General features: G+C 42.1%; 1 protein-coding gene and 1 non-coding gene across 2 annotated transcripts; both read right to left on the bottom strand.

Annotated features, from left to right (window-relative positions):
- Positions 1-35,383: 35,383 nt before the first annotated feature.
- Positions 35,384-58,328, bottom strand: OLFM4 (olfactomedin 4). Its single transcript, XM_017511841.2, has 5 exons — positions 58,006-58,328; positions 53,204-53,356; positions 45,560-45,772; positions 44,422-44,581; positions 35,384-37,435 (listed from the first exon to the last, which is right to left on the bottom strand). The coding sequence occupies exons 1-5, from the start codon at positions 58,183-58,185 to the stop codon at positions 36,633-36,635; spliced, it is 1,509 nt and encodes a 502-aa protein (XP_017367330.1). The 5' UTR covers positions 58,186-58,328; the 3' UTR covers positions 35,384-36,632.
- Positions 58,329-69,521: 11,193 nt separating this feature from the next.
- LOC119468599 lies at positions 69,522-69,653 on the bottom strand. Its single transcript, XR_005197303.1, has one exon. It is a non-coding gene; the product is annotated as a small nucleolar RNA SNORA51 (small nucleolar RNA).
- Positions 69,654-72,089: the final 2,436 nt, after the last annotated feature.

Below are 72,089 nucleotides of genomic sequence, written 5' to 3'. Positions count from 1 at the left end.
GGCTGCATAGTATTCCATGGTGTATATGTGCCACATTTTCTTTATCCAGTTCATCATTGATGGGCACTTGGATTGGTTCCAAGTCTTTGCTATTGTAAACAGTGCTGCAATAAATGTATGTGTGAATGCAACTTTATAGTAGAATGATTTATAATCCTTTGGAATATACCCAGTAATGGGATTTCTGGGTCAAATGGCATTTCTAGTTCTAGATCCTTGAAGAATCGCCACACTGTCTTCCATAATGGTTGAACTAATTTACACTCCCACCAACAGTGTAAAAGCATTCCGATTTCTCCACAACCTCTCCAGGATCTGTTGTTTCTGGACTTTTTAAATGATAACCATTCTAACTGGCGTGAGATGGTATCTCATTGTGGTTTTGATTTGCATTTATCTAATGACCAGTGATGATGAGCTTTTCTTCATAGGCTTGTTGGCTGCATAAATGTCTTCTTTGAGAAGTGTCTGTTCATATCCTTCACCCGCTTTTTAATGGAGTTGTTTTATTCTTGTAAAATTTATTTAAGTTATTTGTAGATTCTGGATATTAGCCCTTTGTCAGATGGATAGATTTCAAAAATTTTCTCCCATTTTGTAGGCTGCCTGTTCACTCTGAAGATAGTTTCTTTTGCTGTGCAGAAGCTCTTTAGTTTAATTAGATCCCATTTGTCAATTTTGGCTTCTGTTGCCATTGCTTTTGGTGTTTTAGTCATGAAGTCTTTGCCCATACCAGGGACCTTACATATTTTTATTATGTTTTTTTTCTTAGTATGTTTTAGTTTTATTAATGTTGTAAATAGCATTTTGTTCTATATTATTTTCATTTTATTACAGTTTGTCAATTTCTCCATGCAACTCTTAATTTTGCTTTAATTTGGGGCTATATACTTAGGTTCATGTTCTTTGTGGATTGTTCCTTGTATTCGTATAAATTTTTTCTCTGTGCATTCTCTAGGTTTATTCATCTTAAATTCTGTTTTGTCTGGCATTTATATTGCTATGCTAGCTTTCTTTTTGGTTCATAATTGCCTGGTATAACTTTTTTCTTCCACTTAATTTTAATCTTTCCATATTCTTTTATTTCAGAGACATTTCTTCTAAACCATGCATTCACACATTGGTAAACTGCTGCTTAGTTTTTTTGTTATTGTTGTTTGTTTGGTTATTTGTTCATTTTTTAACTCCTAAGATTCTGCCTTTTAATAAGTGAGCTAAATCTCTGTTTCTGTTTTGACTGTTAAAATACCCAACGTAACAATTAAAATGTTTCAGCTTCAGGCAATAAATAATCTCGGCTGATACCACTTTAACAATAAGGAAATGCATTACCTTCATAACCAGTAGTCCAGAGGTAGGACAGGTTCCAGGTGCAATATGATCAATGACTCAGTGATGCCCTCAAGAACCTAAAAGTTTCCAGCTCTCTACTGTGCCCCTCTCAGCTTCATCCAAGGCTAGGTGCCCTCATGGCTGCAAAGAGGCTGATGGATCCAAAGGAGCTAAAGCTTCTAGCAGGAGGAAGAAAAAAATCCTCTCCCCTGACCAGGCAGGATAAATTATTCCCTTCAGTTGTAGACCAATTTAGGACACATTTATCTCCCTCCTCCTCCCCACACAGCAGAATCTCCAGGACTATGTCATTGTCTGCTTGGCCTGAATTCATCATACACAATAGAACCAATGTCAATATGTAGAGTCAGCCTCATTGTTCATACTGTTAGAACTCATTTCTGCCATCATCGCTGGTGTTTTCTATTTGCTATGCTTCATTTATTGTCTTCTCCTGGTTTCTGTTAATTAATCACATTTTCTTCGTTTCCTTTATTTTCCTTTACCCACTTAAAGTTATACAGCCTATATTTGTTCCTTTAATAATAATAACTAATTTTTCATATATATGTATATATGTGTACACGCACGCTATATATAGAGAGAGACAGAGAGAGAGAGAAAGGGAGAAATTTGAATTTTTTCCTTCAGAGGGACAGTTGGTACATATAACTCTTTCTTCCAAACCAAATTAGGACTTCTGCATACTTCAGCTCTCTTCAGAAATCCCTCCTCTAACTCCTCTGTTATTGTGCTATGGTGGGTTTTTTGTTTGTTCGTTTTGATATTTTGGTTTCATCTTATTTGAAGCATATTATGAGCAATATTACTATTATTCTCATTTATTTTAATGTCAATTTAGATTTACCACCATTTATTCTCTTTGCTTTTTGCATCTCACTTTTTCCCTCAGAATACTTTTTTATTCAAACTAAAGTTTATCGTTTCGTGATTGTTCTGATAACAGCAATCCATTAATATTACTGTGGGCAGGACATTTTTTACATTCTAGTAGGCCTAAAATATTTTTATCTTACCTTCACTCTTCCATTTAATGTTTCAAATCAGTAAAACGGCACACGATACATTTCCAAGAAGCGCAAAATATCCTCAGTCTTAAATGCTAGGTTGAGTCAGCCAGGAGTGGGAGCTCACGCCTTTAATCCCAGAACTTTGAGAGGCCGAGGCGGGTGGATTATCTGAGGTCAGGAGTTTGAGACCAGCCTGGCCAACATGGTGAAACCCCCTCTCTACTAAAAATACAAAAATCAGCTGGGTGTGGTAGCAGGTGCCTGTAATTCCAGCTACTCAGGAGGCTGAGGCAGGAAAATCACTTGAACCTGGGAGGCAGAGTTTGCAGTGAGCTGAGATCATACCACTGCCCTCCAGGCTGGGTGATCATCTGAAAAGAAGAATAAATAAATAAATGTCAAGTTGATTCATTAGAAATTTCTAGCAACCCAAATATTTTCCCTCATAACTTTGAAAATATACCCACTACTTTAGCATAACTATTGCTGCTGAGGAGAAGTAAGCCATTCTTACTGTGAGATTATAGTTACCCTCTTTATTTTTCTCTTTATTGGCTTTTAGGATTTCTCATTATAATTGCTATTATGCATTTGCACTATTAAGTGTCTAGATGTGGAATTCTGGCATGTATCTATCTAGCTCTAATTATTCTACTTCTTAGTCTTCCAGTTGGCCAATTTTACAGTTGCTCTGCCAAAGCACTATGAGCTTAACCAGCCCCAGACCAGTTTTTAAGTTAGTTTATGGCCTCAGAGTTCTTGTATCACACAGGCAGCATACGTTTGGGCCCCAAACATGTACAAGACACAGTCCTGGAACTGTGACCCAGCCCTGGTAAGATCATTTCCAACCCTCATCTGAGGCAGAAGCTTGCTTCAGGCTACAACTTCTGTCTAGTGGACAGTGTTATTTTTTTTTTCCTCCCTGTAAAAAAAAAGTGGGGAGTGGGGAAACACATTTGTAGCCCAAAGCCTCATACGAGGAATCCAATTTCTGAGTCTACCCTGACCCAGAGTTTATAAACTGAACTTTGTCCCCGTGATGATGTTGAAAAAGCTGCCGATGCCAATGTTGATGTCAAGCCGCCCTTGGGCAAGGTGATTTTGTCTTCTACTCACTACTTTGCATTCCCCTTTTGATTTTAGCATTGGAGAACTCCCTTCTTGCTTTGAGGTGTGACTTTTTTGAATATTTTAAATGTCTTGCCTAGGATTTCGATGAATTTCGGCTGGGAAGCATATTTCAGTATGTTCAATCCACTCTCTTGTCCAGGAAATTCCTTCGTATTTGTTACCAATGTTGGAAACCTCGGAATCACACAGGATTCCTTCCCGTCTCTCGATCAGTTACAAACCCTTATTTATTCTATTCCTAAAGCTCTTTCAATTTTACAGCCTGTTTACTAAGTCACCTTTACTGCTGCCAAAGCCAATTCCTTTGTTCAGGCTGCTAGCTTTCCTGATCTGAAAGCTTTCTTTTTAGTAACAAACCCTGGGGTGTGCTTTAACAAGGAAGGTAGTATTCCTGTCCCTCTCCCAGCTGTTCTCTTTGATCCCTTCCAGTCCAGTTTGTACAGTGACACTAAATTGAGGTATCTCTTTGAAATATAGATTTCTGGTTATAAGAGTTTATTATTCAATAAATAGTGTTGAGCCATTGGTTAGGCTTTTGGAAAACTTAGCTTCCAATAGTTCACTGTGTGCAAAAACAAACTCTTTGATGTTCTAGAAGCTATAAAACAGTAAAGGAAAAATCTAATTTTGAAATTATTCTAGTGTAGGAAACTCTTTCCTAAGCATGAGGCAATAACAAGAAATCATAAAAGAAACTGTCAGATGTACTTTATATAAATTTTAAATTTCCTTATAGTAAAAGTCAAAATAAAGTCAAAAGAGAAGTGTTATATTGAAAGAAATTATTAAATATTATTAAAATGACAGAATTTACCAAATTATATAATAAATTTCTATAAATAAGATAAATATGAAAGTCTCAATTTTTAAAATTGAGAAGGGAAAAGAACTGGCAACTTACAATAATAAATACAAATAGGCAGTGTTCATAGAAGAAGATTCTCAACCTCATTCAAAATAATGAAAATGAATATTTTTAAAATTTAAGCCCAGTAAATTCAAAGAAATTTAAAATATTGATAATTTCAATCCTTGGGAAACAAGTACAAGAGTAAACCACTGAGGCTATTTTCAAAGTCATTTTTGACTATATTTTTCAGGACTTTAAATTCTACACTCTTTGATCAAACAATATATTTCTAGAAACCTTAAAGAAATATTTGTATATGGGCACAAAAATGTGTGAACAAAATATCTTTGAAGTGATTCTTGTAACAACACTTTTCTCTAAAGAGGAAGTGGCTAAAATAAACTGTTTCATTCATTCTATGGGATACTATGAAACCTTTATAAAGAATAAGATACCCATATGTAAAAGACTCCCAGAACATTGTTATTGTGAAAAATACAAGTCACCAAAGACACAGCATGATTGTATTTGTGTTTTTTAATTAACAAATTTGAATCACAATGTGTGTATACAAATGTATGTATATGTGTGTATATGCAAGCATGTATGTGTGCATGTCCATGTATACATACCCACAGATGCATTGAAAGATAAATGAGGGACTGAACAATAAACCATACCTATTGGGAGGGAATGTAAGTTGATGAGGAGAGTAATAAGAAAAGCCAGAAATTTCTCCATATATGTCTAATTTTTAAAACCTTTTTAATAAAAATATAATTATGCAACAATTATATAACATTTTCTAAAACAAAAGTTGAATGACAATTTTGAACACACCAAAAAGGACAAGGAAAATTAATGTCACTTACAATCCCATCGTGACCTTTCGCGAATGAAAATCTCATCACTCTACGCAGTGATCAATGACTCCCCATTCCCTCCCAGATAAACAGCTAGTCCTTTAGCCTGTAGTGCTTATATCCCTGCCTCCTTCCTAGCTTCATGTCCTATTCTCCCCAAACTTGTAACCTCACATCTGACCAGGACTTGAAATATTCTGAATACATACACCTGCTATTTATTCTGCCTGAAATACAATCTCCTACCCTTGTCTGGCTAGCAAACTCTTATTCGCCCTTTATTCCCTTTTCTGTTTCAACATGAAAGTGTTTTTGTTAATGATTTTCTCTCACACTAAGGTTAACTCCTCTGCTAGGCCATCAACAGTTGAAAGAAGGGATGCCTCAGTGCCTGCTCCTCCTCGCCTACCTACCGAATCACTAGCACAAGAACTGGCTCACAGTAGGCCACACGCCAAATGATGAATTGAGAAACACAAAAATATAAGGACTCAGCAGCAGCTGCAGCAATGGAGGCTCGGCTCAAAAAGCACTACATTGTACTACCATGGAACCGGACTGGGTTCCATGACTTTCTCAAGCAACGCCTTACCCTGGACAGCAGAGATGGGGAAAGGGGAAAAATGCACCAGGGAAGGTTGCTGACAAAGAGGGCAAAGGACAAGGATCCCCATTCACTCTGCAATGATGCTAAGCACATGGTTCAGTGGCTGTTGCCGCTGGCGAGGGAGCCAGAGCTGAAGCAGAACTCCTGGAGGCTAAGGTGGAGGTAGGCTTAAACGTAAAACATTCAAGAGTATTTTTTCCCAAATCAAGCAAATCAGTATTTATTCAGGGGAGAAAAGTCTTCCATGGTCAAATGTTTGGGAAACACTGAATAAAGATGGAGATAATTCTCATTAGTAAAATTTCTCAGAGACTTGCATTTGATAAAGTGTTTTATTATGGATCTTCAAAAGCAGGATGCTGTACCAATTTTTACCAAGTGTATTTGACATCATGTATTAGTTTGCTAACAAAGTAACAAAGTACCACAAACAGAGTGGTTTAAACAACAGAAATTTATTGTCTCCCAGCTTTGGAGGCTGGAAGACCAAGATCAAGGTGTCAGGCGGGTTGTTGGTTCCTTCTGAGGGCTGTGAGGGAGAATCCGTGTTCCCGCCTTCCCCAGCTTCTGGGGGTTTGCTGGCAATCTTTGGCCTTCCTTGGCTTGTAGATACCTCTGATCTCTGCCTCATGTTCACATAGTGTTCTCCTTGTGTGTGTGTCTACCTCCACGTTTCTTTTATAATGAGGACACCACTCATGCTAGGTTAGCAGCCTTCCCTACTCCAGTATGACCTCATCTTAACTTGACTGATTGCACCTGCCACAACCCTGTTTCCAAATAAAATCACATTCGGAAGTAATAGGCATTAGGATTTCAACATATGAATTTGGAAAGGGACACATTTCAAGCCAAAACGCACAGTAACCATTTGGCATAAAACATGTAGCAGAACTGGTATCCACTGAGCTCACTTTTAGTAAGATCTGCCTAGACTAGATCGTGTCACAAGGTTCAGCCAACTGAGAGCTAAAGATAGGGCTCATTTCACTGAGTCCCTAGAAGGTACCAGGCAATCCAAGAAAAGTAATATTGTGTAGGAATTTTACAAATGGGAAAACAGATTCTGATCATTCAAGACACTAGCTAAAAGTGACCAGGCTGAGATTCAACCCAAGATCTGTCTCACTACCAAATCACCGCTCTCACTCCAACTCACTGCTTCGCAAAAGAATATGAGCATCATTAAAACGAGATCCTTGTTGTGGAAATAATGGGGTTATTTTTCCACCCCTCACTAATGCCTAATCCATACTGAAAAGTGCATGAGATTTGAAACAAAGCAAAGGCAGTGAGGCTTTCTTCTCATCGTGGAAATAAATCTGTTTAATACATATGAAGCCCTCCTGGTTAAATGTTTACCTTTTGAACCCTACACTAAAGAAAATGGTTTCTTGAAGCTCCAGCTAATCTTTTAGCAAACTGTCAAACTAAAAACTTGGGTGCTTCTTGATGAGGATTTTAACTGCACTGTTGATTATAGTGCAGCTAGAAACCATTTTCAGACTTATCTTCATATGATTTAATTGACATTGAGAGGTATTTTAATTGAAACGTTAGACTTCTTCAGTAGAACTACCCTTTGTTTCTAGCAAGGCAATCTAGCTTTTATGTTTTTAATCGCCATCTGTTGTTCGATAAATGTCAAATCGTTCCTAATGGTCTCTCTAAGCATAGGGTTGTTTTTTTTTAATTTGCTTTTGTACTCAGTGTTCGTTATGGGCAAATGAGTCCTTGCCGTAAAAGAGCGACATTTCTCATGGTGCTCCAGTCCCGTTAGAAGGAAAAAGTGATTAGAAATAAAGAGACAAGAGAAATGCTGCTGCCTTTTTTTTATTTCTTCTCGGCAGTGGAGAGATTTAGAAAGTCTATAAAAATGTTGCCTCTCAGCAGTGCTAGTGATTTTAGTCCTATTCAAACCATTTAAAAAAAAAAAACAAACCCAGAGATCTCCAAAAATCTTTGAGTCATTGAATCGTCTCAAATGATAGAGACTAATATATAACAGAGGGTTAGCAGAGGGAAATCCACTAGACACAGCCAAGTTCAAGATGTATCAAAGAGCTCTTGACTTCACAAGACAACAGAGAGCTTTTTAAATCTGTGACTATTTTGCAGGAACAAAGCAAAAATGATGCAAGAACCCCATGACTCAAGTTCCCCCATGGACTCTGATCTGATCCATCTCACCCTCCAGAGGTGAAGGAAGAAGATGGCCACCAACTTCAGATGATGCTCAGTAATGGGTGGGAAGGAGAGAACCTCCCCAGGGGGATGCAGAAAATGATGGAAAGAGACACGAGAGTATTTTGCTTTTCCTCATTAGTTTTCTGACACAAAACATTCTCCATGAAATGTCATCTTCCAACATTAAATAACCAAATGACAAATGACACCAGCTCTCTGGAGCCCTGGAGAGCCCTATAGATAATTATGTGGCTCTTGGGAAAAGGGAGGGGGTGTTTGTGGAAATGTGTGTGTATATCAGGTCACAATCAGCTTTCTAACCAAGAAGTATGCTTGACTGCATGGATCAGGGTTTACAATATTCTTCAAGGGCTGGGAGAAGTATATTCTAGAAGGTAATTAGAATTGGTTGAAATACAGGGCTATAAATGGGTGACTGGTGAGATTTTACAAGAAACAGATCATAACTCAACATTCTAATGACTTTTTCTTTGGAGAAGGTCAGCAAAGCTATTAACAAGGGAAGTGGGCATGCAGAGTTCTCCATCCCAGACTGTGACTGAACTTTGAACAAATCCTTCATCAGGTTTCTGACTAATTATCTGGACTGGCTGTCTTTCCTCAAAACATGAAGAGGGACTAAATGGGCAGCTGGCTTTCTGATGGACCTTCTTCACTTTTCTACTTCTCTTTCCTCAAAGGGACAAGAATAAACATGAGGCAAGTTCATTTTTTCAGGTGCTATGGCCAAAACTCACTGCCATGATGTAAGGCTTTGGGAAACCTAATGACTAAGGGTATGTAGGGATAGCCTCTCTGAAGTGAAAGACAAGGTTTGTAAAACAATAAGTTGTTACAAATTAAAGTCCCCCAGACCTGAGTAGAATTTCCCATACAAAGCAGGGGAGATGAGGCTTTGTAAGAGTTTCTCTACCAACTGGCCCCTACCTGAGACATGGGTGAACACACCAACATGGACCATGGGCCACAATGGTATTTAGAAGTCCTTAACCCCAGTGCTCCAAGTTGAGAGCATGAGGCTGGAGCCCGACTTCCCCATTGCTACCTTGCGTTCTTCGTGTTCACATCAACTAGACTGCTCATTAGGTTTAAACTATATTCAGAGAGTATGTTGATTTACTCTTATTTCCCTACTCCCCATCCTTCAAACTCAAAATAGTGGCTGGAACCTCAACAAATACTTGTTAAATTTAAGAAATTACAAACTGGATGATTTCAGGGGCGCCTCAGAGCAGCTTTGAGCTCCTTTCAAATTATCCTGCTCTCCCCTCAAAATGTTGGAGGTTGGAGATGAATTCCCCTTGGGCTTCTGCTTTTTCTAGAAAGCCAGAATCTGTCTATCCTTTTGTTTCTGTATATCCTCGCATGATTGATATAGTTTGGATGTATATCCCTGCCCAAATCTCATTTGAAATGTAATCTCCAATGTTGGAGGTGGGGCCTGGTGGCAGGTAATTAGATATGGGGGTAGATTTCTCATGAATGTTTTAGCATCATCCTCTTGGTGCTATCTTTGCAATAGTGAGTTCTCCTGAGATCTAGCCATTTAAAAGTGTGTGGCACCTCCCCTTCTCTTGCTCCTGCTTTTGCCATATGAAGGGCTACTCCCCCTTTGCCTTCCACCATGATTGTAAGCTTCCTGAGGCCTTTCCAGATGCCAGCATCATGCTTCCTGTACAGCCTGCAGAACTGTGAGCCAGTTAAATCTCTTTTCTTATAAACTACCCAATCTAAAGTATTTCCTTCCAGTGATACAAAACTGGACTAAAATATAGTGATCTTGACCCTAGGGCCCTCCTTCTGCAAGCCAAAGGCCAAGATAACCACCAGAATCAGTACCAACAAAATCATCCTTCCAGCTGTGGCATTTCTTCCCCATGCTACCAGGCACCCTCACCAAACTAAACGATTTGGCCCCAGACTCTAGAATCAAAGTGTTGTCAAAAGTGAAAATTGTGAGGGACAAGAGAGAAATATGTCTCAGGCCATCATATCTTCCTTACAGTATTATCACTCCCTTAATAATGATTATTTCTATGATGTCCTGTATTATAGATGTCTTATAATTGCCCTACATATGATTACTTATACACTGTGATGTATAAGTCCATCATTTCCTTTATTTTCAATGCCAGATCTTAACATTCATGTTGGACTCAGCTCTTGTTGTTCTCAGCTTCCATAGAAATGGAGTTTTAATAGGCAGGGTCCCCTCACCAGCCTCCCTTATATCAGTAGTAAGCCTAGCCTTAGCCCTCAGATTCCCAGGCCCACCCATGTCCTGCCTCAGCTCCCCTGAGGTTGGCTTAGTTCCTGACATCGCTGGCTCTGGGCATCATGCAGTCATGCTCTGGGGATGGTTCTGTGTAACCAAGGTAACAATACATTGCCTTAATTACTATTTGAAGATGTTTGTTATGGAAGGATACCAGGAGAGCTTTTTCAGCACCACTGCTATTAAGAATTCTAAAGGTTAAGGCCTTCAGTAAACTGTGATTAGGAAAAAATCAACAGAATAACTACATAATCATCCACTATATTTAGTAGGCGAGCAATTTCCCCAGTAACCTGGCACCTCTACCCCACACCCTTCTTCAACCCCTCAGGAAGTCTCCTGGCCAGAACACGTGATGCGTTTCCAGCCTAGCACCTGGAGCAGGACCACGGGCCCCAAATATCTCAGCATCTCACCTAATAAAAGAGAGTCCAGCTCCAAAAGAAAAAGAAAGAAAACGACTTATAGTAAAATGGTTGGGTGAGGTAGTGCTGGTTCATAAGCAAAACTGTTATATAAAATTCCAGCCAGTCTTTCTTCCCTTACGTTCATGCCAGATGCAGCCCCATTTCTTAGATTGCTGAAAATCTGGTAGCAAGTGTTCTATCATGTCTTCCACATACTGTGGGCTCCTTTTTCTGTGACTTTTCTGCCTTTCAAGAAATCCCTTTCTCTTCTTTCCAATGCTGGTCTGCTCTTCTTTCCCCTCGCCCCCACTGGAAAAAAAAAAAAAGCTGGTTTTCAGAAAGTTTGTCATGTATACCTTAGTGTGTCCTGAAATTCACTTATGGGAGGAGAGAAAAGACGACTTATTGAGTACTTACCATGTGCCAGGAATGGTTCTAGGGCACCACATATATTACTCTATCGAAGTCTCATAACCACCCAAAGAGATACTTTACTATTATCTAATTCCCATTTTACAGATGCGAAAACTGAGGCACAGAAAGACTAAGAATCTTGCCCAGGGTCACACAACTAGTAAGTGTCTGGGCTGACTGTAAACTTCATACCCTCAGCCTCTAAACTCTTCTACTTTTCGAACACTTTTCATCACACCAGCCCTCATTTATTAGGAAAGACTGAAATAGAATGCATGTTAAATCTGGCACCTTAGAAGTACCTTTCAATGCTGCCTGTGCTCTAGCTATATCTGTTTGTAACCTGTGGATTACAGGCGCCCAGAAGAGAGGAATGGAGACAGAACAGGGCCAAGCTGGTTTTCTCAGTTATAAAGAGAAACTGTGAGAGCTGCCCACTGGGACTTTCAACCTACTTTTCTCTGCCCCCAGGATTACATCACAATAGAGGGTCAGGGCTCCCAGACCCCCTGGTTTCCACCAGACCGTCACACAGGGTGTCTCAGTAGGATTTTAATTTAACATAGAGATTCCAGCTCAAAAAGGTCTGGAAACCACTGGGGATGGAGCAATCACCCAGGTGTCAGCTTCCTTAATTGCTAAGCCCTTCTCACAGCTGATTTACACAGTTCTGTACTCCCTGGAGAGGCAAGGTAGGTGGGTGTAGAACCAGGGCACATTCTGGAGTCTATCTACCCATCACCACCTCTGCGACTGTCAGCGGCCCTCGCCGGAAGCAGAGAGAGAGCTCCTAAGGGACGGGGACACACTAGTGATGACTGTGACTTTAACATCAGCCCAGATAGGCAAGCCTAAATAATGTCTAAGGGTAAGTGAAAATCAGATGAATCTGTGTGAGCCCTTCCAGCAAGCACAAAACATTTGGATACTCATTCCTTCACCTGTCTTCAGAATTCTTTAATTTAGTTACACAGCGTTCCCGTGGTCTTTATGCTATTTCTCGCCTCCCTGTATAAGCCCCGTGAAATGCTGAAGACTACCCATAAACAGGTGTGTGTGCATACGGCCGAGATTTCAGCCAGGCTACTAGGCTTGTCTACTCTGAGTACCTCTCAGCAGGGCTTCTGTGGATCACAGAACCGATGCTCTGTTCCCAACATGCATCCGAACTTACAAATCGTATTCAGGGCACTCTCAGCATTACAGGCTCTGGGGAGGCAATAGGGCAGAGGCCCAGGGGGAATCTTGGAGCCAGAATGATGGGGCTGAGTTCACATCCCAGTTTTGTCACTTACAAAGCTGTGGGACCTGGGGAGACTTCCTAGTGGAACCTCTTTGTTCCAGGTTAATCATCTGTAAAATGGGGATAATAATGCTGCCTAGTGGCGGGGTTGTTGTTCTATGCATAAAATGCTGGCACGTGGCAAGAGGTCCCTAAGCATCAGCTATATATAGCTGGGGCAGCTCTTCCCAGCCCTGCCATGTTGGCCCTTCTCACTCCAGTAAGAGCGTCCTGGCTGCTGCCGCTGCGGAGTACAGATGCCCACAGTCAAACAGGAAGATTAGTGCCGTCCTTGTTGGAGACAATCAGAAGTTACAAGGTTCCTGGGGGAGGCTGGCACTTCATTAGGCTTTCTTCCTGGTGTAACTTAAAATTGAAAAGGCTGCCTGAAGCATCTTGCGATTGGAACAAATATTCTTCATTCATTCACCCCATATTTATTGAGCACATTTTAAAAATAATAGCCAATGCTGCATCAACACTCCTACGTAAACGCTGTGCTAAATGATTTCTGCCTATGCACAACAGCTAACGTTCATTTTGCATAAGAGACTCAGAGAGGTAAGCGAACATGCCTCAGGCCACACAGTAGTGGCAGAGCTGACATCCCACAGGGTGGCCTGTGCTCTCTCTCTCCTCCTCTCTGTCCCCTCCTTATCTGTGAAATGGGAGGCTGCAAATCCCACCTCCTTTCTTGCTAGCTCATAGAAAAGTCCCCAGGCATCTGTCTACACACTGAAACCAGACGGGAGCAATGCTGGAGTAAGCATTGCTATTTAGCCACACAAAAGCCAGGCTTCCGTTTAAACTTTACACACAAAACCCCTTTGATCTCCGCGCCACCGCATTCAGACAGAAGGTATAAAGAGAGGCTTCCTTGTTTTCAAGCTATACAGATGTCACTGTGATAAAATATTGTCTTGGGTGTGCCTGTCATAGGCATTTTTTTAAATTCCAAGTAGGTATTTTAGTCTGCTTCAAGCAGACATCTTTTTTTTTTTTTCAGAGAAATAAAATATTTTGTTTATTGTAATTAGCAGTTAGTATTTTTTCAACTGAACAATAACACGAGGACCAAAGTACAGATAGTACAACTACAGAGTATTCAAAAGTTTCTAAAAATATTCACAATGACATCAAATTACATCTGCCTCCCCTCAGCACCCCACCCCCACCAGCACCACTACACACACATACACAGAAAGAACACAAGGCTGCCTTGCTTGGTGATTGAGGTATACAATTCCCACTCAGTGAAAGTCACATAGCTACCACCTCATGCAGTGCTCTGAAAGTTTTATTAATAAAAAAGCCGTAGAGCAAACCCTGTGGTTGAAAGCATTTTTAGCACAGAGGACCAGACAGGAAGCCCAGAGGGGTCTCTTGAATACAATGTCTGTCAGGCTTTTAGTCTCCAGCGCTCCGCAGTCTGGCAGGTGCTGTGGGCACCTCGATTCACAGCTATCTCACTCAGCAGGGAAGCTGTTCACTTCCCTGGCTCAAAGAGCACAATAGCTTCCTAGCCCTCTCCTGTATGCCCAGTGGCCTAGTGAAGCTCTCTCGCCCAGAACTGGGCTGCAATCCCAGCCTGGGTTCAACCGTCTCAGAGCCCATCCCCTGACTGGAGGCTCCATCAGGACCACAAACCCCAAGCTCTCCTCTAGGGGCGGCGTGGCAGGGTCAAGCAGCATACATGCTAGGGACTAGCAGGCCTGGGTCTGGGGTGTGACTCTGCCTTTTGCCAGATTGGAGACCTCAGGCCTGTTTCTGGTCCTCTCCAAATGTATTTCATCAAATACTAGATGGTGACAGTAGTAATTACCACATAAAGCAGTTGTGAGATAAAATACACAAAAATACTTGGTAAATACTCAGTTTAATTATTCTTGGTTTACATCCCCTTCAATGTATTTTGCCTTCTTTTCCTGATGAAACAGGGCCAGGTGCAGTGGCTCATGCCTGTAATACTAGCACTTGGGAGGCCAAGGCAGGAGGATCATGTGAGCCCAGAAATCCGAGGTTGCAGTGAGCTATAATTGCCACAGCACTCCAGCCTGGGTGACAGAGTCTCAAAAAGGTAGATTGTCAAAAAGGTGAAGCTAGAAAAAGAATGAAATGCCTCCTACACGAATTCAGCCTGACTACAGTTAACAATGGAGGGAAAATTCATATGTGGGAAGGGGGCAGGTGGACTCAGGTTCACCTTCTTCCTGGGGTCTTTGGGTGACGTCCGCTGCCAGCACCACTGTTCTCAGGGACTTGTACTTCCCCTTTATACTCTTGCCCAGACATGTGCTCTCCTCCAGTCCCACATGACAAAGCAGAGACCCAGCCATAAAATCTTTAGAAAGTTAAACTAATGGCTCAGGGATCAAAAAAAAGATAAACAGAAAATAACAAGCAACCAGATCATTTGGTTTATACAATAATAGTTTATCCATTTTTATTTAGTAAGGAGCTAAATGTACATGGAGCTACAAGGGCACATTTAGTCCCTGCCATCCTAGATGGCCCTCCTGAACCTCCACACCAGAGATGATGAATCCATAGCGTACATCCTGCAGTCTTCCCTTGGCTGCTCATGGCAGACATCACTAATCAACCACACCATTCTTCCTTACTGAATGAAGACTTAGCCTTAGTACTCCAGCATCAACTACCAGTCAATCAAAGGTAAATCAGCTTTGTGATCCCTGCCTCAGACTCTTCAAAGTTATTTTCAAAAGGCCAAAGCTCAGAGAAGGCCAGGAAATGCTTTTTCATGCCCACCTAAGACCCACAAGTCTTGGTTTCCTATCTGAAGACCGCCCCTTGCCTCCCACCAGGAAAAATTTATGCCACAGCAGCCAACATCTGCCCACAGAGATATCCTTCTCTATTACCACTGAAAACCACACATTTATGGGAAATTCAATAAGAGAAGGATTCTTACAGGAGGCTCCTCTTATAGCTTCCACCTTACCCTCAAATCCAGAATCAACACCAGAGGCTGCTGCAGTACTGGCTGAAGATGGATATCTTCATCATGTTGTCATAAATCTACCCTGCCGTTATCATCCTCACTGGGACAAAGAAAAGTGCACCACTGACTAGTTACAATAATTCCTTTGTCCTCCATACTATACCTCCTCAAAGTGCCAGAACCAAGGAGGGAAAAATTGTTTTCCCTAAAATTTGGTGAGCACCCAGCTAGGAATGCGAAAATTCTGATTTTCAGTTCTGATTTTCAGTGGTACAGTTATGTCAAGGCCAAGCTGGTACCAGGGGAGGCAAGGACTGCTCCTGCCTTTCCTCGAGTTTTCTTCTTGACCCCTGACCCCTTCCTGGGCTTTACTTGTGTCATTAGTTTTCACACCAACTCTGTGAGGTATGTATTTTTGATGCCCATTTTACAAATAAGATAACTAAGGTTCAGAGAGGTTAAAAATTTCTTCCCAAAGTTACATTGCTAGTAAATAGTTGAACAAGAACTTGAAAATGAGACTGTACAGCTTCAAGTCCCATGCTCCTATACCATACTGGCCCTACTGTCAGATCCTCAAGGTCATCCTCAGATCCAGACTGGCCCAGGACCAGGGCCCTACTGCCATCATCCTTTGCCTTTGGGAGTACAAGAAAAAGTCTGAATCCCAAAGAAGGGCTTCAATAACACTGTTTACATAATAAAGTGTTGTGGGCTTGTTCATGGACATAGCTGGTGATGACCGAATGCTGGGTGCCCTCAATGACTCAAGATACCAACTCAATGCCTCTTCAGCTATCAGCATGATGCTGAGAGGCAGGCAGATGACAGCCATGTCTTAAGACTATTCCAGACCAAGAATGCTAACCGCAACCAGTCCATCAACAAGCACTGGCAGGTCTTCTCTAAAACAAATCAGTTCAGTTCTTTCACTTCTACTGCCCCACCAGCATATCTCTCCAGAAACTACAGTAACTCTTAAACTCATGTTCCCCTCATCTACTCTCTGCCAAATTCATGTCCACACAGTCATCAAATTCCCTCCTTTAAAGCCACCAATGGTTTCTGGTTATTCTTTAGAACAAAATCCAGGCACCTTATGATGGCTTTCAAGTTTATACCTGATCTGGCCCCTGCCTGCTCTCCTCACATTTATTTACTTCTTTATCTGTTTTGTGTCTGTTTGTCCAAGTAGAAAGTTTATTGTAAGAAGGGATATTTTTTGTCTGTATACTTCTATAATTGCAATGTCTAGCACGGTGCCTGCTTTATACTAAACCCACAAAAATATTGATTGGGTATATAAATTAACATCATCTGGAACATGTAGATGAATATAAACTCTTCCCTAAAGCAGCTTCCTAGAGTTGTTGGTTTTAGGATCTAAAGAAGTATAATGGCCTAGAAACCAGAAGACTTGAGTTTCAGATTGTATCAGTACTTTAATTAACAGCATGAGTGTAGGAACATCCTCAGCCTCAATTTCCCTATCTGTAAATGTTCTTTCCCACAGACAGATGTGATAATTCTACTTATGTAGCAAACTTTATTGAGTGACTACTATCTTCAAAGCAAAGCACTAAACTGGGTACCAACAAGGCCAAGCTGAATAAGACACAGCACTTGTCTAGGAGAAATGCACAGGCTATTTAGAAGTGAAGTGAGAATATGTAAACAGGGAGAACGTATAATCATCTTATTGTGTGCTCCAACAGAAAACCAATGAAAATACAAAGCACCACAAAGGAGCAGCAGTCATTTCCATTTGACGTTCAGAGTGGAGACCACCCTTAAGGTGGATTTTGAAGACAGGTAGAATGACAGGCAGGAGGGTCGGATTACCACATAGACCACAAGAGGAGGCATCATTTCCAGGAAACAGGAACTAATTCCAAAACGCTGGCTGTAGAGAGTTCAGAGAGGTCCAGGTGCCAGGTAGGCTTGCACAGGTAGAGCCTGGAGCTTTTATGTCGGCTAAGGAGTTTCCATCTTATCCTATAGAAGAAGGATTTTAAGCAGAGGCATGACTTAACTAAGTCCGTCTTTTAGAAAGATTATTCTGACAGCAGCCTGGAGGGTAGATTAGGAGGAAAGTACAATAAAAACAGAGACTGAGGAGGGCACGCCATGACAGCAATCCAGGCTAGCAGGGTACCCCAGAGTATCAGAGAGAAGAGGCAGAAGAGTCACGACCACTGAAATATCAGGTAAGTCTTCGCTGCCCCGAGAGTGGAAATATCCAAGCTTGGGTGACTGATTGATACTATTTTTTTAAACACAGGGCACAAGAGGAGGAGCCCCTTTAGGAAGAAATATACAAAACTCCTTCTTGAACCTGGGTCCACTTCTGGGAAAATACACACAGGCAGGATGTTGTGGCTAGTGCTCTCGTCGTTTTGAGAAGACCACCGCAGCTGGGACTCCTTAACCAAGTGGACGCCCATTCCTTCATCTCTCAGCCACGGTCAGAGCAAGTTATGATTGCTTCTTTCCTCATGGGGGTGTAGTGAGGCTTTGTTTCTCTGTTTAAAGAGCTGTGCCACATTCAGATGAAAGGAGCTCTGTTAGGAGCATAAGGAGACCATGCACAAAGGAACGTTTAAAGGCTGCCTGAAGGGTAAGAGACAGGCTTGCAGGGGGCTCGTTCTGGCTTCATAATTAGATTTAAAGATCCAGAGATGAAAAATAAAAGATACAGACAGCAGAAGATATGGATTAGTTCTCTCTCCAGATGGATTAACATTTGGGTTGTTTTTCCCAGATGTGACTGGCCGGGATTAGAAACCTTCCATGCTTTCTGCAAGGGGACACGCACACGGAGGCAGAGAAGACCCGGGGGGCCTCTAAAGAGACAGCTGTCAGCTCATCAGCTCACCATGGGGACCATACTCCGCAGAGGTGCAGAGGCTGGGACCTCAGGCATGAGATGCAGCCTCTTACAGCCCAGAAAGCCACCACCAGTCCCTCCACCCTCACAAAGCCCAAAGGGACTGTGCATCAGCCACCAGCGCCCAGAAGCCTGGAAAATCAGAAAGAAGCTTGGTTGGTACTAAGCACCAGATGGCTCCCTTTCGGAAAAGACTTTCTAAGTATCCACAACAGGCTTTCTTCACCACTAACCTTTGAGGCCACTTCTCCGGCTGCACCTGGCTTGCACTAGTTGCTCCTCCCCAGGGTCGCTGTGAAAATGGGTCAGACTTTGTGAGCTCTGGAAAAACAACTCTTCTTCCAGGTTACAAATCTCTGGAAGAAACAGCCCCTTCTTCTGCCTGCACGTTGTGGCTTCCTCACACTCACTCCTTCCTCCACTGCCCTCTGCCCATTTCTAGCACTTGAGTCTTACCTATCTTTATATCCCTGACAAATCACACACTTCCCCCAAAGCCTTCCCAGATTTCCCAGTAGGATTCCCTCTCTCTCTCTTCTCCTGTTGCATTTTGTTTGTTATAACCTTGAGTTGTCTGCTTGCACTGTAGCTTCTGTGGTTCTAAGTTTCTCTCCCACTGTTGATTTTCAAACCTCTGAGAGCAGAGCTGTGTGGAACTCACCCTGGTAGCCTCCAGGGCATGCTACACTGAAGCTGTTCAGTCAATGTTTGTTGAATTCATTAGACTAGGTGAGTAAAAGCAGCAAGTTTTGCTGCTGCAATGAGCAGAGGCGGATATCCTCAAAGTGATCTGTTTCTACTAGCTGCCTAGATTTCATAACCCAGTGTTATTGCAGGGGGACTTGGGGATATCTGGCAGGAGCCATGGTTATAGGTCTGAGAGCATCCACTGGCCAGACCTGCCAGCAGTTCACAGGGGCAGAGTTGTGCCTCTGGGAAGAATTCTGGCTCAGATATGGCTTGGTTGAATCCTGGATCCCTCCACCACATTTGAGCCCTGGAAGTAATAGGTGAATCTCTCACTCTCTGATTCTTCATTTCTTCATCTGTAAAATCATGATTCCAACCCTTGCAGATAATTGTAGGAAGAGTGTGAAATCTGTAGGATGCGTAGGCACTTTGCACAGTGCCTGCCACCAAATACGTGTGCAACCAATTCTTCGAATAATTCTTTCATTCATGGGAAATACTAACCAAGACAAGGCACTGCCTGGAGGTAGAGATGCCCAACCTATAAACAAGACTGTTTTTTGCGGTGCAGGTTAGTGAAAATAGTTAGGTGTCAGTGCATCTGTAATCTGAGACATGAGACCTGAATTCTGACCTAGCTTTTTTGGCACCCCAAGAATATACTGAATAACATGTCTGAGTCTTGATTATACCAAGTCAAAGCCATGGATCTCACCATCTCCACAGGGTTCTTGTGAGTAGCAAAACACCACAAGACTATTGACTCTCTTATGAAATGCAGACGTATTGCACAGCCCTGTGCTCAGCCCCTAGTAAGCAACCCATGAATAAGAGTTAGTTTTGATTGTTATATTTTTTTCCTTCTAGACTCTAAGCTCCTTGGAGCCAAGAATCATTTCAGTTTTGCTTCTAATTCTGTCATCACATTCTTAACACAGTCTCTGAGGGGATCTTAATGAATGAAAAAAGAAATTAAGGACCTGTCCGGTGTCTTTAAATGCTGAAGCACAGAGACTGTGATAATTAGTAATGTTTATTTCATTCTACTGGCATTCAATGATTGCTAGTTAGAGGCAGTGACCAGTTCAAGTCAGAAAGTATTTCCGCTATTGAATCTGTGATTGCATTGTATCATGAATGAAAATAAATCAACATTTTTCTTTTCTTTCTCAATGTAGTCATTATCTCTGTGCAATAATTGAAGATTGGGAGAAATTCTATGTTTCTTCTTTTTTAATGTTGACCGACAAACTTGTGATCTTGAATGCATATGAGTAATTAGTATTTATTAACTTGATTTATAAGCTTGGGCACATAGCTTTATAGTGGAAATTCTTCAAATTTTCTTGACCATGGGTGCCAGTAGACAGAAGACAACCTGAATCCATGACCACTGTGAGTTTTTTCTTAGCCAAAGAACCACACTTCTGACCTTGTCCAAATTCATGACTCCAGAAGTAAAAAAGAAGAGAGAAATGACCATTTTTAATGTGTCCAGCCTTGTCCAAGGACTTTGCATTTGGGTTGCAGTAATTTGTGCCACCTACTAAATAAATATTTCTGGCTCTTCTGGACACACTTCACGTCCCCCTTGAGGTTGGGTTTGGCTACATAACTTGCTTTGGACAATGAAATGTGAGCAGAAGTGATGTGTGTCACTTCTGGGATGAAGTTTGTAGAGTCAACATGCAATTTACACACTCACTTTCCCTTTGCCATGGCAATGTGCCACATCATGGCACCTCCTTCAGCCTGGGACCTGATCTGAAACAGAGTCCTTGGCCAACTCCCTATAAATATGTGGCATTAGCAAGAAATCTTTCATGGTTTAAGGCACTGTGACAGTCATGTGTTGCTGAAGCATAGCCCAGCCTATTCTAACTGTTAAAATATGTTAGTTCTTTAATTCTCATAAAACAAAATCCATGAGGTAGATTTTGGGAGGCAATCCTTCACAGATCTCATGCATTCTCCATATCTTGCAAGCGTGGCAGTATCAGCCTTTGTTCCCACACATCTTCTCAAGGACATGTGGAGAGCCAGTAGCCTGAAAAAAGGGAAGACAGTATCTTCTGCCAGAGGACAGGGCAAGCATGCTTACAGCCCATTTTAAAAATCCAGGACACCTAGTCTTGGGGGTCCCTCTTCTTCAACACAGCTCACTCTCTGTACAAGCATACATCAGAGCCATTTGCAAAGGAAACTGATACAAACATAGTAATGTTCATGGTTTGCTATGCTGTGAGTAATAAAGTCCATGTACCTGACCCAAAATACCCATGTCTTCCACAAGCATCTTTGAAAATGTGGTAGGGCATGTTGAAAGTAGGTAAAATCAGGCCAGGAATGGTGGCTCTCACCTGTAATCCCAGCACTTTGGGAGGCCAAGGCAGGCAGATCACCTGAGGTCAGGAGTTCAAGACCAGCCTGGCCAACATTGTGAAACCCCGTCTCTATTAAATATATATAAATTAGCCGGCGTAGAGGCAGGTACATGTAATCCCAGTTGCTCAGGAGGCTGAAGCAAGAGAATCACTTGTACCCAGGAGGCAGAAGTTGCAGTGAGCCAAGATCATGCCATTGCACTCCAGCCTAGGTGACAAGAGTAAAACTCCACCTAAAAAAAAAAAAAAAAAAAGTAGATAAAATCTTAGATTTCTCACAGTTCTTGACAGTCGGTATTAACATTACCATTTTACACGTGACAAATTGAACCTCAGAGAGAATAAGTTACCCAAGGTCAGAGCACTAATGATTGGCAGATCCCATTTTTCCCATTATTCCACATTGTTTGCCATTTTAAAAAACCCATAAAATACCACTAATTCATTCCCATATTCATTAAGTCATTCATTTATTTGATTAATGTCTATTAAATAACTACTTTACATCAATCACTAAGCAAAGGTACTGTTTTCTAGAGTTCCTTAAGAAGCAGCATTGAATTCTCCCACCATAACTAGTTTTGAGAGTGTCTTAATCTTGGCATGTACTATATCCATTTTCAACTGCCTTTGCCCAGCAAGCAGATGACTTGGATAGTATAGCAATGAGTCAAGTTTCCCACAAATTTAACATCAGGGGTACATTTCACCTATTGGAGCAGTGATATGTCTGGGAGAAGAGGCTTAACTCAGTCTCCCTGTCCTTTCCTGAGGCCTGCAACAGATGAAGAACCAGCACTCAGCATAACTAAGCTGTAATAGAGTTTTACATGTCCCTCTGCTGCAAAAGCCTCATGGTCTTAGGTCCCAGGAAAAGTGAGTCAAGTCTGATATTCCCCCACCCTTAAGTCATCCTTTTCTAGCAGGACATAATGAGAAGACTTTGGGTGACAGCCTTGGGTTCACCTCTTGACTCTAACCCTAACCTATGACTTCAATAATTTGGGTGCAGTTTCTTTCATCTCTCCAGGCTTCCATTTTGTCACCCATAAAATAGGGAAATAGTACCTAATTTATAAAATGTTTGTGAAGATTAATAAATGAGATCTCATGTATAAAGCACGGTATCTAGCACATAGTAGGTTTTCAAGAAATAACAACTCACATTGTTACCATCATCATTTTGCTTTGGCTGGGAAGACAGAACAACCCTTTAAACAAAATGAAAATTAGAGATTAGATGCAGAGCCACTAGCTGAAAGCCAAAGGGGAAGACAAAGTGTTATAATCACCTCTCCTGGGAAAAACAATAAATCCAGGCAGCTATGCTGCTCCCGCTCTTAGGCAACACAACAGGAGGACCGCGTTTGAGGACTTCTGTCTCAGAACACATGAGTGTCCACGTACAGAGCACTCTTCAGGTGATGCAGGGGATATAGAGAGGAAGAAGACACAGTCCTGCCCTCCAGGAGTTTATTATCTGCCAAGATTGGGACAAAGGGAGAATTCTCCAGCCAAAAGAATCATTCTAATATGGGGCAAACTGAGAGGAGAGAGGAACATGCACTAGGTATTCATGTTGAGTAAGCTTTCATTCTAGTGAAGAGGGTAACGACAGGCTTCACATAGGAGCATTTGGGATAGACACTGATCATTGATGAAATTTCAACACAGAGACATGGGAAAAGGGAGGGCAATTAAGGCAAGGGGAAAGTAAGAAGTCAGTAAAAGATTGGGTCCACAGGAGAACAGCAAGTAATGCCTTTTGGGTGGAAAATGCAATGGAGTAACCAGGAAACAGGGTCTACACAATGGATGGCCTTGAAAGAATGCTTAATCTGGTCATCAGTGAAGAGTGGCAGCCTCAGGACTATGTTTAAAAAAGATTAATTTGCCAATTGTATGCAGGACAGGTTGGAGGAAGAAGAGGTTGGCAGCAGAGAAACCAATTAGTTAAGCATGCAACATTTGGCTGGGCACCTGGGTGCCGTGGTGCGTGCCTGCAATCCCAGCTACTTGGGAGGCTGAGGCAGGAGAATCGCTTGAGTCCAGGAGGCAGAAGTCACAGTGCCACTGCACTCCAGCCTGGGAGATACAGCCAGACTCCATCTCAAAAAAAAAGATGCAACGTTTGAGGCATAAATGAATTCAGAGGAGCAGCCATGAGAACAGAAAGGATTCCAGGAAAGGTAAAAACTCTAGATTCAAGGAAGAGAAGATGGAGAAGAAGCTTAACAATACCCAAGCCAGGTAGCAAACATTTTCTGTACTGGACAAAGAGAGGGCATCAGCAAAGCTTCCCTGTGATGGGGTTGCTGCCCACACAGTACGAAGGGAAGCCATGTGCCTGGACAGTCCCCCCACCAGGACCAAATTCATTAAGTCTTTGAGGGTAAACTTCAGCAGTAACTTTCTAGCAAAGACGAAATATTATCCATCTAATAGTAGACTGAGCAAAGAACCCATGGGCTTGACTGTTTTGAAAGCTTTTAAATACAAGCATGATGGAGGATGCCATCCCGCTGATCAGAAGACTTAGGATTAGTTTAGCTGAGGTTTAGAGGTCAAGTTCAGGTTTAGGTAGCCTCCAAATCAGTATATACAAGGCTTTCTTAGGGGAGATCCCAAAGGATCCCCAAACCAGAGACATTTCCAACTGTCCTAGGTGCAGCCCAGGAAAGGAAGGAAGAGGAAAACGACTCCGGATTGACCAAGGATATTAGTTAGGAATTTGACTACCACTTTCACAAAAACAGCCTGATGGAAAACCTTGGCCTGTACAGCTTTGGAGGATGAGCTTTACAAACTTGCAGTATGGATTAAGGTTCTGACAAGAGTTGACATTTTGACCCAATAATTTACTTAATATCCTAAGGACATGATCAAAGGTGCAGACAAAAGATTTATATTTAAGAAGTTTATATGAGAAAAATCCAAGTTTAGAAGAAAAAATAAGAAGTTTATAAAGTCAAAAAATATCATTAAATAGGGAAAACAAACTAACTTGCAACTATAGGAAAATGATTAAATAAATTGATATGTCTATGGAATAATTTGTAGATATTAAAAATCATTTTTATTCAATGAGATAAAATCTAAAGATTTGAGGGCACTGTATTCATTAGCTACTGCCACAATAAAGTTGCACAATTATCTCTCCCTCTCAAAAGTCATGATTTTAAAAAATAAGGGAAGTTGCCCACAAAAGAATGTTAAATGAAAAAAGCAGCCTACTGAATTATACATACATTAGGAACTCACAGCCGACTAAAATATATATATACATTACAATAGGAACCTATGTCTATAATTACATCTTCTATCAGTCTGTACCCAATGGGAAGAGAAGCAGTCTCTAAGAGGTGGAATTGAGGCAGACTTTATTTCCTTCTTCCTATCCGCATGAGCTCTCCAATTTTTCTGTGATACATGTGTATTAACAACGATCATAATAATTAACATTTATTGAAGACTTGGCATGTACCAAGTAAGGTACTAAGAACTTTACATACATATCACCTCCACTTAATCCTCATAGCAACTACAAAATAAGCACAATCATCGCACCCATTTTACAACTGAGAAAATAGAGGCTTAGGTTATTTGCTCAAAGTCACCTATCTGGGAAAGGGTGGAAGCTTGAAGTTAGATCCAAGGGACCCCAATTCCTCTACATTTAATTATGACATTAACGCTCCCTGATGATCAGTACGTATGTATGTGTGTACTGCTTTCAATTCAAAATTGCCCTTTCTTTATAAAGGAGTACAGAGTGTTTAGCAAAATAAAGCATGACCTTCAGGGGCTAGACTATGGTTTTCTGCCAAGTAATTCACCATTTATGCAAATGTCACTCAACACCAATAAAAAGAACTTCTTTATGATGGAAGGAATGTGGATAATAAAAGGTCAAAGAAAACTACTTTCCCTTGCTAGTAATTAGCTAATTAAGTAAATTATGTTAAGTAGTTAACACTAGAACTAGTCATTAGAGTTTGCAAGTAGAATAAGAACAAATAAGAATGTGTTTTTTACTTTGAAATAAAAGGAAATGAGAAAAATCTGCCCATTTTCCCCTTGGGAAGCCTGAGCCTGTTTCTATGATAGGCAGAGCAGGGAAGGGGAAGCACATTGATGCCCCCCCACCAGGCTTCTGATCCAGCCCAGCCTGACCACCTGTCAGCTGTGTGAAGACCTTGGGTGGGTCATTTAACCTCTCTGGGTCTCAATTTCCTTATCTATAGAGCAAAGAGGTGAGTCTAGACGATGTTTTGGTTCATTCATAACTCTGATTACCTCTGCTTTTATGCTTCTATGACAAAATCAATATACAGGATAAACCTATATCTGAAAAGGCTAGTCAACTATCAGGCACAGGAATCCAGCATTTTGCATGGTTCTTCTGCTATAAAAAGCAGGGTCCCTGCCCTTCTCCCCAGCCTGGAAGCCTCAACTGAGATCCCAGGTCTTCGCCAAAGCTTTCTGCAAAAAAGCAGCTAAAATAGCGGTGCTACTAAAGAGAAAAAAGTGGAATCAGGGAGGGGAGACAGTAGGGTACCCTAGGGATTGCCAGAGTAATTCCCACCCAGGCTTCCTTTTTGGAATTGCAAGGAGCATTGCATTCTGATTCCTTTTCCCCTACCCTTTGCCAGCAGGATCTGTGAGACTAAAGGGTCATCGTTCTAGAAATTGCCAAGCTAATTTATAAAACGAGAAAAAGAGTTATTTTCTGTGATGTAGCATGATTTCTCCCCGATAATGCAGGCTCAGGCTGGTAGCGCCTGGCTTGCTTCTCCTCCACACCAATCAATATTCTGCTCACGGTGCTGCACACAGGAGAGTCAAGGCCAAACTCAGAGGATGCACAATAGTCACAGGCCAAGAGCAGGCTGTTTTCTGGGGGACAGATCCTGTTACCCTCTTGTTGTCTGGGGACAGCAAAAAGTAGAAAAAGGAGCAGGACTTCTTCAGCAGTGTCTGAAAGACAAACACCCGTGCTAAATCACTACAGGATCTACCTGCAGGAACTTTAAGGAGACAAAACATAACTCCAAGCTGCATGGTTTCTGGTAAACAAAACACTTCCTGTTCTTTACCGAACTGTGTTCTTCTGTTCAGCCCCCACACAGCAATTGCCATTTTGTAAGCCAGGAGCCTGGCCATGCTAGGCCCTACGGAATATATGAAGTTGGATGAATGGGACTAGACCTGGATGCTTCCTGTAATGAGTATAAAAACTAAATAAAAGGTTGACTGTGAGCATGCTTCCTTGGACAGAAGAGAGCACATTTTTCTCTTCCACAAGCCTCTTCCTGCTGTGCTTAAAGGTTCTTAAATACTAGAGCTGGAAGACAGGATGAGGATACACTGGAAACTAGCATTTATGGATCATCCTATGGGGCAGACACGGTGCTAAAAGCTGGAATATATTATATCAGTCAATCCTCACAACTACCACATTTCATAGTTAAGGAAACAGACTCAGAGTGTTTAAGAAACTTGACCAAGGTAACACAGCTCATAAATTATGGAGCTGAGAGGATTTGAACTCAAGTTTCATTGCCTCCAAAACCAGACCTTTTTATACTAAGTCATACTATCAGCTCTCCCATATGTTGGTGCCTGCTTTGTGTGTGTGTGTATACGCATGTGTATGCATGTGTGTGTACACACATATCTCCAAAGTCCCTCTCCTATGGAGTGGCCAGGACGAGTGATCAGCCTTCACTCTGCTGGTGCTGGAAGCAGATGTGACTGTGTCCTCCCCCTACTCTGAGTACTTCCCATCACACCACACCCCTACTGTCTAGGCAGCAGACAAGAACCCACTGGGCAGTTACACTACCACACAGCCACATCTTCAGCATATTGTACCCCCAAAAAGTTACATTCAGGACACTGGCCACAAGTAGACTAACCCAGCATGTCATTTTCCAAAGCCTCGTCCCTGCTGCCAGGCCTGCAGCTTCAGTGCTAAGCAGTGATCACAACATCAGGGGCCTAAGGAGGAATCAGGGATCCACAGACAATGTGTTCCAGTTCAATCTGCATTTTTGGTTCAGTTGATGTCCTTTAGGCTTGCCTTGTTTCCCCCCGACCCCCGACTTGATTCATGTTTCTACTTGTCACTGAATTGCTACGTGAAGTTAGAAGTATGTGTCTCCTTGCAGCTTCCCCAAAACCAGACCAAACGCAATGAAGAGAGAAACAAAAGAGACAAAACAAATGTCCTTTTTCTATGAGGTGCCTATAAATAGGGTGATTATATGATTTATTCTTCAAACTGGAACCTTTCTGAGAGTAAAAAGGGCTCACTATTAATAATTATAGCAGGACAACAAGCATGAACAGAGTGAGGCAAGCTCTCATGGTTGCCCAGGCTGGTGTGCAGTGGTGAGATCTTGGCTCACTGCAATCTTGACCTCCTGGGCTCAAGCAATCCTTGCACTCCAGCCTCACAAGTGGCTGGGACTACAGGCATGCACCACCATGCCAGGCTAATTTGTTTTTGTTGTACTATTTATAGAGGTTTGGTTTTGCCACGTTGCCCAATCTGGTCTCCTGGACTCAAGTGATCCTCCTGCCTCTGCCTCCCAAAGTGCTGGGATTATAGACATGAGCCACTGCACCTGACCTATTGTTAATATCCATAAAAAAACAAGGGGAAAAAAATAGTTTTTTCCTGAGAAGTGGTGGAGAAAAGATGCCCGGCAAAGGCAGGAAAAGGTATCTTTCCAGTCTTTCTGTCTCCTTTTCCTTTTCCTTAAACTGTCCAGATGTTCCTCATCAATACCCAGCTCCACTTTCCTCAAAGTCTTTATACTCCTCATTATTCAAACTTTTCAGGCAAGGTTTAAAAAGCATTCTGAATAAATTCTCTTTGCCAGAGATATTTGCATTTTAACTGTGAACAAATCTCTAAGGCAAAGGAATGGCTCTCAGCAGCCTCAGAATCAGAATTGTACACCAGGTGGGCAGAGGCCGCCTCCGTTCTCTTGTGAGGCCCCTTCATAATGAAAAAGCACCTCCCCCTTCTTCACTTTGCCAGAGGGCTTAAAAGGAATAACCTGGCACTCACGCGGATTGAATCCCTAGGATTAACTGGCTCTCGGCTTTGTCGATACAAGGTTAATGAGAGGCAGACGCCGGAGGTGCACGCTGTGCCAAGCTGGCACCCTCACCTATCAGGAGAAGACCACAGGATGCACACCTCTCTGCAATGCCTCACAGATGTGGGGGGGCCTACTCCAGAATCCCCTATTTCAGTCAGACAAAAATGAAGTTTCTCCCTGTCAGCAACAATGACAGCCATGCAGACCAGAGCTCTGCTGCTGGCCCAATCTGCAGCCAAATGACAGCAGAGTGGCACCGAGAGAGAGCTCCCAGGGTACTTCTTGATTGGGTGCACAGAGTCAGAGTCTACTAATGGCCATTTAAATACCAGTCCCATTAGCTGCGTCGCTGTAGAACTACCTACCAGATGTGTAACAACCAGAGTTACTGGTCTGTTTGCAGCTGGTTGTACCTTCTCTGGGCTCATGCCCTATTCGTTTAAGTGGCTGTTTCTCCATCTGCTTAAATGAGAGAACCGTGATACAGCCCCAGGACATGTAGTCTCACACATCCCCACAAGATGACCAGCGCAAGAGCAGGAGGGAGAACAGTGTCGTGGTCAGATGACTGCAACCATCTGATTTTTATGAAAAACAACATTTAAAAAGAACAACTATGCTATTGCCACCAGAGTATTTTATTTTTCTGCTGGGAGAAGAAAAGCTCTCTGAATGTTTTATTCAGCAGGAACTAGAACACTGTTATTACAAACTTTCTTTCCCAAACTAATTCCCTGAGCTTATGCTGCCAGAATTTCTTCTCTCCAGGGCAGTTCTGCCTTCACTCATTGACTTTTCAGATCCTGCTAGAAAATCTGCCACCCAGGCTCCAGCAAGCAACAGATCATCTCAGTGGGCCTGTAAAACTCAGTGTGGTGCAGCCCCACCCAGGATCATTCTGAGAAAACCGATAAACTGCGTGTTATCGTTTGAAAGAATCAGAACACTACCATAACTTATCAGAGTGCTCTTCAGGTGGAGATCAGGGCCTGTAGACGGACTCAGGGTGGTCCTCCTCTACACTGTCACCTCCTAAGAGCAGTAGCCTGTTGGCCAAATAATCCCATAATTCTTCCTGGGAAAAATTTCAGCCAGTATTTCAGGGATGATGAACAGGGGAAAATATGGGGTATGGAATATTCCGAATTCTGGAAGCTTCTGAGTGGTTCTGATACAGGAAATACAAAGAGATTATTTAGGCAGATAGTAAGGTTAAAAGAGTCCTCGGCAGAATTTTCCTTTTAACTGAAAAAGCAACCCCAAACTTATTTCTTTTCTAACAAAGAGCAGCCTGAAAACTTGAGCTACAAACAGAGATAGGCAAGGAAGCTTGCATGGATGAAGGCCTGCAACTGTGCCAATACAAAAGGGCTACCTGAGGGCCAGGTATGTTCAACATGGAGGTTTCATCTTCCCTTTATTTTGTCACCATGTGCACAGTAACGAAACAGGCAACATGGTGCTGGCCAGGTAGAGAACCATCTGCGTAATAAAAGATTAGGCCAGCTTTCCACACCCTATGCAAATGACATACCTGGTCCAACCAATCTTTCCTGCCCTATGTAAATCAGACACTGCCTCCTCAAGCTCATCTGTAAAATCCATGTCATTTCACTGCAGAAGTGGAAAATCTGCTTGGGACCCCTCTCTCTGCAGGAGAGAGCTTTTCTCTTTCTTTCCCCTATTACACCTCCACTCATAACCTCATTCCTTGTGTGTCCACATCCTTGATATCCTCAGTGTGAGACAACAAACCTCAGGTATTGCCCTAGGCAATGACGCTGCTTCCGTTCTACCCAGAAACAGAAGAGATTCTTACCCAGAGACAAAACAGAATTGAGGGGCCTGAAGCTCTCCTAGAACAGTGATAGGTCACCAGAGAGAAATTTGCCATGTGATGCCATGCAACTCTGATGAAGTCTGGTGGAGGAGCTATAAATTGTAAAGCCCAGTTCCCCTTCAAAAGTCAGTTTGGGGCTAGGTGCAGTGGCTCATGCCTGTAATCCCAGCATGAGCCACTTTGCCTAGGAGGCTGAGGTAGGAGGATCACCTGAGGTCAGGAGTTCAAGACAAGCCTGTCCAACATAACAAAACCCTGTCTCTACTAAACTAAAAATATAAAAAAGAAAAAAAATTAGCCTAGTATGGTGCCACACGCCTGCGATCCCAGCTACTCAGGAGGCTGAGGCAAGAGAATGGTTTGAACCCTGGAGGCAGAAGTTGCCATGAGACAAGATCATGCCACTGCAATCCAGCCTGGGTGACAGAGCGAGACTCCATCTCAAAAAAAGAAAAAAAAAAAGTTCATTTGGAGGGTGCATTGTTAGAGGAGAAACTTTCCCCCATTATGGTGGTATCAGGCTAAGCTACCACTGGAATGTGAACATTATAAAAAAAATGGTGACAAATGACCAGGGGATAGAGGAGGTGCTAAAAGAAGCAATCACCAAGCAGCTGCAATGATGAAAACAGGGATTACTGAATGAAGTTGTTGTGCGAGATATTGACTATTGGCACTGGCATCAATTTTCAACCTCTCCTATCATTTTCACTGTGCCACAGAGGAAGAAAGATTAAAACTACATTTCCCAGGCTCCTCTGATACAGTTCAGGGTGATTTTAGATTCGGTCAATGAGATCCACTTAGATTAGATTTGAAAGGTGGAAGGCTTACTGTGGGTAGGATAAGTGAGCACCAGCAGAGATGAGTGCTTGTGGCAGATTCCAGAGTCCATCATCTGGTATCAGGGTGGAGAATGTGGGGATGACACCAATGGTAGCAGCAGATGCAGTCTCTTGATTTCTACGTTGTAGGTAGTGGAGTGACCTCAAAGCCAATTGTTAAATTGCAGCCCCTAGTTGCCCTGCACCTTTCCAATTATTTTTTTAGCACCTGATTCCCTGTATTAAATCCTTTTCTTCCTGTAATACCTATAGTGGTAAGGCACACTGGCTGGCTGCTCACCAAGCTATTTTCTATTCTCCTGTGCACCCATCAACTATATGTTTCCCAGCCTTCTTTGCAGCTAGGCGTGACCTACGCTAATGGAATGTGAGCAGAAACGGTGGACATCACTCTTAGACCAGAGCTAAACCAACCTCTCACCCAGGCTCTTCACATTCCTTTCCTTTCTAGTTATGTGATGCAAACGAGCATGATGACCTTGGAAGCTATATATGGAGATGGTGATAACACAAGATGGAGCAAGCCTGGGTCCCTGACGCACTGCTTGAAAGAGAGTCATCTTGGAAGAGAAGCTTTGTCCCATCGTGGCAGCACCCAGACAAAACCACAAACGGGGAGTGAGGGGGAAAAGGGTGTTGGGATAAGAGAGACTTTAAAAGAAGCAATGACCAAGGACAAAATGATGAGAGCAGTGGTCAGTGAAGTGAGGGAGAAAAATACCCCACTGCTACGCCAAGTCACTGAGATAGTGAGGTTTATCTAATAGATCAGTTAGCAGCTCCAGTTACAAGGTGTTGTTTCCGTTCTTACATTGAACCTTGACAACAGCCACCAAGGTGAAAGAGAAAAATCACTAGTAATGTTGATATAAAAATATTATTGGTCACAACCAAAAAGAACACATGAGTTGACAAAATCTAAAAAGAGAAGAGACTTGGTAACTATGTGAGGCAAGTGATGTGTTAATTCACTTAATGACGGCAATTATTTCACAGTGAATACCTATATCAAAGCACCATGTTGTATACCTTGAATATGTACAATTTTTATTTGTCAATTTTACTTCAATAAAGCTGGGTGGGGGGGAAGAGAAGACTTAAGAAAGTTGAAGTCACCATCAATGTGATGGATGGAGGTACAGAAATCAAATTTCTTTGATAGAATATAAACCTGGGCCCTATCCATTCTTTCATACCCATCCTCTGCCACCCTCCACATACACTGAGCTCTAGCCAAACCCCTCAGAAGTCCTCAAACACACCATAGGTCTTTCCTTAATGTCCTCAGAGCAGTCGAGGTCTGAAAAACCCTTCTACTAGCAGAACTTTTGGCTCCAAGAGGTTCAGGTGCCACCCAAGAAACCTCCCTGTTGTACGAACTGAAGGCCATTTTTCCCTACTGGACCTTGATTCCAAGGGCTATTCCCCCTGAATGAGTTCCAGGAACAGATGCAGATATCAGAGACAAGTGGGCACATCCAGGGCTACAGATGTGGGGCCTGGCAACTGAACTGACAGCTCAAACAGCATCTCTCACCCATAAGCCAGGCCAGCTGGTCTGTTCCACTGACTAAGAGCGCGCCTTAGAAACATGCCTGCCTTTTATTTTCTGGTGTGTCACAACTTACCCTTTTGTTGTTCCAGAACATTCTGGAGTACAGGAAGCTAATCACCTTCCATGGCATGACATCTGTTGAGATGACTGAAGGCTCAGGCACAGAGCCTCCCGGCGTCATCCCGAAGGCAGCCCACACAGTCAGAAGACAAAGGATGAAGCTCTCCCTTTCAGTGATTCATGAACAAGAAGAGGAGAAAAAATAGACTTTTAGGTTGGTGATATAAACAAACCTTAAGAGGTACATGCATTTTACTAAAAGTGGAGTACAAAATAAGTACCCATGAGTGTTCTGAAAAGGGTGATACCCGTGTTGACTACAGCAAAGCAAGCAGAAAAGCATACGCATATAGTTGAGTCTTATCCACGGGGCTCCATGAGACCCAGCCTTCATTTAGGTTGTCAGTGGACCAAAAGAAATGGGAAACAGGTTCATTTCTGCTGCTCACATTGGCCAATCTTTTGGGGTCAAAGCACAGAAAATATCAGCACTGAGGATCGATCTTGGAGTTGAGGACAAAGAGAGGTTGTTCTAGCCTTTGGAACTCTTCATGCCAAAATGACACCCGCTTCAAAAAGTCACGAGCTACAACAGCCATTGTAGAAGGAAATGTAAACTTGAATCCCAGTTAGCTTTATATCTTGTCAACCCAATGACTGTTCTGAACCTAAAATTCAAAATGAGAAATAGGGATTAAAAACTCATTGTAAAGGACAGAGCATGGGCCAAAGACTTCCCTAAACACTTTATATACTTAATTCCATTTAATTTATCCCACAGGACTGTGAGGTAGGTGGTTTTATCCCATCTTACAGAAAAAGACACTGAGTCTCAGAAAAGTTAAGGCACCATCCCAAAACCATACCATATGCAAGTAGCAGGACCAAGAGTCAAATCCATTTTTGCATGACTCTGAATCCTCTGCTCATAACCGCTCTATGTGGTGTTAATTAATATCCAGTCTCACCTGGGTAGGAATGCTTGTGGTATAGGAGTAAGATTGGAGAACAAACCTTCAACAAGCCTGATAAGAAGAAAACCTCATGCTTCGGGAGCGCTGACTGGTAGGTTTGATTGGTGCACAGATTCAGACCCTTCCCATGGCCCTACAAGCCACGCGGGAACACTTAGAAGGGCAGTAGGTCACCACAGCTCTCCATAATCCCCTACCCCACCCCAGGAAAGATAATAAACAGTGCAGGGAACCCCAAGAGCACTGGTAATGCCCAATTCCCCTCTGGGGTAATTTGAACCACTAGTTCTCTTGTTGAAGAAGACAGATTCAAAAGCCTATTCACTATATAATTCCATGTCCATGACTTTGGGGAAAAAGCAAACCGTAGGTTTAGGAAACAGATCAGTGGTGGCCAGAGACTGGAAGGTGGGGGTAGGAGCTGACTATTAAAAAAGCACAAGAGAACATTTCAGGGAGGATGGAAGTGTTTTATTTCCTAATTGTGGTGGCCTTTACACGACTATACACTTGTCAAAACTCATTGAATTGTGCACTTAAAACTGGCAGGTTTTACCACATGTGAATTATACCTTATGTAATTTATGTTTATAATATATATATATATATATATATGTAAATTTCAAACAGGCGCTAGCAGATGAATCTGGAGCTAAAATTCCCATTGCGTAACTGCACTGAGGTAAACCCAGGAGCCTGAATCCCTGAGTCCTTCAACCTTCCCAGCATGGATATTTCCTGCAGGCAGCCACTGCTGACTGATACACCATGTCCAGTGGGAAAGAAGCTGGGAAGTGTATTTTTTCAGGCAAATGCTTCTGCAGCAGTTCAAATAAGCAGCTGATTGCTAGGGTTATCTTGGCTTCCTGCCTCCTTTCCTGAATCTTCAGAGGTCATACTGTGTACTCAGTAGAAACATTCATCTGGAGAACTGCCTAGAGCCAGATTAAACATAACATCTTGGTTTTTAACTTGTATCTCACATGACATACATGTCTTTATCTTCATATCTTGTTGCATTTTGAAGGCCATACCTGTCTCTACTGAGCCCTGAAGGGATGGGGAAAAATCTTACTGAAAATACTAAATATTATAGCTGCCATCTGGCTCAAAAAGCTTGGCAAGGATTCAAAATGAGCACTTCAGAAAGACTAACTCCATCAGTCCAGTTGTCCTTCCAGCTCTGGGTCACCTGTCCTCTTACACATTCTCTTTGGTAAAGGTACTTCTCTTCCTGGTACAGCCAGTTAGTCCTTTTGCTTTCTGCCCAAGTCCTCCTGTTTGGGGAAGATCCAGAGGCTTCTGATCCATGTTAATAGCTCAGTTGGAAAAGAAACATAAGCCACATAAATGTAGTCTAGCATTGGAAATAATCAGATCAGTCATGCAAATTAATTAGTACATAAGGTCATATCCCAAAAGATAATAGGGCAATCTCGTACAATAACTGCCAGAAAGAGTGGATTTTAAAGGGAAAGAAAAACTAAAGAGCCAGTCTGACTTTGGACTCTTATTAAAGTTATTAATATCATCTGTTGTTAGCTATGTGATCTCCTAGCACTGGTGTTTGGGAGGTAGCCATTCTCTGAACATCATAGCAAGATAGGGACTACCCCGGTAAGAGCTTTTTTTTTTTTTTTTAACTAAAAAGTAAATAAAACAAAAGACGACTTTTTTTCAAAGCACATTTTAATCATGTATTTAAAAAGGGGGAGTAAAGCATTTAAATGGCCATCCTATAGACTAGACTTGACCATCAAAGGAAAAACAAAGACCACATGATAAAGCCATTCGAAAGCACAGAAGTACATCACGTACGCTAGCAAGGCTTCCAACTACTGCACTGATTAGCTAGATATTCTCAGTAGCTTTTCTGTATCTCATCCTAGAAAAAAATTAAATTTTTATTTTCTTACAAGTTCCAGGCTTAAACAAAGGCAAAAATTACATGCAACAATTGATAGGCTCATAAGTTGCACATATGCTCCAAGGTCTTTATTATATAACAATAAATGCTAGCACTTTATTGCTACCATCAGATTATCTTAGTCTTAGAGCCATGTAAATAGAAGTTCATGATGAAATCAAAGAAAACTAATTTTTCTAATCTTATATCTGTTCCATAGAAAACTATTAATTTTTTTAAAGCAAGATGTAGAGAGTGGGTGGGGGAATTGGTTAGCAAGTCTGGTTCTGATCTTCTGAGCTGCCTTTGGAAGGAAGTTAAGGTAGAGGGTTCTACTGACTTTTAGGTAAGTGGACAATGAGAGAAAAGAAAAAGCACGTGCCTCATCTGCAGGTCCTTCAGGGCTTTATTTGCAGTGTACAATTTAATGCATAAAAAGGCCTTTCTCCATAAAACTTAGTGCTTTACAGGTACAATAGAAGCATGCCAACTTTACTTATCTGCCACATACAAGCATCATTCCAGGTGCTAGTGAGGAAAAAAAAAAAGTTGGAGATTTGGTCCCTCAAGGAGCTCCAGATATTAATCTGCCTAACTAATCCCCAGGCACGGAGTAATTAGTGGGGTTACATGGAAGAGAACTGGTCACTGGGCAATCTTTCCTGTACAAAGAATCCCTGGAAGCCATACTGAGTTATCTTTAAGTTCCTTAATTTCCAGATGCCACATCACAGTAGGCTTCACTAGACCCACAGTGCCCCTAGACCTCTGACAATCCCACCCTAGGAGGACTTCACTTCAGTTGGAAAATGCATCTGAAGAGGCAGATGGCTCCTGAGAGAACTCACCAAATTAAGACAAATATCCTAGGTCTCTAGTGTGTAGAACTATGCACCTAAATATTGCTGCAGAACGAACACACTTCTAGAAGCTCCTGCAGACATATAAGAAAGTGGAGAAGACGATTTTTTCAACAAACATTTTATTTCTCTTTCACCCTAATACCTAAACAGCTTACTGGGGCTTCTGCAGGACAAAAAGATCATAATTCAGAAGGTAACCATCATTATAGACATAAAGTTTCCGGTCAAAAGGGTTATAGTTAATGCTCTGTACTTTTTCCTGCATCTTCCACATTACAATGTCTAGTTTGCCCTCTTTCCCTGTGTTTGTATCATAGTAGTAAAAAATTTCTTCTGCTCTGGTGTTCAAAGTACGGGTGGCATACAGAACCCCACATACCATGAAGGCATTAGAAGCAGATGGCTTATACTGCTTGGTATACCAGGTGTTTAGCACCTCAAGTGTGGTGTCATTGAGTTTACTAATCACCATGTTACCAGTGCTGGCTTCAGTTGAATAAATCACCCACAATCCATTCTCATCCACAGCAAAGTCAATATCTTGCCAAGCAACATTTGCATATGAAAAACGGTTATTATAGGCAGCATCAGGAAGAGTTTGAGTAACAGCAACACTGTGGGTGGTGAGGTTAATTCTGGCAATATTCCTGGTGTTGTACAAATTGACGTACATGTTGTTGTTGTAAACTGCTGTACCACTACCTTGGCCATAGGTGATCCGCAGCTCTCGAGCATTTATATACAATAGCAAATCATCTATTGTGTTGTACAGTCTGTAATACTCCAACAGTCTCCCATCTGTATTCAATGGCGCCACCCAATACAGTTCTTTGTTTGGATGTTGGGAAGAGTGATCCCTACCCCAAGCACCATACTTATAAGAAAACCCTTTCCAGTTGAGCTGAACCACAGACGGTTTGCTGACGTTCACCACACCACCATGACCACAGCTTCCTATACAAACAAGAAAGTAAAGAGGCATTTTTAGAGAAAAGAAATGATGGAATACAAATAGTTTAATATCCTAAGCACCAAAGGAATCTATAAATATGTTTCCTGTCAAGGTTCAATAACAACCGTGGTTCTGATGGAGAAGGAGGGCCAAACCTCCTCTTAGTTTCAGTCTTAATGCAAACTCGATGTCAGTTCTATGGAGAACTACCTGCTGCTTCCACGGGTGGGCTTTCAATCTAGAAAACAGGAATAATGAAACTGCCAAGAACCATATTTAAAAAGTATGAAAGCCCAGAGAGAGGAAAGGGAGACTTAGTAAATTTAATACATTTCTTTCTATCAGAGGGCATTTTGCAAATATTATCTTATTTCATTTTTCTTATAGCAAAATCAAGAAAGCAAGATTATTCCACAATCCTAACCTATTTCTATAAATTCAAAAGATGTTATTCACTGGGTCAGTCAACCCCAGAAAGAATTGTGATGAAGGAAAAGGTTTTCCAGGCAAGGCTTCATGCCCTTCCTCATTCTCCCCTTCCCTGGAACCCCAACTGCACATCCATGCCAGGTACCAATCATGCTTTAAGCTATTCTCAGAAGAGGACATTTTAAATATAGCACATTATAGATCCAGAAAGATGGTCCTATAATGGTGGGATTTCACCCTTGAGAAGCCATAAAGTTATTTTGGGGCAACATTGCCTGCTCCTTCCCCAATGCACAGCCCATCAATAAATCACTTGGTGAGCATCCTGCTGCAGAGTTACACGGTGAGTCCACATATGCTATTGTGCCATAAAATGACATGCAAGCATTTCATCTTTCCATCCCGACACTGTCATTGTCACAATGTGTACAATCAAGTGGGACCAGATTCACTGGTCCACTGAATCTACATTCCCTGTAACACTTGGGTAAATGACTCAGTCTGGGCAATCAGCCCTTCTCATTGTACTCCCTCTGAAATGCCTGCCATCCAGGAGTTTATGAGCTATAAAAATAAAATAAAATTCCTCCAGTATTTTTATAATAACTATCCAAAGAGTTGAACACACATTTTCTGGGATCTTAACATTCAAAAAAAAAAAAAAAACCCATGAGATGGTTTATTGGATAACAAAGAAAACCCAACTTCAAGTATATTTGAGGTCATATTCCCTCGTCATGCTGCTCAGAGCAGAGCAGGTGAGACAGCAAAGGAGCAGAACCTGAATCATTGGATCTGGTTTCAAATGCTTGGGGGGAGTCAGAGAGCCATTGAGAAACATGAGGTGAGCTGGAGCCAAAAGCAGAGCTGCAAAGAATTGCCTGAAATTAGCATGGAGGCGGGGAAGGGGGAGCAAAGCCTTTGTCTCTGGGTCTCTGCTGTGTCCAATATGGAAAGACTCATTCCTTTGCTAGCTAAATGCTTTTCCTCCCCACCTTCCTCACCCAAGAACTGCTCAAAGGTGAAACCATTACTAGAAATTCTGTTTTTATTTTTCCAACCTGCTGGGGCTTTTTGGTCCCAGAATTAAATATGTGTTCCTTAAATGCTCTCATAAATCCGCAGTTGGTGAGAAAGCCAGCCAACCATACAACAGGTAGAGAAATGAAACCACACTGTACCCAACCTCAAATAATTTTGCATATCATTAAGCAGAACACAGTAGCAGGTTTATTTTAATAATGCATGTGCCATTTCATAAATAAAAAAGCAACGTGTGTTCAGCCAAGAGACTATTCTCCACTGAAGAAATAATAAATAAAATTATAAATTATTATTTCTTCTACTAAAAATGATCTCTCAGATGAATGCTTGTTTGCTTTTGTTTATGAAACAATGCATGAATTATTAAAATAAAGTTAGCAGTGTGTTCAGTTTAATGATAACAAAAACTGTTCAAGTTTCCATATGCTACAAACTGGATGTTCTAGTTAAAATATCTTCCTGAGAACTTATTTATTTAACCACATTTCATTCAGAGGAAAGTCACTTTTTTTCTTTTAGGTAAGAAGACAAGAATTGTTTGCTTCATTGAATGTTGCCTTCCTGAAAAGAAAATATCCCGAACCAACAGCAACAAAATATTTAAGGAAAATTTATGATGCATATAACTTATTCAAGCACCTCCACAAGGTTAAAGATAAACTATTCTGTCCCTAGATGTGAACATTTTTAGATATGAAGGAACCAAAGAAAACTTTTCAAAAATTACTATTACTACTACCGTTGCCATATACTAATTGAACTATTATTAGTATAATAGTATTAGTGCTATTACTATTGTGACTAATAATAATGTGGCTTATCATTTCATAAGCTGACCAGAAGATTCAAATTGCCCAGTAAAAATATTAAAATTGTATGAAACTCTTTTTCTCACCTCCCAAACATTCCTAAACACTTTCCTGTTCATTTGCTATCCTCCTTTTATCCTCTATGGGCAAGGATAAAGGGCCATTTTTAGGGCCTTGGCTATGGTAGAAAGGAAGTAAAAACAGAAATGAGAACCCAACATTGTTGCCAATGCTACACACGTGGCCACAACAATGTCAGACCAGGAAAAATGCTGTGGCAGGCTTCCTCGACTCCTGGCAGCAAACCATCTTGGACATGATACTGAAACTGACAGCCAGCCCAGTGCCCACTGTTCCTCAGAGTCCCCATCTCCCCATCCCATCTTCACTGGGCTTCTCACTACCCTCCCTTATCTCAAACTCCTTCCCAGCCCCTTCCTTCATGTCAAGGGTTTAGATGCACTTCATTCCCAGTTTCCATCCCAATTTCATCCTGACACTTGGGCAACAACCCATAGCCCAATCGTGACCCAAGAATTCTGAAAGATCCTTGAATCATTTTGCATTTTCTGGTGGAAGAGAATACACAGCACAGAACTGTCAGGAGCAAAGTGTCCTTTTACCTACTCCACAAGCAAGGAAGCAAAGATAATTTGGTGTTAAGCAGATAGATGAGTTGTTGGAATTTTCTTGTCACTTCCAGAAACCGCAGGTGTACCTCTCTGTTAGAGCATCTGTGGAAGGCAGCCTCGTATGGAAAATACTACTAGACAGATTCTAATTGAAAGCCTGATTCCAATACTAGCTGTATAAATTTGAGCAAGTTACTTAACCTTCTGAGCCTCAGTTTCCTCATGTTAGAAGAAAAATAATAATACCAACTGTGTAAAACAGTTATGAAAAATACAGAGAATGCATGTAAATGTTACTCAGTAAATGGTAAATATCTCAATATAATTATGTTACAATTGGAGGTTTAGATGTCTCCTTTCCTAGATAGTGGCTTCTGGAGGTTTCTTTATGCATCCTGGTAACCCCAGTACCCAGAACAGGGCCAGCCACACAGTGGCACCAATTCTGTTTTGTAGAATAAAGGAATGAAAGACTAATCAAATCACCTAAACTCAGCTTACCCTTATTTATAAGACACTAGCCTTCCACCCTGCTACATATCTGGTTTTTCAAAAAGCCTGGTATTTATTCCACGGAACATAATTTGATGAACCTTTACACAAGTGTAGGCTTGGTTGGCACTCTCTTCATCATGCAATTCATTAGATGGCACCACGGTATTCTGAAAATATCTGAGGAAGCCAGAATCATGAGACTTTAAAATATTCTGACTTGGCTTTTTAGAAGTATCATGGTTAGTAGCATTTTTTAAAGCCAATAATTATATGCCTGCAGAGGAAAATTAATCTTAGAGCTATTAATACACTCTCTCAACTGGGCAACTGAACTTTGAGCCAGGAGGAGAATATGATTGACTTATAAGGATTAGGCAATTAAAACAATCATAGTCACAAAATGATTAAGACTAAATTGACTCTGAAGTGTTAGATATATACTGCTCAACACGTGGCTCCTCCCTAAGCCTGGGATTTTAGCAGGTCACCCCATGTCTTTCAGAGCCCATTCAATCATCAACTACTTACTGAGTGTCACTATGAGCCAGCATTGAGCCTTGCATCCCCAAGAAAAATGGAGATCAACCCCTGAGCACCCCTATCACATTTGGCCTACATGCAGTCATTTAGATTCACAAGCACAACAGAGACAGACTGAAGTTTTAAAGGAAAAAAGTTAATGAGTAGGAGGCCAATTATTTTAGATTAGAAAGTTCTATGGAATGAGGCAGAAAAGGGTGTTGTTTGTAGCAAAAACCAAATAGAAAGCATATTTTATTGAACCTGGGATACATTCAGTTGTTCTAAATTCAAGCTGACCACTGGATTAGTAAACCATAGCTATAAGGGAGGGGGCCCCGAGAGCCCAGAGTTACTTTACAGCTGAGACTTGCATAAAGGCTTTTTTTTTTTCTGTGCAACTCTGCAGTGAAAAAAGCAGACAGGCCAGATTTTAAAGTCCCATAATAGCGAGTAACTTTAATTAAAGTCTCCACAGGCTCACAAGTTTGTGGTGCCCGGGGATTTTCCAATTCTGCATTATCAACCAATCCAAACAGAAAGAGAGCAAGTGAAAGAAATTGATTTAAAAACATGGCCAAAAGTCAGTTTAATATAAACATCATAAATATAATATGAACAAAGCTGGAAGAGAGCCAAGTGGCTTGGCAGGGATTCAGGTACAGCCAAGGTTATGGGAAAGTGAGTGAAAATCTGGGTCCAATTTGCTTAAACAACACAGCTGGGCTAGGATGGATCACAGAAGTCTAAGGGTGAGGGCCTAGGGGAAAGTTCTGGGGAAAAAACAGAAAATCCAACAAAAACAACCCAACAGGCTCACTTGTTTTCCTCCCTGGGTACTAAGCAATGCATTTCCTCCCCACCATCGTCCTTGGCTTACTGCCACCTGATACCCTCGGTCCTGAGCTGACCAGGGAGCAAAGACCTTTGCAGTGTACCTTCTGCGCTCTCATTAACTACTTGTGTGGCCTCAGGAAAAGCAGTGTCCTTACCAGCCAAGTCTTCCCCTTTGAGACACAACGTGACTAAGTTAGATGGCTCAGAATATTCCTTCCTGCTCTCAAAAGTCCTCATGCTAAGGGATGCATAGAAAATTGTGCCAGAAAAATCTATTTCACAAGGAATATTTGCCAGGCGTGTTGGGAGCTAGTTCAGGTATTATCGGGAGTTGTCATTGCTTTGGCCTCTGCCTCAGTGAGCCCTCTGTGGTCCAGCAGAAACAGTTCTCATTTGCTACATGTTTGCACCACTAATCCCAGACTAAATTTAGACTCAGTTTATTATAGAGGACAGACCATGATCTTTGCCCTAAACCTTCTCTGCAGGTTGAAAAATTTAAACAGTTGTTCAAATTTATGTCACCTTCTTTCTGGAGAAGTTGAAAGGCCATGTTGTTCTGGGGCAGGATTCTGACCATTAGACGACACCTGTCGTAGTAGGACAGGCTCCCATTTGTAGAGGAGGGAAAAGATCCGCCTGAACAAGACCAACAGGCTTATATCCATGGCTATACCTATTTAATAATTGAAGCCTTAAAAAAAATCAGTTATTGACAAAAATCCAGAAACACAATCTAAAAGAAAGCAGGTGGCCGGGTGTGGTGGCTAACGCCTGTAATCCCAGCACTTTGGGAGTCTAAGGCAGGTGGATCACAAGGTCAGGAGATCAAGACCATGCTGGCCAACATGGTGAAACCCTGTCTCTACTAAAAATGCAAAAATTATCTGGACTTGGTAGCAGACGCCTGTAATCCCAGCTATTTGGGAGGCTGAGGCAAGAGAATCGCTTGGACCTGGGAGGCAGAGGTTGCAGTGAGCTGAGATTGTGCCACTGCACTCCAGCCTGGCAACAGAGGAAGACTCTGTCTCAAAAAAATAAAATAAAATAAGCAGGTGTGAGGATTGGAATTAATAAAAATAAAAGGGTTGCATGATTTGATGAAAATATACAGTCCTCATTCAGACTAAGATGCTCAGGACCTGCAAAGAGAAGGTCTCTGTGTCATCAATGTCTCTAAAGGATGGGGATGAACGCTGTGGCTGAGAGGCGGCCTTCAGTTCACCTGGAGGGGTGCATTGCAGGGCACAGTGATCTAGCATTACTTTTCTTTCATTGCAAGGTTTTCACTTCAATTATCAACATTATTATTAATACCCATTGCCAGTGTGTGAGTGCCAATCATAAGGCTCCCAGCTTTCCAAGCACTGTCTCATTAACCCCCTCACCCTGCAAGGCAGGCACTATTATTCTCCCATTTTACAAACGAGGATATTGAGGATCCTTGTTGCTGCAGCCACCCAGCTGGGAAGCTCGGGCCTTTGGGATTCTTAAGCTATGCTCTTGAACCGTACACTCCACTGCCTCTGTTCATGGGTATATTCGCAGAACCCCCACCTCTGTGCTGTACTTAACCCCAAGAAGGATTTATTAGAGACTAACATGCCACCCTTACCCTCCAAGAACTCATGGTCCATGAGGAACAGCAAGACACATCCACAAGCACTATGATATGTGGGGTCATTCCTTTAATCCACACTGAATCTCAGGACACACAATATAGCAGGTACTCAGCATGCATTTATAGGAAGAATAAAGGAAAAATTAAAGAGGAGAAAGGGAAAGAAAGAGAGAAGATGGGAATATTGAAGGCATAAACCTAGCTCATCAGATAAGTGAGCCAATTAGCCCCCTTAAATCCACAGGAAAGTAGATGCCACACACAGATTCCAGAGGCTTTCCCCTGAGGCCTCTGATAGTGCCTCCATTACCATAGAGATTTTTGTTCCCTGTGAGTAAATGCAAAGAGAATACGTGTAACTTCTGTATTTTGTTTTAAATCAACTCATTGTTTGTGCTCTTCCTCTGTGAAACCCAGAATATGATAGCATGTAGAATACTTGGGAGGAAGGGAATTTAAAACACGGAAGAGAAAACTGAGAATTAAAAAAAAGAAAAAATCTCACCTTCTCTTTCACCATTGCAATCCCCAGTCCCTTCCCCACCCCACTCACAGCTCCTTATGGGATCCGGCACAAGTGGTTACAGAAGTGGCATGCTTACCTGGAGTGGGAGAAGGACGGACGAGAGGGGCGTTTTCCCCTTTCGAGGCCTCGCACTCTTTCAGCTTGTTCTTCAGAGCCACGATTTCTTTGCGAATGGCAAGGACATTGTTTTTGTCTAGAGTCTCAAGCTTCTCTACCAGGAGAGTCATATTCCTTATCTAAGGAAATAAAAATTCAGAGTGACTTTATATTATGGTGCAATTTCTTTCATAAACATTCCAAGGCTGAATTTGTCATTTAGTGAAACATTGCAAGAGAATACACCAGAGATTCCTCTGAATGGTTTCATTTGGAAGAATACATTTTATGGTTTAGCGTGAACGCCTGTCAGATCTCAGGCAGATGTATGTGACAGGAAGAAAATGGCAAAGATTTTAACAGCTTTAATAATAAAGCCCAAGCTCATTCTCAGCATCCACAAATGTCCATTAAAGTTCATTTCTAATAAAAACTTCCCCTATAAACTTGTGTTTACTCATATTGTATTACAATTAAGTTTCTAATGAATGGTTAGGGCCAGAGAAACCTTAAATTCTAAAACACGTAACTAGAATTCTCAATTATAACCCATGTCATGACTGTGCAATTCTCGTTGATATAAATTACCCGACCATTACATTGATGTCATGATCTCTATCCACAGATCTTAAAAGGCTTCACAGAAATATACAAGAAATTTCTTAAAGGGGGCTTCCAGTTTGTAGAGAAGGATTCCAGGTTATTCAAAAGGAGAAACAAACCTAACGAGTTTACCACAATCAGGTATATTGTGGATTTCTAGATCCATGAGGATAAATCTAGACCAGAGAACACACCTCATCTAGCTTGGCCATGAACAGTTGTTCAAATTTATGTCACCTCCTTTTTAGACGGTTGAAAGGGTGTTTTGCTCTGGGGCAGGATTCTGACCATCAGACAACATCTGCTCCTACATCAGCACATTCCCAATGTGCTTAACTTACTATTCAAACACAGGCTCTTACCCAAAACAGAACATAGTGACATGCCATGTGGCCATGAGAGAGTAGAGAATTAGAAGTCGGAAGAGTGAGTTTCATTTCCTGGTCCTAGCACTTGCTTATAGTCAGTGAAGGGATTTTATTATTAGTTTACCAGGAAGAGAGTTCACTCCTTACCTCCACCTCCAGCTGGTCAACAATTTCTGAGCTTCCACCAAAACTCTCCTTCAGCTGTATGACCAGTTTCTCCATCTCCTTCACTTCTACCTTGATCAGCTCGAAATCCAGTTCAGTGTAAGAAATGATATCCTTCTCCATGATCTCAATTCGGACAGTCAGGTTTAACAGTTTCTTTTCATACACACTGATTAATTGGACGTATTCCTTCACCTGAAAGAAAATCAAACGGTTCAGCCCAATTCCCTGAGTAGCATCACACCATCTTCTTCCACTACTGAGCCCTTGAGGACTATTTGATTCTTTCCAATAATTGTTTTTTGTAAAGACATAGATCAAAAATATATTTAACTAGATTTTTGAAATCTATCCATATATAAAGAACTTATTACTCCAATTGAGGGGAGGTAGATTTTACACTTTGCTAGACTAAAAATAATTTTGCTTCAGCATCGTCATTTGCAGGTATATTCTAATTTCCATATTTTAAAAAGCTTTTAGATTCAGGGGTACATATCCCGGTTTGTTATATAGGTAAACTCATGTCATGGGGGTTTGTGGTACAGATTATTTTGTCTCCCAGGTCCTAAGCCTAGTATCCAATAGATTTTTCTTTTTGTTCCTCTCCCTCCTCCCACCCTCCATCTTTGAGTAGGCCTCTGTCGTTCTCTACTTTGTGTCTATGTGTTCTCATCATTTAGCTCCCACTTATATGTGAGAGCATGTGGTATTGGTTTTCTGTTCCTGTGTTAATTTGCTTAGGATAATGGCTTCCAGCTCCATCCATGTTCCTACAGAGAGCATGATCTTATTCTTTCTTATGGCTGCAAAGTATTCCATGGTGTATATGGCCCATATTTTTTTTAATTCAGTTTACCATGATAGGTATTTAGGTTGATTTCATGTTTTGCTATTGTGAATAGTGCTGCAGTGTCCATGTATCTTCATGGTAGAACAATTTATATTCCTTTGGGTATATACCCAGTAGAAGGATTGCTACGTTGAATAATAGTTCTTTTTAGTTCTTCAAGTCACCACACTGCTTTCCACAATGGCTGAACTAACTTACACTCCCAGCAACAGTGTATAAGTGTCCCCTTTTCTCGGCAACCTCACCAGCATCTGCTATTTTTTGACTTTTCAATGATAGCCATTCTGACTGGTGTGAGATGGTATCTTACTGTGGCTTCGATTTGCATTTCTCTAATGATCAGCTGATATTGAGCTCTTTTTTCTTAATCTCCATTTTAATGTTTGAAGAATTTAGCTCCCCAAACTAAACTGGTCTGTATCATAGTCTCTTGCCATCTCTCCTCCCTTCAACATACTTACTCTAATTGGGGTTTCTCGACCTCAGCATTGTTGGCATTTGGGGCTGGATTGTCATTTCTTCTGGGGGCTGTGATGTGAACTACAGAATATTAAGCGGCTTTCCTGTCCTCCTCATGCCAGTTGTATCCACCCACATCCCAGTTGTGACAACCAAAAATATCTCTGGGCATTGCTACACGTTCCCTGGGGACAGAATCATTGCCGCCGTCTTCCATTTAGAACCACGGCTCTAAATCTAAGGATTTTCTGGAAGAGGGAGAAATGTGCTACACAGAATTCCTTCTTTGATCACCATATGCAATTAGTTTTGATCCCCTCTGCCTTTTACAAAGTGGCACAAAGATCCAACCTACTACACAATATGTGAGCGTGTGTGCCCTGCAGAGTGCACATTTCATTAAGTGCACCCACATTTATTCCAAGAACTGATTATTGCAATCAGACCTTTAAATTACACATTTGTTGCATATATTTGAATGTCTGATTATTAAGTTAAAATACTTCCAAAAATTCCCTTGGCGGTTTAGCGTATAATTGGAATCTCCAAATGGATATTTTAATAAACACAGTTGGTGGTTCTTTCTGTGTCTGATCTCTAAAGAAAATGCCATGGCTTTTTTAAGGGCCTGCTCATTAAAAGTTGCTGGCTTTATATGCTTTTTAAAAATTTGAACAGAAGTGATACTTTCCCCAAAACTACACTAATATCAAGTAGCTGATCCACAGTGCCTAGATGAATTTAGAGCCAGATGTTGGCCTCTAATCCTTCTAATACCAAAAGCAATCCTAACTTCTGTAATTTCAGCCCTTCCGCTTAACCCCATTGTGCAAATTAAAGTAGACTCATAGACCACAGACCTAAAGGGCTAGGGCTTCAGGCAAAAAGGATTTTAATGAAAGCTGAAAAAACAGCCCTTGGCACTGCTAGTGTATCTCCTCAGGCAACTGATGCTCACTGCCATCAGATGTACCATAACTTGGAGGATGACAAGGCTGGGGTGATATTTTGGTGGATATAAAGGTTAAAACATATATACAGCTGCCCCTCAGTATCCATGGGGGATTGGTTTCAGGACCTCCCAAGAATACCAAAATTCAAGGATGCTCAAGACTGATAGAAAATGGCACAGTATTTGCCTACGATCTACACACATCCTCCCAAATCCTTTAAATCATTTCTAGGTTACTTATAATACCTAATACAATGTAAGTGCTATATAAAGAGTTGTTATATTGTATTGCTTTTTATTTGCATGATTTCTGTTGTTGTATTGTTATTTTTATTAGGTTTTTCTCCCTGAAATTTTTCAAACCGAGGTTGGTTATATCTGCAGATGCAGAACCCAGGGCTAGGGAGAGCTGACTGTAGATATAAAATCTAACAAGTCCCCCTCAAAAGTGCACTACTGATATAGGGCTGCCAGGTTTCAGCATCTACAAAAATCAGGCATAAAACCTTGCCTATGGTAAAAATAAATAAATAAATAAGGTGCCAATCCATTACAGAAATGGAAGTTTGAGAAATAAATATGCTTGTTGGCATTTGGCCTTGCCAGCTCTTGGAACAAATGAAACACCCTCAGCTTCTCTGGAACATTTTGGTGGCACATCGCAGCTGTTGTTCTACAAAAATGAGTGATTCAACTGTCATCTTTGCTAAATAAAATGTGGCTCTCCCAGAGTCTCACAAAAAAAGCAAAGCATATTCCAGAGTTTGTTCCCTATAAAACTGTGTGGTGTGCCTGCCATGGCGCAGACACAAAATGAAGGGTCTGTGAAGATCCGTTTGAGGAAAAAAACTCGAGGTTCTTCAGCGGACGTTTAGAGGAATCTCAGTGGTTTTCAGGAAAACGGCAATCATCGTGGAGTGAGAGGACACAAAAGAATTTGGGGATGGGCCAGAAAGACTTCAGAGTATGAACTTTACTTTTATTAATTTAAGTAAATCATTCGTATGGCCCTTCACATATATGAATCTGTAGCTTTGGGAAAGCGTGGACAATGCTGAGCGCAGGCCAGCTCCTCCAGGAGGTGTAGTCATGGGAGAGGCAGCCCAGCTTGCGTGGGAGTGTCCAGTCCCACGTCCCTGGTACTTGCTGCACTTTGTGCCTTTTTAATTCTTCTAGAAAATACAGTCATTTGCTGCATAACAACAGTTTTGTCAATGACAGACCGCATGTATGACAGAGGTCCTGTGAGATTATAAATATCGTATTTTTACTGTACCTTTTCTACATGTAGATACATATGGATACACAAAAGCTTACCACTGTATTATAATTGCCTACAGCATTCAGTACAGTCACAGGCTGTACAGGCTTGTAGCCTGGAGCAACAGGCTATATCATATGGCCTAAGGGTGTAGTCAGCTACATGCTCTAGGTTTGTGTAAGTACCCCATGATGTTCACCAAGTTAAAATCACCTAATGACGCATTTCTCAGAATATGTCCCTGTCTTTAGCTGACCTGTAGCTATATTTTGACGTAGAACAGTGGTTCTGAATGGAGGGAGGGTGGCAGTGGTGGTGATTTTGTCCTCGGGAACATTCAGCAATGTCTACAGACATTTTTGGTTCTCATAACTGGGGTTTGGGTGAGTGCTACTGGCATCTAAAGCCAGGGATGCTGCTAGACATTCTAGCAAGAATATGGGTCTAGCCTTGAGGGGACACAACCTGTACCAACATCTTTACCCTGAAGCTCTTCATCACAGGTCTGAGCACTAGATGGCCCATCCATGCTTGTCTTTAAGCCACCAGCCTAACATTCACAGCTTCCATTTTATTTTCCTTGTTATGCACATAATATATCATTGGTGAGGAAAAAAATTTGTGTGAGGGTTGGTTTTAGGGTAGTGATTATCGTTCCTTATAATAAATGTGGTCTTGTAAAAAGGATGTGGTGCAGCTGGCTAGTAAGCTAACGAATTAATCTGGTTCATGTTTCTGCCAGTCTCTCAAAATCTGTGATTATTACTACGGCCAGACTATTTGAAAATAAGTAAGTTGGCTTTGCAACATACTACCATTTTCAATATATGTTTCAAAGTAAATGCAACAGGGTTCACTGAGCCTGAAGTGATTGTAAAGACATAGAAAGTACTTTGGAGCTAGATCCACCTAGACTCACATCTAACTTCAGTACTTAGTGGGCAAATCACTTAATTTCTCTAACCCTCAGTTTCCGGTAAGCTGGAGGTAATGATACTGAGCTTACAAGATTATCATAAAGACTGGAGATAATGTACATTAAGTGCCCAGCTAATGAAGGCCCTATGAATTATAGAAATTAACAGAGAAACAGTAATTTCAGTGTTTTTCAATCTGACCTTTTAATTTATTGTATTTCACTGCACAAAATATGGCTCAATCAATGTTGTTTCTTTATGGGTTGCCTTAATGTCTCCTAGGCTGCCTCAACCTTCCCATGCATGAGGATCTACTAGCAAATGTGTCATATTAAATAACTCACCCCAAAGATCATAAGCCTCCAGAGAAAAGAGAAAATCCTGAGCTGCCTTTTGTGCCATCCCTTTCCTAAGTATAGTCACAAAAGGACATATCATAAACAACAGAAAAGCAGAAAATGCTTTCAGCATCTTATGCAGAGGCAGCTCCCTGTCTTCTCTGTGTACTGGCAGATAATGAATCAATGTAAAGCAGTCAAAAACCTTTTCTACTGGCCTGTCCTAAATGGACATTCTCCCAGGCCCCCAGATAAATGATGATCTGCAAGGCAACCATGGGACAGCTGTAATAATTCATCTGCAAATTCAAAAGCCCTCAGCTACAGAGATAACTTTGGATTTGAAGGCATTACTGACCCACTGCATTTCTTCCTGGGCCTACTCTGTGGATGCTAACAGCATGACCAAGAGGGAAGAGAGCTGGGATGATTTTGAAGACTCAAATTCCGACCTGGCTTAACCAGCCAAGAGAGGAATGACCTGGGGCAAGTATCTTTACCTTTACGAACTGAAGTTTTTCTTTCTCTACAATGGGAGAGAGAACACCTGGCCTATCTTCCTTAAAGGATTACTTGAGAGGAGAATAGAACTGGCAGCATTTGAAAAAGCACAAACAAAACTGCTCTATTATTGTTGTTATTATCACCTGTTACACTAAATCGATTATATAAATCTTAGCTAACTTTTCTTAGACCTCAATTACAGATTTTTTTTTTTTGTTTTTTTGGATCAGAGCAGCCACTGACTGACACTTTCAGAACTAAAACTTTCCCACCTATTCTGCACTTCCTCCCTAGCTGTTATTAGCAAAGCAGATGCTACCAGCCCCCCATACAGGACTGGAATTAAAGGTCCCATATTCACAAACCTGGCAAGCCACATACTCTCCCTGGAGCACATGAGGTTTCAAACTGCCCTTCACACTGCTGCCATGCAAAGACTACATGCAAATCAGTAGTTTCCACTATTTCAAAGCAAATGATTCTAACTGAAAAGATCTTTACCTAGGATTTTCCTCTACTTGTTATGTTTTTATGCATAACTTCTTATCTGTACTTGATTATGCTGGAATAAGGCTATGAATATTAATGGTTGGAATTTATAATTTAGTGCTGTGCCTTTTCCGCTGATTAATTCAAGGACATTTTATTTCTTAAGCAGCTAGGTTTCTAGAGTAGTCAAACACATTTTCCTGGACACTAATTTAAACTCAGAATATTTATCTACCAATTCAGGCTGAAAGTAGGGTCTCAGCCTCATCATAATTTTTGTTTTAAAGGATAACTATGTTGGATGTTGAGGTGGCAAAGCTTAAATTTCTTAGGAAAACTTATTCTGAATCGTGCAGTAAAGCCAGAGCTCCTTGTAAATTAATGGAGTTGTATTAAATAATGCATAATGTGATTATAGCCTAGCTTGGACTTCACCTGTGCAGAAAATAGGAACTTTTCTAATTGATTTCTAACTTGGCTGAAAAGGTGGAAGGGGTCAAAACTAGAACGCCAAGTCACATTGCTCCAGCCAGCCCAGAGAAAGGCAAACCCTTTACAGTAACTTCCTCTGACTGAAGAAAAAAACAGTAACCACAGAGTTCAAGCCAGTGTTTTTACCAAGGCTGAGAGACCTATTAGCCTTGATTCAAATTCCCAGGGAAGCCTTCAATTTTTGTCTAATGTTGGACACATCAAATGCAATGTTCCTGCTGAGACAATGGAAAATAACCATCAAGAAAGAGAGATGGAAGGTGGGGACGAAAGTGGGGATGGTTAAAAGGTAAAAAATGAAAAGTAGTTAGAAAGAATGAATAAGACCTAGTATGTCATGGCACAACAGGGTGACTATAGTCAATAATAATTGTACATTTAAAAATAACTAAAAGTCTAATTGGATTGTTTGTAACACAAAGGATAAATGCTTGAGGGGATGGACACCCCATTTTCCATGATGTGATTATTATGCATTGCATGCCTGTCTCAGGGTATCTCATGTACCCCATCAACAAATACAGATACTAGATACCAAAAAAGTTAAAAATTAAAAATAAAGGGACTACAACCTTGCATCTTACTTGCAGAAAATGGGAAAAGAGAAAAGAGACTACAACTTACTGTCACACAAAAAAATAAAAAGAGAGTGGGAGAGAGAGAAGGAAGACAACAATTTGTAAAGATAAAAAAGAGTTAAAGAAAAAAGAGAGGGAGGGGAGGAGGATGAGAGGGAGAGGATTTGAAGGAGTGGAAGTAGAGGAAGAGGAAAAAAAGGAGAAAAAAAAGGATCATCCAAAAGTAAGAAAATACCCAAAATTTCCCAAAAAAAAAGAATTAACCAGGAAAGGAAAAGACAGATTAGAAGGAATGAACAACGGGAAGGATTGAGACAAGAGAAATAAGAAACTAAAGGATGCAGGAATAGAATCGAAGTAGACGAAAAGGAGAAAGAGGAGGGAGATAGCATTCAACTAAAGGGGACAGAGGAGAAGAAAGAAAAGACAGCAAAGCTTGAGGTAAGATCTGGAAGACCAAAGAAAAGCAGCAACATCAAAACAAAATACAAATTGCAGGTTGGGGTTTGCAGGGAGAGCTCGAGGCTTCCTTCCAACCGCATGAGTACCACAATGCTATGTGAGGTTCTCTATGGCGTGAACAATCTCAACCCCACTTTCTTCCTGTGCTCTCATTTTCCCTGCTATAAGAACTCCATTGGTGTCCTATAAAATAAATGCTAAAATCCCATAGAATTAAATGTGATGTCTTTGACACAGCGAAGAATGGTTGCTTATACATCATAAATTAAAACACGTTTTGTTGTGTTTGCTTCTCCTTATCAAGAAAAGGAAAATGCTTACTTTAGAAAGCTCTTTCTCAAACTTCTCAGAAAGAGCATGAGCTGTGAATTCCAAGCGTTCCACTCTGTCCACGGGAAAGGTGGTGTCTGGCAGGGAAACAGAGCACTGGCAGGTCCCACGGTCATCCACAAAGCCGGTGACATTGGAAAAGAACTGTAAATAATAACAAGTTGAACATCAGTAACAAGCTGGAATCTGAGCTTTCTGGCAACTGAAGTGACAGAAATTGGCTTGTCAAGAGCACTTACAGGCAAGTAAGTGAAGTCCAATACATAAATGAATAGAATTATAGAAACAGGCTAAAACAGCTTTGTTTTCACAGGTGGGGACCACATAGCATTTAGCCACATCGCCACTGGTTGTACAAAAACTGCTATATCAGCAGGCTTTATCAAAGGAAAGATTCTCCATTCTTGAGTCTTAAAGGAGATTATTCCTATCTCTATGCAAAGAAGGGGAAATAAAGAAGCTATGAGAGTGCTAAGTTCGAATTTCAATTCTAGCATTCGCTAGGTGTGAAACCTCCTTAATTCTCAGTTCCTTCATCTGTAAAATAGAGATAACCTGCTTCACAGGGTTGTCCTCAGTATTCACAGAGTAATGTGAGCCAAGTCCCCGGCACAGGCTAGGTGACCAGTAAATGTCACTGTCTCTTTCCCTCTACTGCTCATTTTCTCTTCCTCACCTTCACCCCAACCCCAGTCGAATTCCTCTTCATCAGAATGAGGGAATCACCAAGGATATGGGCTACAGTGAAAATATACAATGCAAATTCATATCCTCTCATCGCCCGGGAAATTGTATAATTAACATCCTTCAAAATGGGAACCAGCCATTTGTTAGAAACTGAATAGTGTATGAGCTTGAAGGCTTTGTGCAAATTTTTTTAAATAAAAGTTTTTTTCCAGCTTACCATTTGCAGAAAAAGTCATTTTAAAATATTTGATGTTTCTTTAAGATATTCAGACTCACACTTCAGTGCCACTGCATATTTTTAAATGACAGGTTTGAAAGATTCTATTTTTCTTTTGTCCCCTTTGAACTTCCCCAAGAGGATCCCAGCACAATTAACATTTTTTTATTACTACTGTTGCCTTACAGCGTAACCCTTGGCAGCCAATTTGCTGTGCCTTTTAATGATCTCAACTGAAGGCCAACCCAGAGCTCACCTGTGGACATCAGCCTGAAGGAACTTTTTATGAAACCATGAAGGAGATAGCAATGGTCTTCAGAGCTTGAAGAGACTCTGGCCATGTCTCTCAAAGTTCAGGTCAGCCAGCTGCAGGTGGTATCATGTGTCCTGTGCGTTTAATGGCTAAATGCATGACGCCTGAACAAGCTGGGTCTAGATGCTTCTATTATAATGAAGACTTATTTTATCAGTGGCCTTAGGTCCAATCAAGGCTTTTGCACCTAAGTTGTTTTTAATTTAAGTTTCCAGATGAGCAGAAAAAATACATATATATGTGTGTATCCAAAAGTCTCTGTATGTGTATAGTCAAATTTTATGATCTTGGCCTCAATTTTTCTTTCCAATCACATCCCCACATGGGAAGAAGTTCAGGAATAGGGAGGAGAAACAAGCAGATTTATGTCGAACATGGGGATGGACAGCAGGGCTTGGATAGGGGAAGAGTCTTTGCCAGAGATGAATAAAGACTGGGCAAGATATACCAGGAACCTGTCAGAGGGGCCAGCTTCCCTTGAAACCAGCTTTATTCATTTCTCCAAAGATAGAAAGACTCCAGCTCAAGCATGCCAAGGCTTTTACAGAAAGAACTGACATATCATGGACTTTTAAAGAAACAGCTTATTATAATAATTGTCTAGCAAAAAAATATTGCATTGCATTTTGAGAAGGGGAGTTTAATTAGCTGCACAAAACAGGATTGGACCATTCTCAGAGTTCTCTGAAAAGCTCTGCCAACTCAGGAAATAGTGGATATCATCAAGCAGTCTCTAGACAGTCAACCAGGAATCACTAGCTAGTAACTTTTAGTCCTGAAGTTCACTTGAAAGACAGGCAAATAATTATGAGCCCTGCTGACAGCCGTTCCATCGGTTTCTATTGAACATCTCTGTCCCAACGTTGTGGACTCCCCCAGCCTCCATCCAGCTTATCATCAGCCCAGCATGCTCAGCTGACATCATAATGGTCCATAAGTTTGATCAGTGTCTCCCATTAGAGATATTTCTGCTCCTCGCATTCAAAGACAATGAAGCTAATGGTGATGAATCTCTCTCTGCGGTGAATGCTCAAACTCTACGTGAATGAAGCATGGGGGATGGGACACAAAGACGAGCGCTTGTCCCCTTGGCCTTTGGAAGAATATGCGATTCCCCTTGCGTAGGGCAAATAGAACCCTGAGTATCCCACAAGACACCTTATACTGGTAAGTTTTCACTAAGCATGTGTTCAATTAGCATTTACTGATGTCTACACTATGCCAGGCTCTGGCTTTAGGGAGACGATGAGGAGTCAATTCCTGCCCAGGAATCAGGCCCACTGTCACTATGAAAGCCCTACTGGTTTTTTTCCAACCAGCCTGGTGGCCTGACAACAAAACACGTGACTCATTGCAGTTCCAACTATGCCAGTTACTGTGTGAAGCGGAGCACTGAGCCTTTTCCTAGTCTTGTGAATTGAGAACCCTACAGAGGCCCCTCCTTAAGAGGGAGAGAGTACTCTGAGTGCTTACAGCAGAAGGTGCAACTCACATTTAAGGTGATTTAAGGTTACTATTGGCTCTAATTAGTAGCCAAGCCTAAGTGTCAGCAAAGATTCAAGGCATAAAATAATAGTACTCAACATTTTCAAAGTACAGAAAATGATATGTTTGGAACATACTCAATGACAGTTATAAAAGGGTTTTCCACCACCTTCCAAAGAGCTCATCAAGCTGACAGTCAGCCCCAGAAAATTAGGTTTATAGTGAAATTGACTCCTAGTCCACTATAAAAAAAATTTTTGGAGTTGTGATACTGACTCACCACGGAGAGATAAGTAAAAAGGAAATTAAAATCTCTAAGTACAATTTAACTACCATATCTCATCTACTTTTAAATATTTGTCTTTTTACCAGACAATAGGCATTCTGGATTTCTCTGCCTCTTGATCTATATTTTATTTTCTGTTATTATAGCTGACAATTTTACCCAAATGCTGGTTTCTGACTGGTGATGGAGCTTCATAATAAATTATTATTGTTAACCTCAGTCCAAAAAAAAGTGCTAGCCAATTCTGATTATCCTCAGAAATCACTGAGTACCATGGAATAAAATTATGTATCTGATTTCTGATTGCAAAGAATTCTTGTGCCTACTATGATTCCCAAGCCTCCCTCCTCTTAAAAATAATCAGTTTTCATCTGGAAATGTAGAAACCTGCATGTAGAGACATGGTGAAGAGAATGGACAGACTAATTTTGAGCTATATAAATTGCTAGCTTAGTGACTTAAAGCCAATGACTTCACCTTGCTAAGCCTCAGTTTTCATATCTCTAAAATGGGACTATTAATTTTACCTACCTCTTAAAGTTAAGTAAGATAATACATATTATATACTTAACCTAGTCCTAGCATTTATTCAATACACAGTAAATGTTATTGCTGCTGTTTCCATCTAGGCCGTATCCAAACCATTAGTTAATTACCAAATTTTTAATATCTATATATTCTGACGGTCAAAATGAAAACAAACAAAAGCTTTTTCCTCCTCCTTCTCCCATTTGCCCTTCCATTCAGATGTGATCATGTAAGCAGCTACCTGACCTCTGAGTCAAGATCCTAGAAGTGCAGAGAGAGGAGCTTTGGCCCAGAAGACTCCCCGACTCCAAGTTACACCTTAGCAAGGATAGCCTAGGCGGCTCTGCAGAGTGGGGTTCCCACTGAAAGGTCCAGAGTGAAATGAATAGCTGCTTCTTACCTCCTAACCTCTCATGCCCTCCAGCCTATTCTCCTTTCTTTAAAGGAGATCCGAAGAGGACTCATCCCTCAAGGAACTGGGCTCACTATGACATCTATGCACTTAGCCTAGCTGTACCAGTCTATTTGTAATGCCTGACTTTGGGTTTTGTTTGTCTGTTGCTGCTGTTGTTTGGACGTGGAAATGGCCCTGAAGATTCCCTATAAAGAAGATTGCAAAGAATGAACACTCCCCTAGGGAAACGTCTACTAGTAGTAACACTTTGCTGAAGACCAATAACTCCTCCCCTTATTTCTGACACCCATCTCCTTTACAAACCAGGCCAAGAGAAATGGTCAGGGCTTCACCTAGAGCACTGCGGCTTTCATTCCCTTGAGGGCTACTCCTCACCATCCCGGGACCCTGCCGGGCAGCAAATCAATTGGACAAACTTTCCTGGAGCTGCAACTAAACAGAGTCCTTTCCCTAGCAGTTCCCATCCTGGACTGTATATTAGAATCACTTTGGGAGAGGTTTTTTAAAATATCTGATTTCTAGACATCTATGCAGGATTTCTTTTAAGTGTAGAACCCAGGCATCTGTGCTTTTAGAGTCGCCCTGGCCACCCATCCCAATATGCATCCAGATTTGAGAACTCCTCTAAAGCACAGATTTTCTCAAAAGTCCCAGCTACAGAACTGAGATGTCGTCTCTCTTGCTAACAATTTAATTATTTTACTGGCACTTTCATTCATTTCTAGGGCACCTATAGTTAACAAGGGGAGTTGTAAATCTTTTACAGTGCCCAGGTCTAGCCATGCATGAAATCGTATTCAGGTCCCCAAAAGCAAGAGGCAGGGACTGAATGCAGATCATTCAGAATCTGGGGTCTCCTCACCTGGGACACAGAACCTCTGCCACCTGAGCTGTGGCTGCTCGAGTAGCTGGAGCCGGAATCAACACCTGGGAAGGAGCTGGAGCTGGAGCTAGGGAGTGGGGGTCCCACATCCCACAAATCCCCTGCAGCCTGGCCGAGGAAGAACAGAAGGGCTAGGAGAAATGAGAGGCTGGGCTTCATCTTGTCCTCTTAGCTGGAGCCTCTGGTTCTGCTCAGAGCCCAGGGGCTTCTTATAGAGCTCAGCAGGGATTTCCCCACGGCCAGCATGTAGGAAAAGAGGAAGTGGCCAGGGAACACGTAACCTGCCCCAGGAGGCTCAGGGCACCCAGGAATCTGAGTCATGGCCCACACCTTGACACTGAGGCCTACTCTGTGAGCTGCCCTTAGATCCAGATATGCCCTGCCAAATATTAACTCAAATGTGTTTTGTAAAGCCCAATATATGGTTTCCCACTTAGTACTTCCTTGAAAGAAATGAGATCAAAGTAGTCTTTGTGGATGAGACAGAGCTTGGAGGCTCCAGGGAGGAAAAGCCACCCTCCGTCCTTTGCCTTGCAGTGCTTCTAGTGTTCTCCCCCAGTTTACTGAATGCTACTTTCCAGAGACAGTTAGGAAACTCACCTTAGAAACTGTGGCTCTTCTCCAGGAGTTACTGTGCCTCCCTCTTCAGTTCCTACTGCCCAAGTTGTCGGTGACCTGTCCCTTACAGTGACTCTTTCTAGACAAAGCTATCTAACAACCCCACTCTAAAGGAAAGACCAGTCATGTTTTGTCCGCCGGCAAACCAGGTAGGACTCTGCCCTATCAAGCACTCACCACTGTATGTTTCATGTAGGGGAGAGAAAAAACCCAAAACAAAGGGATCCTGATGACCCAGTGTCCACTCTCCCAGGCCAGGGCACTGCCCCAAACCCAGTCAAGGAGGCCCCAGGAGCAGTTTTCTCTCCAGAAAACATTGTCTGACCTCCGTCGCCCCTGAGCTGCTTCTGCGCCAGTGAGGCCTTCAAAATCTCAAGCTTATTCTTCATAAAACTGAGAAATAGGATGCACTTTCTCTTGCCCAGAAGCCCTGACCCTGGGCTTCAGGATCCATTTGCCTCGCTCAACATTTCACACACCTTCATGACTTCTGCCTTCTTCCCTGGAGAATGACACAGGTGTTGGTCTCAGTATTAAGACCCAGCTATGAGCTGAGGATGCTCGCTCACGCCTGTAATCCCAGCACTTTGGGAGGCCAAGGTGGGAGGATGGCTTGAGTTCAAGCCTGGGCAACATGATGGGACCCTGTCTCTATAAAAAAATGAAAAAAGTAGCCAAGTGTGGTGGTATGCAACTGTAGTCCCAGCTACTCAGAAGGTGGGAGGATCACCTGAGCCCAGGAGGTTGAGGCTGTGGTGAGCTATGCTCATACCACTGCACTCCAGCCGGAGTGACAGAGGAAGTCTGTCTCAAAACAAAAAAGCTTTGTCACAATGAGATGGTGGCCTTGGGCATGTCACTTAGCCCCTCTATGGTTGTAACAATTCCTATATTATTGGAATTAAATGAAATATTGTTTGGGAAGTTGCATATAAGCTTTGACGTGCCATAGAAATGTCAACTTTTTCATTTTTTGTTTAATCTCCTAAAGACTAGATCAATATGTAAGATTGTTGGGTTCAAAACAAAGAGAGAAGGTTCATGCCCCACTCTGTTCCCACCCCACCCCTCCCCAGGAGCTCCACATAAACTCTCAGAATAAACACGCTGCAAATGTGAGAAACACAGTCTTAAAACCCTGATACCCTATTCAGATACTGGGGTGGTGGGGAAGGGGGAAATGGGGGGACAGGAAAACCATAAATGGATGAATAGAGAGTGAAGAACAGATAGGGAGAAATGTGGGCTGTAAAGTTCATTGTTCTCTGTGGGAAGCAGTTCAGCCTTGGCCTCTTTGGTCAAATGTTCTAACCACTTAGATGCCCAGTTCAAGGCGGGGAATGTGTACAGCATGTATGAGAATGAAAACTAGGAGACTGAATCCATTATTCTAAGATATTCTAAGATTGAATGCTATGAATATGGACATAAGGCAGAGAGTGTATCTCTACCTCCCATCACAATTCCCCTCATCCTCCCAATTCCCACCAAAGCAAAGGGCAAATCTGTTCTCATTTGCTAGTAGCCTCTGCGTGTGGCTGTAATGAGCCTTGCTTGTACCTTTTTTCAAGGAGCATGTTGGTGCCCTGTCAGAAAGAAAATCTCATTAACAATGGTATAGCCTGTTATCATGACTACCTTTAAGGGCTCCTATGACCAATTCATTAGAAGACCCCTGACCAATAGGGTTGCATTGCTGCAGAAATGGGACAGCAGTTCTCCCAAGCACAAATGTGCCTTAGCCAAGAAAGAACCACCACCCACTGTGCTCATAAGCTTCTTTGTTCTTGTATGCCTCCAGAGTCTCCAGAATAAAACTTTAATTTATTTGCTACCTTCAAATGCACAAAAGCATTGGTGATGCCTCAGTCATGAGATTATTAATAATAATGGTTTGATCAGTTTCCATGCAAATACCTTTGTCCTAAGAAACAAGCAGCCTCCTGGTTATGTGACAGACTCAAAGACAGAAAAAAATTATCAGAGCTGCAAAGCAAAGTGTATTATTTGTAAAAATGTGTTCTACCCTGGCCTCCTTCTAGAGTAAGGGGTCACTGAAATTCACTTCAGTAATACAGCAACCTTCACTGAGAGTTTGAAAGAAAGTTACTATTTATATACTTCATTAGGGGACCTTCCCAAACTGTACTTCTTGGATGGTTGCAACACACAAGGAAGACATCCGTGTAGATCTAACTTTAAATTAATCCTCCTGTCATTAAAAGTCAAACATACTGCTGTACTTTTGCAAGAGGGTGTCTACGGGGTATCTGGTGCATGCAAGGGCAACAGAGGCTGTGTTTAGTCTACAGGTTCAAAATGGAAGCTTTTCATGGCAACTGACTGCATTGTCAAAATCCGTCAAATTTCTTAGCAATATCAGTAATCGTGCGCAATAATCAGCTGACCTGATTTATTTACCCTGAAAAGTGGTCCCTCTGTTAACAATGTGTATTAGAGCCTACTCTGTGCAGAATACCAGGCCCTATGATGATAAGAAAAGGAGAAAGCATAATTTTTGCTAATGAAAATGCCTGGTCACTTCAGGGAGTATACTAGGAACAAACACAAATTGAACATAAAACCAGTTAAATGAATACCGAGAAATAACTGGACAGACTCCAGTGACTCAAGGTGGGTTGAAGTGTGAAGAATTTGCCAGGTGCTGAGCTTCTTAGGGATGGAGACCATGGCTTCATTGGTTTTGAATCTCTAGTACCTAGCCCAGTGCCTGACATTTGGTGTCCAATAAACATTTGTACACTGAGGAATATAGTTAATAAATGAATGCATGCATGAATGAGTAGATTGATTTAACAAGAATTATGAAGGAAATTCTTAATTATTGAAAATTCTTAAAATTAGTGTTAAAGAAAAGGGAGGGATTTCTAAGCAGGAGAAATTATGCAAGTAAAAGAACACAGGCAACTCAAATTCTCCAGGGTCATGATTATGCCCTTGTACCTACAATAATTATGACCCTGTGCCCACGATCTCTATAGCCCTCCCTAGTAACTCATACTTGGACTCAAGTTCTTAAGGTTATTCCTCAGCCTGACTTGAACCCCAAATCAACATTCTCACTCCCTAAGCATATCCTATATCAGGAACAACCCAAATTTAGCCATACTATTGTGGTTTAGAAGACTAAAACTCCCAATTACAGAATTTTCAGCCAAATACTTATATTTTCAGTCTGCAGCAAAATCATTCCTGTTGACAAAATGCAGAACCAAACTAGTAAAAATGGCAACTAATGGAAACCAGTGCAAACTTCTATGTGAATACAGAAAGGCAACAAGAACCCAAGTGTTGAAAGATAGCATACACCAATTGTGGGGGGAAAGAGAAGCTTTATGCCTTCCACAGAGAAAGTGTGGACTAAGGAGCCGTAACAGTGCCCGAAAGTATTTCCCCACCACCATCACAAGGGATGAATGGACTCAGGAGACAACAAACTTCAGCTTTATCTTGGAACCCCACTAGATGGAATCTGCCCAGAGGCCTAGAACCAGACTTCCCTCTAAATTCCTCTTGCCATCTCCTGACTAAGCATTGAAGCAAACCTTCACTTCATCCCAACATCAATACCTGGGTTTTTCATATCCCATACCTCTTGGATATTGTAAATCACCCATGGGTTCCTCCAAAGCCAGGTGAGCTGGTTTCTGAAGCCAGATGCAAACAGCATCCTCTCATTGCTCATCTGCCCCAATACAGAAGCCTCTGCCTGCCTCCCATCCAAACACCTGAGTTACAGCACCTGGGTTCTCAGTGACACCTGTTTCCTCCATAGTTAGTTGCATGTGTCTAACCCCCTACACCTCTCACCGTGAGAAAGAGGCAAACTCTTCCTGCACCTGTAGGACACTGTCACCTGAAAATTTTAAGTAGGACCACTGCAACTATTTTCAAATTTAGTCATACCCTCTATTTTTCTGATGTTGTTTCTTCCCTGCCCAAATATTCTCAAACTCTGTGTTATGGACTGAATATTTGTTCCCCCAAAATTCAAGGTTGAAATCTTTAGCCCTAAGTGATGGTATCAGGAGGCAGGGCCTTTAGAAGGTGATTAGCTCATGAGGGTGGGACCCTCATAAGGGAATTGGTGCCCTTATGAAAGGAATGCCAGAGAGCTTTTTGTCCTCTTTCCTCCACGTGAGGAAAAGCTGACAGTCTGTAGCCTGGAAGAAGCCCCTCACTAGAACTTGACCATGTTGAAACCCTGATCTCGGAATTCCATGTCCCAGAACTATCCGAAATAAATTTGTGTTGTTAAGAAGCCACCCAATCTATGGCATTTTGTGGCAGCAGCCCAAACTAAGATACCAGGCAAATGCTAAGCCCCAGCTGGGTGTCAGAATTCTGCACTTAGTACTTTGGGGCAAGTCAATAGAGTTAGAAGGGCAGAGTGCACAAAGGTCCAAATTACTAAGCAAAAGTATTAAATATACCGACTTCCTAGCTGAATGACTGAATGCAAAAGCACAGCATGACCTAAACTTTACAACATGGCAGCCACTAGCCCTGTATGGCTGTTGAACACTTGAAATATGGCTACTCCAACTTGAGATGTGTTTTAAGTAGAAAAGATACACAGGATATTTTTTAATCTTGCATAAAAGAAAAGAAGGTAAAATATCTCATCAATAATTTTTACTTGGATCACATGTTGAAATGGTAATATTTTAGATACACAATTAAACAAAATATTTTATGAAAATTAATTTCACTTGTGTCTTATTTTTTTTTATGTGGCTGCTATAGAAAAATTTTAATTCCATTTGTGGCTTCCATTATGTCTCTACTGCACAGTGCTACACAGAGCACACAGCATGATTAGCTATGATGGAGAAGCTCCTGGAGGTTGCCAGAACATCGGAAGTTGTACCAAATGTCTCTTCCCACTCACAGGAGGTTAGCTAACCTGGTGGGTTGCTGTCATTGAATTTCAGACTTAACATTTCTTCACACATGTCAAATGTTACAACAGTTCTCTCTAAGGATCCTCAAGATGAAATTAGACACATTTTACTTCTTATATTAAAAAGCTCATCATATGAGAGAAATGAAAAATATGTCAGTGCTAGCTGGGACAAAGTGAAGGAATTATGTCAAAAATTACCTCTACAAAAGTAGCCACATGGTGCTTTACTTGAGCCCACATTTTTAAAAAGCAAGAGATTTCACATAAATTTCTATGTTTGAGATCCCTCTGTTGGAGAAAGAAATATCTCATAATGCCAGGCCTACACTCCCCATGATCTCAGTGAGCTGGAGTGACACCAGAGGCCTCTTTGAGTAGCACACACTCCCTCATTTGCCACAGTCCCTATCATCCACAGCCAGTCTCTTTCCTTTCGGTACATGGCCTGTCTAGCCTTTATAAGCCCTTGGGTATGCAATTACTGTTTTAAGATTTCAAATTTGAAACACAAGCTTTTCAGAAGCAAAGAAAATTTAAAGGAAAAAAGAATGTAGCAATATGGATATTGCATTTCCCCCTCTTTCATCAGAAGAATGGCATAATGTTAAAATGTATTACCTAGGATAACATGCCATGTCACTAAACTTGGATTTATGAGTTCTGGAAAACAATCAGAACATAATGAAATGAATTTTGAAACTTCCATTTAAATGGAACAAAATTTAATGAATCATTAAATGAAGCAATGGCCAAACGTGTGCAGGAAATTTATGCAAATAAATTTCATAAAACTACCAAATAACTCGACCTCATCTATGATCGTTTAAACATAATTGAAGCTGGCCCTTGCCTTGTCCATCCTGGTCCTTCCTTAGTGCTTCTTACTTCACACCCAGCTATGACTTATTGGTATGACTTGGCCCCTGTGGGGCACAGAGCAAAATTAAAATGTGGAGCCTTTGTTCAAAAATGATTAAGAATGTTAAAACAGTCATAGCAAAGCATTAAATCAAGTGTAAAGCCCTTCTAAAGGTGGGAACCTGCGTCACTCATGGGTGCGTCATCCATGAAGCCGGACCTAACTACAGCAAGGGGCAGCTAATCAATTCTGGGGGGCTAAGACAGTCTTCCAACAAGAGGGGGAAAATCTCAAAATGAGACTTGAAACATTATTTCCTCACCTGTATTATGTAAAACTGGGCTTTGCATCGTCACGGTGGAAGAGGTATCCTTTGAGTTGTCACTTGTGCCCATTAAGCAGCACTTGGCAATCAACTGCTGAAACCTCGAGGATCCAGAAATATTGGCATGAGAGAGACTGAACCTTCTCTAATTTAGTCTCCTATTTAAGAATTTTGCATGTCTATTGCTGTGAAGTCTCAAACTTTGTGATGGCATATAAATCTGCTATTGGGCTTAGAGTTAGAAAGACTGTTGCGTTGATGTCATTGTGAAAACATTTACTGAAAAGTTTACACACTTATCTAAAAATGTACATTTGTGAAACATTAACCTGAATATTTTAGTTTATGGCTTAGTTATAACCTTCTTTTGGTAACCAGACCAAACACAAGCAGTGTACACCCTGTCTTGACCCAGTGTTCTTACCCCCTCGCCAGGTCAAACACTTTAGTTATGCTATACCTGTGCTGGGTTAAGTTTTATTTTGTATGTGTGTGTCTCTGTGTGTGTGTTGTATGTGTGTGTGTGCCTGTAATGTATGTGTGTGTTCGGTTTCGGGTGTTGTTGAGCTCCCAATTCCTTCATACAGGGGAGAAGAGAAGAAGAATGCTTATTTCCTAGGACTGTTCATTTATTTACAAATACTTAATGAGTATGCCCTATAGGTAAGACACTGCTCCAGCTGCTGGGGGATACACCAGTGGAAATAAAAACTTTTGCCCCCTTGCATCTGACAGTTTGAGACAGATGATTGATGATATAAATTAAGCAAAATCTATAGTATGTTAGATGGTATTAAGTGCCATGGAGAAAAAATTTAAGTAGGAAAGAGGAGTCGGGAAAGGCAGGCAGCAGGGGTTGCATGGTTAAAGTAGGGTGGTCAGAGAAGTTCTCAGCGAAAAGGAGACATTGAGTAAAAGGTATAAAGGAGGAAGGGGAGAAAGACATGAGGCTCTCTGAAAAGAAATTGTTCCAGAGAAAAGCAAATGCAAAGCTCCAAGACAGCCATGTCACCTGGAATTGAATGACAAAGCAAGGAGGCCAGTATAACTGCCTGGAACAAAGTGAAGGAGAATATTCTGAAGTCAGGGGAGTGCGACATTGCACAGGACCTCTAAGGTCATTGAAAGGATTCTGATTTTCCTCTGGGTATGTGGGAGCTGGTTGAGTAAAGGAGCAGCATGATCCGATTCTTATGTTCACAGCATCACTCTGAGGGCTCTGTTGAGATCGGAATGTGCTGAGTAAGAGTGAAAATGGGAAACCAGCACGGAGACTTCTGAGATAACTCAGGCAGGAGATGGTGGTGGTTCACACCAGGGTGACAGCAGTAGAAACTATGATGAGACACAGCCACATTCAGGATGAGGTGATGTTAGAGGGGAAAACATTTGCTGTCAGGTGCAAAGAAAGAGAAGGCCCAGATACTCTCAGGTCTTTGCTCTTAGCAAGTGGAAGGATGAGGTTGGCATTAACTGAAATGGAGAAGTCCACAGAAGAACACCCAGGGCATCGGTTTGGGAATGTAAAGTTGGAGATGTTTTTAGACAACCAAGTAGAGGTGGTACGTAGCTACTTGGATATGCGAAACTGGAATTAAGAGGAGAAATCTAGGCTCTTGAAAAATATTTAGGAATTGTTAGCTTATTAGTGATATTTAAAACCATGAGACTCAGTGAAATCACCAACAAAGTGAGTATAGCTAGAGAAGACAAGACATCTGAGATCCGGGACCTAGGAGGCTCCAGGATTAAAAGTCAGGGAAGTGGCCGGGTATGATGGCTCACGCCTGTAATCCCAGCACTTTGGGAGACTGAGGCAGGAGGGTCAGCAAGAGGGTTGCTTGAGCTAAGGAGTTCCAGACCAGCCTGGGTTGCATAGTGAGAACCCGTCTCTACAAAAAATTAAAAATTAGCCAGGCATGGTGGTGTGTCCCTATAGTCCCAACTATTCAGAAGGCTGAGTTGGGAGAATCGCTTGAGCCCAGGAGGTAGAGGCTACAGTGAGCAAGGATCATGCCACTGTACTCCAGCCTGGGTGACAGAGTGAGACCCTGTCTCACAAAAAAAAAAATAAAATAAAATAAAAGGTGGGGAGGAACATGGAGCTAACAGCCAAGGAGATGGAGAGGAACTGCCTGTGTGGTCAGAAGAAAGCCAAGCCTGCATGACGTCCTTGAAGCCAAATGAAAAAAGAGTTTCAAGTAGGATAGAGCAATCAACTGTGTCAAATGACTCAACTGGGTCAACTAAGATGAGAAGACTGAGAATCCACAATGGGATCTAGCAACGTTGTGGGCCGTGAAGACCTTTCATGAGAGCTGTGTCCACAGAGCGGTGGGCCCGGAGGCACAATTCAGGGGGTTTCATGAAGAGTCAGAAGAAAGAAATTGAAGACAGCAAGTGCATGCATCTCTGAAAAGAGTTTTGTTTAAAAGGGAATTGAAGGTACAGACCAAATGAGATACCGTGCGTGAAAGCACTTTGGAAATTATAAAAGCCCTCTGTAAATGCTGAGTGTAACTGTCAGATCTGAGGCCTGTTGGATACTAAGCCTATGGCTTTCAAAATATCAACCAGACTCAAGAATTTCTGTGGCCAGTTAGAGCTGCAGCATCTCAAGAAAACTGTGTTCTCACTATACCCAGAGCTGTTCCAAGTAACCACTAAATCATCAGGAAATCAGAGTTCAAAGACTCCTGACAGTGATAAGCAGTGTACTAAACTCCTCCTTCTAACAATGACCCCATAAAGTACAGGATGAGTAAAACTCTGAAGTCTCACACACAAAGGAAAGGTACAGTTACTGATTAAGAAAAGGGTTCTTTGTTCTTTCATGGTTGCAGAGCTTTCCTTGAAAAAGTTCCAAGTTCATCAGTACATCTTATCTAATTACAGAATCCAAATATTACAAAATGAGAAATTTACAGTAAGAAATGTGTCTTCACCTAGTGCCAGTAAGAATGAACACCCTTACGGTATCAGGGGATGTTGCAATTGATCAAAATGAGCATCTGTTCTGTTCAGTTCAGAATATCACGTTAATATTTTATTCCCGGGAATATGGACAAAGATGCAAAAGGCTCCTGCAAGACGGAGCCCATAGGCTTAAAGTGGGTGTTCTATCTCAGGCTGCTCCATCTCTAGGGGACTCGGGTCTACTGACCACTGAGAGCCAGGCTGCCCAGCTCTAAGCACTGAGCACAAGAGGGCCAGGGGTCACATTCAAAGCAAAGCAGCATGAGCTGAGCCTGAGGTGGGAAGACAGTCACCTACCCTTTCACATAGATCTGTCTACCAGTTTGTTCATTAACCTGCACCAGGCAGCACACTCCATACCAGTGCAGCCTAATGGAGACATAATGTGAGTCACAAATACAAGCCTTATATGTGATTATAAATTTTAAATTTCTAGTCACCACATTCAAAAGAGTAAAATGAAGCAGGTGAAATAAGTATTAATAATACACTTTATTTAACAGTGTGTATGCCCTAAGACATCATTCCAACAAGTAGTCAATATAAAAAATAATGAATGAGAATGTAAAATTAATTTACATTTTTTTTGGTACAAAGTCTTTGAAATCCAGGGTGGATTTGACATTTCCAGCACATCTCAATTCAGAGAGGCCACATTTCAAGTGCACAATAGCCACCTGCAGCTAGGAGTGACCCTACTGGACAGTGCAGTTCTGGGCACGAGGATTCCGCAGAAACAAACCACATCTCTTGCCTACTAAAGGTGGATAGGCCCTATGGGGTAAAGAGGACTCAGACGAGTAAACAGGGCATTAGAATCACACCCAAATCATGTTAAAGTTCACGGCCTGCAAGAAAGTAGCTCCCAACAAAATCTGACCCAGTGGGGGTCAGAAAGGCTGCTTCAGGAAGTGAAGTCTTTGCAGAGTCCCCCCAAAAGTAACAGTCTGAGGGACTGAGAGGCAGGAAAGGGGTCAGGAAAGTGACCGCGACAGAGGAGCATTCCTGTGAATAAGAGAGAATAGGGTATGCTCTGGGACTTTCAAGTCATTCATTTTTGCTAGACCATAGAGTTTGAAGAGATGAATAAAAACAAAATCCTCAATGTAGAGCTTGACCAGACCAGGAAGTGCTCTGTGAGCCATAATGAGAAGGCTGGTTTCCTCCGGAGGGCGTTGGGAGTCCTAGAGAGTTCTGGGCCCGGGTTCTTGGTTGCTCCCTTTGCTAAGCCTGTCTACTCCAGCCCAGTCTGTCACAGTGAGGAACGGAGCCCCACGGAGGTGAGGTTGAGCTGCTTAGGGTTTCCAACTGGCTGGTGGCAGAGCTGAGGCCAGAACTCCTATCATGGTCATGGTCTCTCTGGGCCCTTCCACTGCCCACGTGGCAGGAGCCAGGTGTGTCGGGGCAGAAAGGGAAGCACCGTTGCTCCCCGCAGCAGCTGGAGGTAACACAGGGATCACACCTGGAGGCGAGGCAAGAGGATGAGGAACTAAACCGCGGGGAAGAAAAGGGAGAAGTATGGTTGTCCCAGAGAACAAGTAGGCGACCAGGGCTCTGCTCACCTGCCTGAGCCCGGGGGGGTATAAAGGGAGAAGTCCCATCTCTGGTGAGAGGGGTGAGTGCAAGCAAGACAGGGCCATCAGCCTGGGGCCTGCCGGCTGACACCCCAGGTCTCCTGGAAATGGGGATGGGGCAACCTGCTAGAAATTCAGCAAGTGAGTCGATTTGCCTGGAATGCACTCATGTTTGTTTTTGTTTTGTTTTTTCTCTTTTTCTCTTCTCTTTTTTTTCTATGTTCCCCCATTCACAGAACAGACCAGGCACAGGGCCTGAGCTGAGGTGTACATGGGGTGGGTTTACTCTACCGCCTCCTTCCACACAGTCCGTGTAAGAACGCAGCCTGTGGTGAGCATCAGGAGGCCTCGTGTTGGCTCTAATATAAAAATACCATTTGAAATGAAGACAACTGGAAGCTGCACCGCATTTCTCTCGTGGCTTTCCATACTCTTCGGCACATAGGGGTAAGACTACCCCAGGCTGAGGCGCTTGGTTCGGCCACCCTGAGACGAGCAGAGCTTCTTGAGCACTTCTCAGGGTCAGAAAGGTTACGTGGTTTCTCTAATGACACCCAGGATGTTGGTGGAGAAGCCAAGGTTAGGGCCCATGTCTTTTGTCTCCTTGTCCTCCAGAGGATTAGGACCATACCATCAACATCATCACCTAGCTGCTTCACCGCTATACCTTAACGCCTTTGAGTGTGGCTGTTTACAACTACAAGGCTAGCCTTTTAAATGCAAATATTCCCAGGTAGGGTCCAACCTTGAGATATCATCCATTAACAGAGATTAAACAAAATCAGGAATATGGATAATTGAGGATCACAGAAAAGATTAATGACCAGGGGCCAGAACGGGAGCCCAGGAAGGCATTAAGGGGCTCTGAGGGCAGAAGGAGGCAGGAAAGCCAGCTTTGCCCTCTTCACCGAATTTCCTAGAACCATAGAGAAAACATTAACTGACTGCTTAATGTATACAAGGCACTATGCCACACCCTGCGGGGTACAAAAAGAAGCATAAAGAATGTCTCTGACCTCTCAGTGCTTAAAATCTAGCTGGAGAGTGTATCAGTTTTCCATTGCCGCTATAACAAATTACCATAAAATTAGGGGTTGAAAACAATGCAAAATTTTAATCTTATAGTTCTTCTGGAGGTCAGAAGTCTGGCACAGGTCTCAATGGGCCAAAATCAAGGTGTTGCCAGAGCTGCATTCCTTCCCACTGAGGGAGGGAGTCTCTAAATGAGCATCCATTCAATGCCTTTTCCAACTAGAGGCTGCTCACATTCCTTGGTTTGTGGACCCTTCCTTCATCTTCACAACCAGCATGGCTGGTGGCAGCTCTCACATCACAGCACTCTGACACAGACTCTTCTGCCTCCCTCCTCCACTGTGTTGATATCAAGTCCATATGGATAATTGAGGCTCATCTCCTAATCTCAAAGTCAACTGATTAGCAGCCTCAATTCCATCTGCAACTAAGTTACCCTTTGCCGTGTAACAAACCATAGCCACAGGTTCCAGGGACTTGGATGTGGACGTCCTTGCGGGAGGAGAGAGAGTTGGCATTATTCCAACTACCACAGGAAGGCTGAACATTCAGATGCAAAATTAACTCTAGCACAAAGTAAGAGCCACGTGGTTAAGTACAGTGGAGTTCAGGAAGGGAAAGATCACTTCAGGCTGGGGTCATCCATCCAGAAAGGCTCTGCAAGACAATGGACTGGTGGCATGCAGGAGATACCAGGATGCCCTGTGAGAGGAGGGGCTGGAGCCCTGTATTCCCCCATGTCTGTCCCGCTCTAAAGTGCTATGTCCCACACAAGCAGCACCAGCAAACGTGGCAGGCATGGAAAAGGCAGAACTGTAACTGAGGATGCCTGGAAAATCATGGATTCTCCACTGAGCTGAGTGGCTGGAGATACGTCCTGGAGGGCTCAGGTTGGCAGGGCAGCAAATGGCACTTTGCCCCCTAGGCACCGAGTAGCAATTGAAGGTTGACCTCAAAAAAGCATCAGATGATGAGGAAGGGAATCTGGAGATGATGAGGAAGGGAATCTGGAGATGGTGAGGGATGAGTCAGGAAGGGCAGTCAACATTGTCAGCTCTCTAGACAGAGCTATACAGGGAGATGAAGAGGGTGGTGGCAAGGTGCCTGGGAAGAGGAGCGGGCATGTGGGGGTCCTCCAGGCAGAAGAAAGAGGACTGGAGACTGGTGGGTTGGGGAGAGCTGGGCAAGGACAGTGGCACAGTGATGGCAGGAGAAAAGAGGATGTTTTAGGAGCAGGAGTCTGAGGGACTGGCCAGAGGCCTGTGAGAAATGGTCCCACTGGTAGCGGAAATGGAGGTTGGGCCTGGGATAGCATTGGGATAGTAGGAGGTATGAGAGGAACCAAGATCTTTGATCAAAGTAACGTAATAAAGGACAGGAACATGGAGGATAAAGCCAAGGGTGATAGCCTCTTTAGGGCTTGGAAGAGGAAAGAAGGCACTGAAGGAGATGAAGACACCCCACAAGCAGCCACTGGAACAGAGACGCTCACTGGCTTACAGCGCGTTACCAAGAGGGTGTGATGTGGGAAACTGATATCAACCACAATGCTTATCAGCGACTAGTCTACAGGACCCAGCAGCTCACAGAGAACAAAGAGTCCCCAAAAGGTGAGAACAGGTGGGTCAAGAGTAACAGCTACCTAGCTGGGACTCTGCCAAGGGGGAAAAGTTCCCACGAGCACCTACAGCACCGCTTTTCCACAAGGCCAATCAGGAGGACTGCTCTCACGTAGTGGGGCTTCCTCAGAGG

Source organism: Cebus imitator, unplaced genomic scaffold (genome assembly GCF_001604975.1).
Source record: "Cebus imitator isolate Cc_AM_T3 unplaced genomic scaffold, Cebus_imitator-1.0 Scaffold453, whole genome shotgun sequence".
NCBI classification, from domain to species: Eukaryota; Metazoa; Chordata; class Mammalia; order Primates; family Cebidae; genus Cebus; species Cebus imitator.
Note: the sequence above shows the minus strand (reverse complement) of the source record. Positions and strands in the feature narration are given on the sequence as shown.

Coding starts and splice junctions, on each gene's coding strand:
- OLFM4 (XM_017511841.2), bottom strand. CDS start 58,185: ATGAAGCCCAGCCTCTCATTTCTCCTAGCCCTTCTGTTCTTCCTCGGC. Junction 53,357..58,005: donor GCAGAGGTTCTGTGTCCCAG/GTGAGGAGACCC, acceptor TATTATTTACAG/TTCTTTTCCAATGTCACCGG. Junction 37,436..44,421: donor CCGTCCTTCTCCCACTCCAG/GTAAGCATGCCA, acceptor TTGTTTGTATAG/GAAGCTGTGGTCATGGTGGT.